Source organism: Castor canadensis, chromosome 16 (assembly GCF_047511655.1).
Source record: "Castor canadensis chromosome 16, mCasCan1.hap1v2, whole genome shotgun sequence".
Classification (NCBI taxonomy): Eukaryota; Metazoa; Chordata; class Mammalia; order Rodentia; family Castoridae; genus Castor; species Castor canadensis.
In genome coordinates this window covers 24,839,504-24,910,270 of record NC_133401.1, presented here as the reverse complement: position 1 = coordinate 24,910,270, position 70,767 = coordinate 24,839,504, and the positions used below count along the sequence as shown (strand labels likewise).

The window sequence follows — 70,767 nt, the reverse complement described above, 5'->3', positions numbered from 1 at the left end:
GTGAGCTACTGGTGCCCACTTAATTCGTTTTTTAATTATACACTACTTACATGAAAACAGTAACTGCATGACAGAAGACACTGACCATGATGGTGAACACAATGTGCGCAGTGGGTAAGCCATCATTCTGGGAACTGTCTCTTTGATCTTTTTCTACCCAGCAGTAGAAAAAGTCCCCTTGCCTGGGGACCAGGAAGGGATGCAGCTGAGTCTTTTCTGTACCAATCCCATGGCTCACTTGCTTCACAGATAAAGAAAGTCTTTGGGGGAAGAAGAGCAGAAAGTTGAAATGACAAGTGAGAATTGGGACAGAAATTGTTGGGGTGCTTGGGAATCTGTGACTCGCCATGGTGAGGAAATATGAGGGCTCACGGCAAACTCAGAGCCAGATTAGGGAGTTCAGCTGAACCCTACACACATATACTCCAAGACACAAAAAAAAGGACATTTTTTTAAAAGATGCACCCCAGTGTGAAGGCCAAGCATTCTGTGTTATTTCTGGCACCTCTTCCTTCTCCAGAAAATGATCTCTTGGGATTAGAAGTGAACAAGATGGTTAGTAATAGGGAGTGTTCCAGGGGCAAAGCTCAACAGACCATGTGGGAATGTTCATATTTCCACCCTATGTGACATGTTTAGAATGAATGAGAATGTATGCATGAAACCATTTAATTCCAATAGCTTACATCATCAATAGCCAAGCTGTGGAATCTGCCTAGGCACCTCAACACCAACAGACAGGCAAAGAAAATGTGGTACCCATGCACATTGGAGTACTATTCAGCCATAGAGAAGAATGAAATTAGGAGGGCGCTGGTGGCTCATGCTGGTAATCCTAGCTACTCAGGAGGCAGAGATTAGAAAGACTGAGGTTGGAAGCCAGCCCAGGCAAATAGTTCACGAGGGCTGGTGGAGTGGTTCAAATGGTAGAGCACCTGCCTAGCAAGTTTGAGGCCCTAAGTACAAATCCCATACCACCAAAAAGAAAGAAAAAGAAGAATGAAATTATATCATTTGCAGAAAAATGGATGGAAGTAAAGACTATCATTTTGAGTGAGATAAACCAACTTAAAAAGACATGTTGCATGTTTTTCTTCATATACGGAATCTAGACCTAAAAGAAAGGAAGGAGAAGGAGGAAGAAGAGAAGAAGAGAAAGAAATGATTGTGAAAGGAGGACTGCTGGATGGGACCAGCAGGTGTGGGGAAGGAGACAGTGATGAGTGGTGAACATGATCAAAGTACATTGTATGCCAGTATGAAGAATAACAATGAGAACTCTTTGTGCAATTAATTCATTTTTAAAATTAAATTAAATTAGAATTAAAAAAATCTTGAATTTTATTTCTGTCCTCAAAACCTACCTTTTAAGTAAGGTTAAGGGAAAAAGAAGAAAAAGGCAAAACCAGCCTGTCTCACTGTGATGCACAACCTGACTCTAGCCCCATGTGAGGAAGGTGGTGGGTGCGCAGTATTGAACCCCTCAAGCTGGATGGCGCTGCTGGGCACAGAGAATGGCACCCCTTGCAGCATGTGGCACGCTCTCTGCCCTTCCCTGTCTGACCGTGGATCATAAGACCCTCATTCTAGTACAGGTCCTCCCTGAAGCTGGGAAGAAGGAAGGTCACAGAGAGACCAGAAAGAACCCCATCAGACAGACCTTGCTGGCTTTTTCCTTCTCCATCTAGCACCACCCTTTCACCCAGTCACATTTCTGTGTGTTTTTTGGGCGATCCAGGGATTCAAACTCAAAGCCTCCCTCTTACTAGGCAGGTGCTCTACCACTTGAGCCACGTCCCCCGCCCTTTTTGCTTTAGTTATTTTTCAACTTGGGTCTCACATTTTTGCTCAGGCTCACCTGGACTTTGGTTGTCCAATTTATGCCTCCTACATAGCTGGGATGACAGGCCCATGCCACCACACCCAACTTAGTGATTAAGATGGGGTCTCAGTAACTTTTTGCAGACTGGCCTGGAACCTTGATCCACCAATCTCTAGAATGGAGGATGTCTGGGATTACAGACATGCACCACCACACCCAAACTGACTGCCCATTCTTTATCAAGTCTTAGCATAAAAATAGGCAGTTTTCTCTGGTTCTTTAAGTCTTCCTTTCTTCAGTCTCCATGTCATGCAAAATTTTTATTAAATAGATCAAATCTGTCAAGCTTCTCTTTTGTTCACCTGTCTATTGTAATAGGAATAGGAATGTCTGATTACTCAGTCATGACTTTCTGTCCCTCCCATACCTGCGCAAGCCAGAGCAGGGTGGGGGGGTGGATGCTGGTGATTCCTCTGGCCTTCTCTGAGCACCCCTACAATGCTGCTACCCCAAGGGCTAACTCACGTTGGACTCTCTCTCCTACCCAATTCCCAAGCTTTCTAATAAATAAAATTGAGTATCCTTAAATGTGAAAAGAAACATTAATCTTAATGAACTTGAAGCTCCCTTCAGAGTCTCCACTGCTGACACATTTCAAGGGAAGCTGTAATTGTGGAGGCACCTCCTGCGCAGGGCCTCAGGAGACCAGGGCAAACCACAGTGGAGCCATGAGTGCTAAGGGCCACGTAACCAAACTGAACTTTGCAATGGACCAGTTTTCCAAACTGCAGGAAATCCCAGTCCGCCTGAGTCAGTGTGATAAGGAAGTCCCTTTTTCTTCAGTCCAATAAGGACTTTGAAATGACTACCTTGTTGCTTCTTACGTTTCTGCTTTTTCACTCTTCTGTCTGGAAAGCCAACCTGCCCTGCACAGTTCACTGAAACAGCCATTCTATTTTCAGAAAGAGGTGTTTCCCAATTGTAGATCACTAATAAAAGCCAACTAGTTGTGGGTTTTTTTTTTTCCCCTGGTGGGACTGGGGTTTGAACTCAGAGCCTCACACTTGGCAGGTGCTATACCACTTGAGCCACTCTGCCAGCCCTATTTTGTGTAGGATATTTTCCAGCTAGGGTCTCCCAAACTATTTGCTCAGGGCAGGTTTTGAATCCTCCTGATCTCGGCTTGGATTATAGACATGAGCCACCAGCGCTAATTAGTTCTTTAAATCTGTTGTAAACTAGGCACCAGTGACTCACTTCTGTAATCCTAGCAATTTAGGAAGCTGAGACTGGGAGGATCACAGTTCAAGGCCAGCCTGGGGAAATAGTTCACAAGATTCCATCTTAAAAATAGCTAGAGCAAAATGGGCTGGAGGTGTGGCTTAAGCAGTAGAACACCTGCTTTGAGAGTTCAAACCCAGTCCCATCAAACAAACAAAAATTTAAGGGCTGGGGATATAGCTCACTGGTAGAGTGCTTGCCTAGCATGCACAAGACCCTAGGTTTGATCCCTAGCACCAAATAAGTAAATATCTTAAAATAAAAGCTTATTTTTTGAAAGGCTGAGATAAAAAGACAGATAAAGGCATAGCCCTCTGGAAACACAAGGAGACCTTGGCCAGGATTTCACAAACCACAGTGTTCACCCCCCACCCTGCTTGGTTAATCACCAACAGTAAGTGAGTCCCTTTGAGGGCTAAGAACAGTGTTTAAACTTCAGCATGGGTCAGAATCACCAGGAGGGCTTGTCAACCTCCAGGTCAAACCCCAGAGTTTCATATCCAGCAGGTCTGGGCTGGGGCCCCAAAAACATGCATCTCTACCTTTTTTTGTTTCATTTTTTGGAGGGTTTGAACTCAAGGCCTCGCACTTGCTAAGCAGATGCTCTTACCACTTGAGCCATTCCACCAGCCCTATTTGGTTTTGGTTTTGTTTTGACAGCATGAGGGTTTGAACTCAGGGCCTCCTGCTTGCTAGGCAGGCGCTATTACTGCTTAAGCCACTCTGCCAACTCTTTTTTTGATGGAATCCGGTTTTTACTTTGCTAGCCCTTTTTTTGGATAGATTTTGAGATTTTTAGATAGGATCTTGAGAACTATTTGCCCAGGGTTGGCCTTGAACATTGATCCTTCTGATCTCCTGAGCGGCCAAGATTACAGGTGTGAACCATTGGTGCTCAGCTTAGAGACTGTTTTTTTGACCCAGGTGTAATTCATTCTGTCACCAGAGGATGGGGTGAGGGGGCTCCCACAACTTCCCAGTTTCAACACAAAATCAAGGGTCCTTGAGATCCACAAACATTGAAAAGCATTTCAAGGGGTCTCACAAGGTTTAAGTTTTAGCAAGCATATATTTTAGTATAACAGGATAAAGCATAGACAAGTGAGGGGAGAGAGAAACATTTCCTGTCTTCCAAGCAGGAAATGGGACCAAAAACTCAACATGGTGGCCCCCATTTCCTAATCTTATACTGGAGAGCTGGGGGACTACATGTAGTCATAGGTAATGTAGTCTGGTGGCTGAGATGTGGTCAACAGGGAGGGGTCATCTTGGCCCACCCAAATCACAGGGCTCATAGGTGTGCCTAAGAAACACCCTTTGCTAGACAGGATTATTCACCCATCCAAGGATCCTTGCAACTTCTTAACCTCTCAAAGAAGAAGGCAGCAGATAGCTCCTCTTTGCCTCCCTGTTCCTGTAATTTAGCAGCTAAAAGGAGATGAGAGAGGGCTAGCTGCTCTGGCTCTGCAGCCTTTACTTCCTCAAAAACATGCATCTCTAATGGGCTCCCAGAAGATGCAGAAGCTGCCCATTGGGACCACACTTTGAGAACCTCCAGCTTGCCAAGCCTTAGACAAATGAAGATACATGCCTGAGACCAGAAAAGGGCCAGTGCACACTGCCTGAGGATGGCCTTGTGTCCCCTGAGCAAAATCAGGCTTCTCCCAGAAAAGAAGCCAGTCATAGTGACTCTTAATTTCTTATCCTTTGTAATATAGTTTGAAGCCCGGTATTGTGATACCTCCTGCATTGTTCTTTTGACTGAGTATTGCCTTGGCTATTCGTGGCCTCTTGTGTTTCCATATAAATTTAACAGTAGATTTTTCAATCTCTTTAATGAATGCCATTGGAATTTTGATGGGAATTGCATTAAACATGTAGATTACTTTGGGGAGTATCGACATTTTTACTATGTTGATTCTACCAATCCATGAGCATGGGAGATCTCTCCACTTTCTATAGTCTTCCTCAATCTCTTTCTTCAGAAGTTTATAGTTTTCCTTGTAGAGGTCTTTCACATCTTTTGTTAGGTTTACACCTAGGTATTTGATTTTTTTTGAGGCTACTGTAAATGGATTTGTTTTCATACATTCTTTTTCAGTTTGCTCATTAATAGTGTATAGAAATGCTAATGATTTTTCTATGTTGATTTTATATCCTGCTACCTTGCTATAGCTATTGATGATGTCTAGAAGCTTCTGAGTAGAGGTTTTTGGGTCTTTAAGGTATAGGATCATGTCGTCTGCAAATAGGGATATTTTGACAGTTTCTTTACCTATTTGTATTCCTTTTACTCCTTCTTCTTGCCTAATTGCTCTGGCTAGGAATTCCAGTACTATGTTGAATAGGAGTGGAAACAATAAAAACAGCATGGTACTGGCACAAAAACAGACATGAAGACCAGTGGAACAGAATAGAGGACCCAGATATGAAGCCACACAACTATAACCAACTTGTCTTTGACAAAGGAGCTAAAAATATATGATGGAGAAATAGCAGCCTCTTCAACAAAAACTGCTGGGAAAACTGGTTAGCAGTCTGCAAAAAACTGAAACTAGATCCATGTATATCACCCTATACCAATATTAACTCAAAATGGATCAAGGATCTTAATATCAGACCACAAACTCTAAAGTTGATACAAGAAAGAGTAGGAAATACTCTGGAGTTAGTAGGTATAGGGAAGAACTTTCTCAATGAAACCCCAGCAGCACAGCAACTAAGAGATAGCATAGATAAATGGGACCTCATAAAACTAAAAAGCTTCTGTTCATCAAAAGAAATGGTCTCTAAACTGAAGAGAACACCCACAGAGTGGGAGAAAATATTTGCCAGCTACACATCAGACAAAGGACTGATAACCAGCATATATAGGGAACTTAAAAAACTAAATTCTCCCAAAACTAATGAACCAATAAAGAAATGGGCAAGTGAACTAAACAGAACTTTCTCAAAAGAAGAAATTCAAATGGCCAAAAAACACATGAAAAAATGCTCACCATCTCTAGCAATAAAGGAAATGCAAATTAAAACCACGCTAAGATTCCACCTCACCCCTGTTAGAATAGCCATCATCAGCAACACCACCAACAACAGGTGTTGGCGAGGATGCGGGGAAAAAGGAACCCTCTTACACTGTTGGTGGGAATGTAGACTAGTACAACCACTCTGGAAAAAAATTTGGAGGCTACTTAAAAAGCTAAACATTGATCTACCATTTGATCCAGCAATACCACTCTTGGGGATATACCCAAAAGACTGTGACACAGGTTACTCCAGAGGCACCTGCACATATGTTTATTGCAGCACTATTCACAATAGCCAAGTTATGGAAACAGCCAAGATGCCCCACCACTGATGAATGGATTAAGAAAATGTGATATCTATACACAATGGAATTTTATGCAGCCATGAAGAAGAACGAAATGTTATCATTCGCTGGTAAATGGATGGAATTGGAGAACATCATTCTGAGTGATGTTAGCCTGGCCCAAAAGACCAAAAATCGTATGTTCTCCCTCATACGTGGACATTAGATCAAGGGCAAACACAACAATGGGATTGGACTATGAGCACATGATAAAAGTGAGAGCACACAAGGGAGGGGTGAGGATAGGTAAGACACCTAAAAAATTAGCTAGCATTTGTTGCCCTTAACGCAGAGAAACTAAAGCAGATACCTTGAAAGCAACTGAGGCCAATAGGAAAAGGGGACCAGGAACTAGAGAAAAGGTTAGATCAAAAAGAATTAACCTAGAAGGTAACACCCACGCACAGGAAATCAATGTGAGTCAATGCCCTGTATAGCTATCCTTATCTCAACCAGCAAAAACCCTTGTTCCTTCCTATTATTGTTTATACTCTCTCTACAACAAAATTAGAAATAAGGGCAAAATAGTTTCTGTTGGATATTGAGGGGGTGGGGGGGAGAGGGAGGGGGCGGAGTGGGTGGTAAGGGAGGGGGTGGGGGCAAGGGGGAGAAATGAACCAAGCCTTGTATGTACATATGAATAATAAAAGAAAAAAAAATTTCTTATCCTTTCTGATATCAATCTAATTATACCAGCTTCCTGCAAAACTCCTTCAGTCTGCTGGGCATCAGTAGCTCTTGCCTGTAATCTGAGCTATTTGGGAAGCTGAGACTGGGAGAATCAAAGTTTAAGGCCAACCTGGGCAAATAGTTCATGAGACCCCCATCTCCAAAATAACCAGAGCAAAATGGACTGGAGATGTGGATCACGTGGTAGAGTGTCTGCTTTGCAAGCACAAAGCCCTGAGTTCAAATCCCAGTCCCACAGAAAAAAAAAAAACATGTTTCCTTATCTTTCTTACTATTTTTCTTATGCCTTATTATTTTTTTTGGCAGTACTGGGGTTTCAATTCAGAGCCTTACACTTGCTAGGTAGGTGCTCTACCACTTGAGCCAAAACCCCAGTGTTTTTGTTTTTTGCTTCAGTTATTTAGAGAGATCTCAGATTTTACCAGGGAGGGCCTTGGACCTTAATCCTACTACCTCAGTTTATTGATTAAGATGGGGTCCTGCAAACTTTTTGCCTGGGCCTACCCGGAACATCGTCCCAATCTGCCCCAATCTAGTAACTGGAATTACAGATGTAGCCACAATACCCTGCCTGCTTGTGCTTATTTTAAAATCTTGAACCATCTGATTCCTTCTCCTCTCTGCTGAAATAATCATTACTGTTGGGTTCTCCACACAAGCAATTCTTCTAAGTGGAGTGATTCATATTCAAATGCTCAAAGAGAATATGCAATTTTTTTGTTGTTGTTCATTTGAAGTATTTTGTGGAGGAGTAGTTTTGGGGTCTTTTGTTTGTATGTTTTGTGTACCCTCTGAGTGTAGGTTATGGTCAAGTCCCATCCTGTTCATTGAACCTAACACCATGTAGGAAGCCTACCCACACTGAGGCCTCCATGCCGGGAGGAAACCCACTCCACACAGAGAGGCAGCATGGACTCGCCTCACCTGTCCTCCACCTGAGCCCACCCTTGGAGTTGTCCTAGCCCAGCACAAGACACATGAGCAAAGAAACTTCCAGGTAATTCCAGCATCTTACCATGAAAGTCACCATCAGTCACCCCCAACCAGAACAGACAGGAGCCCTACCACGTGCTCTGCCCAAGCTCCTTACCTACACAACCTGTGGACAATAGTAAAATGGAAGTTAGTTTTTGTTATTTTATTTAAATTTCCACCCCTTAGCATCCTTTCCTTTCCCCCTTTCCTCCTATTGATCCCCCAGACCATTTCACATTCATGTATTATAATTATTATTTATAATAATTATAATTTTGTCATCATCATTTTAGGTCTAGATGCCTCAAGTGAGTGAGAACATGGGATTTTTGGCTTTTTGAGGTTGGCTTATGTCACTCAACACAATAATCTCCAGTTCCATTCATAAAATGGCAGCCTCTTTTGAACTGAGTTTGAGGACGATTGGGTATAAATCCATAGGTGACCAGTGCAGAGAAGATGCATGGGAAAAAGGCCACTGACCACTGGAAGGGAGGAAGGATGACCGCCATTCTTCCCCAGACACCCTCTCCTGGTCTAGGGCGTCGCTGCCATTTTCTGACAGTAGGCGTCGCAAGCGGCCGCTTGCAACCAGCCGGAGGGAGGAGGGAAGTGAGTCCTCCCAGCCTGGCCAGCTGCACCTGCCTTAACTCCAGAGCCTAATAAACCATCAGTCAGGAAAGGGACTCACTCACCTGCAGACACCTCAGTTCTCTATGTGATGGAACTGAGATCCTCCTGCTAAGCGAAGTAAGCTAGGATTAGAAGGACAAAGTTCTCATGTTTCCCCTCATAGGTAGAAGTTAGACATAAAAGATAAATGTATACATAAATACACACATGATCTCATGTACAAATATATAACATGACTCTAATAATGAGACCATTAGGGGGCAAGAGGAAAAGAGGCTAGAAAGTGAATAACATCAACATACATTGCATCTGTGTAGAAGATGGTGTAACAAAATATACTAAGCGCTGTTGATAATGGAGCGAGGAGCTAGAGAAAAACTAATGGCTGAGAATTAAAGACTGTGAAATATCTAGCCATGATGACCATAAAGAGAAAGTTCAGGCCATGTTATAGCATGTGCAAGAGTCCTGGGGCAGGAGACAGCTTGCTATACTGAAGTTCTAACAATTGACACAGGGCCAGTGTGGCTGGAGCAAAGTGAGCAGGTCGGTGTGTAGCAGAAAGAGGAACTAAGGCCAGCTCTGCAGAGCCTGGCAAAAATTAGCATTTTTAACTCGGTAGAAAAAGGAGCTGGCATGTCAGGAAGGCTTTTATTGCACTGATAAGAGACACAAGCACATTCCTCAGTCCTCCCTATCCCGTGGCTTCTCACATTTTGGAGCTTCTTGCTTTTTTCCTAGAATGAGTAGGTGGTGAATCATTTTTAGACCTGATACTGTCAGATTCTGTCTCAATGCCTTCCTCTGGGCTCCAGGGTCTTTACAGAGAGGATGTCATATCAACAAAGGCTAATGGAGAGGCAGGGAGGAGGAGAGGTTGGGGCTCAACCACCTTTGCAGCCCCGGGTCTGACTCACCATCTTTTCTCACAACAGGGTCCCAGGCCACCCTTCCTCCACCTTCCTCAGAATCCCAGTAATGGCAGAATTCCTCAGGAGCTGATGATCTGAGTTGCCTGTCCTCTCCCCTCCGGCTCAGCCCTGCCCACCTTCCTCTTCCCAGGGAGTTGAGGCCGGTGGAGCTCTCCTGTCCTGTCCACCATGACACCTCTATTGCTAGGCAACCTTCTGCAACTCCCATTGGGAGCACTGGGACCTCAGACCAGTCCTGGGCAAAGCCAGAATCCTCAGAGGACAGGGGAGGAAAGAGAAATTAAATAAAATGAGCTGGATGCCTGTGGCTCACCCTTGTAATCCTAGCTACTTGGGAGGCTGAGATGGAAAGGATCTGGGTTTGAGGCCAGCCCAGGCAAATAGTTCCTGAGACCCACCCCCACCCCTCACCCCCATCTCCAAAAATAACTACAGCAAAATGGACTGAAGGTGTGGCTTAAGTGGTAGAGCACCTGCTTTGCAAGCATGAAGCCCTGAATTCCAAAAGCCTCCATTTTCCTTCACTTAGGTTAAAAAAAAAAGTGCAAGTTAATTTTCTATACATATGTTCCCAGTGTAACACTTCAACACATGTACACACCAGGTAATGGTGGCTCCAGCTCTCTGACATGTAGCATTTCAAAGCCTCTCAAGTAGATATTTTGAAATACTCTGGTGTTGTCAACCAGTTATGCCTGGATGGATTGTTCTGTGACATGTGACTCATTTGTCCTTCAGTGGAGTCCCTTCAGCACTTCTGAGAAATTCATGTGCCCTCCTTCCTTCCTTCCCTCCCTCTCTCCACACCCAGAACTGAGGCCCATGATGGCTTATGAATGTGGGGACTATGAGGGTGGTGATATGTTTTGGGTGTCCCCAAAAGGCAGTGTATAGAAGGCTTGGTTCTCAGCCTGTGTTGCTATGGGGAGATGGCGGAACCTTAAGGGGGTGGGGCCTAGTGGAAAGAAGTGAGGTCATTAGGGACGTGGCCTTTGAAAGGGATATTGGAACCAGGAAATGAGGCCATTGGGTGCATGGCCTTCAAGGGTGTATTGGGTTGTAGCCCTTTCTCTCTTTTTGCTTTATGGATACCATGAACTGAACACAACTCCTTGGCCAGCTTGTCCTGAGCTACCACAGGCCCAAAGCAAGAGGACCAAGTGACCATGTACTAAAGCCTCTGAAACTGTGAGTCAAAATAAACTTTTTTTTTCTGTTTGTTTTGTGATGGACCCAGAGCCTAGCACATGCTAGGCAAGAGGTGTGAAGCTGGGCGTGGTGGCTCATGCATGTAAGCCTGTAATTCCAGCTATTTGGGAGGCAGAGACAGGGAAAATCTCAGTTTGGGGCCATCCCAGGCAAAAAGTTATCAAGAACCCATCTCAAGAAATAAGCCAGGCATGTTGCACACATCTGCAATCTGAGCTATGTGGGAGGGGTAGGTAAGGACTCTTAATCTGAGGATGGCCCCAGGCAAAAATGCAAGAACTGACTTAAAAATAACTACAGCAAAAAAGGGCTAAAGCTGTTTCAAATGGTAGAGTGCCTGCCTAGCAAGTGTGAAGCCCTGAGTTCAAACCCCAGTACTGCCAAGAGAGAAAGAAAGAGAGAGAGGAAGCAAAAGAGAGAGACAGAGAGAGAAGTTCTACCACTGTGTAGCTCAGGCTGGCCTTGAATTCACAATCCTGTCTCAGTCTCCCAAACTGGGATTACAGGCATGCACCACCGCCCCCATCTTAAATTGTCATCAGGTATTTTGTCACAGGGGGTAGAGGGCTAACACAGGGGGACTGTGGTCAGGCCAACTCTTTGTCCTGTTATATCTCAAGCCAGCCCCTTCCCTGCCCTGACTCCTAATAGGAACTAGGTTTCAAGTGAAAACCCCACTGGGCAGAGCCACCCCCAAGACCAGGGCCTCCACCCCATGGCAGACGTCTCTCTGGATTCCCCAGGCACAACGTCAAAGAGAAAAAGGAATTGGTGATGGTCTCCTAGCACTTATCTCAGTTTTTAATTGCACAGTCATTAGCGCAACGTTGTGATTAATATCTGTTTCCATCAGCAGACTGTCAGCTCGTCAGGGGTCCTTCTTTGCCCTCTACTGTATGCCAGCCCCAAAGTGCCACTTGATAAGTTGTAAGAGCTGCAAAGACAGATGTAGCTAGGACCGGGTGCCAGGCAGCCTTCTAGCAGCTGTGCAGGGATTATTATCACATTTACTCCTCAGGGTGACCCTGGGAAGTCACTGCTGTGCTGAGCCCGTGAGCCATCCTTAAGGATGAAGAAATGAAGACACAAAGAGATGAAGCCAGCTGCTCCAGCTATAAACGGCGGCAGAGTTAAGGCTTAAACCAGTGGGTGTTCAGAGGTCCCCGCTCTCTCTGTGGATCCTTCCTCTACTAGGTGACAAAGAAGTCACTGCTGTCCCCAGCCCTCCACTCTCACTGCTCCCCCCCACCGCAGCTCAGGACAGACAGGGGTGAGGGGCGTGCCCTGCCCTAGACTCAGGGTGCAGTCTCAATGAATCCAAAAAGGGTCACCCCACATCTCCTATAAGGCAAAGTTATTTTCCTGGTGAGAAATTCCCTTTTGGTCTAGGGCAATGTATGATTGCATTATACATGCTATAATGTTTATGAATGTAGCATTTTCTATATAAATATGCACAATTATATATGCTATTGATACGTGTGATATATCATTGTATGATATACACAGATGGACCTGACTTACCGTGGTTCATGATTTTTCAACTTTACCGTGGTGCCAAGTGATGCTCATTCAGTAGAAACCATACTTTGTTTTGCTTTCCTCTTTTCTTTCCCCTTTTTATTATTTTAATTATTAGCATATAGGAATTGCACAGTTTTTTGGAGGGTGGGACTGGGGTTTGAACTCAGGTCTTCACGCTTGCTAGGCAGGCACTCTACCTCTTGAACCCCTCCTCCAGTCCATTTTGCTGTGGTTATTTTGGAGATGGGGTTTTGAGAACTATTTGCCTGGGCTGACTTCAAACCACAATCCTCCTAGTCTGATTCTCCTGAGTTGCTAGGATTATAGGCATGAGCCACTGGTGCCTGGCAGTGCTCTACCTCTTAAGCCATGCCTCCAGATATTTTTGCTTTGGTTATTTGTGAAATAAGGTCTCACTTTTCTTTTCTTTTTTTGCCCAGATTTGCCTGGATCACATTCTGGGATGACAGTTGTGCACCACCACAGCACCCAGCTATTGATTGAGATGGGTCTCACAAACTTTCCATCTGGGCTGGCCTCAAACCTTGATTGCTCCAATCTTTGCCTCCCAAATAGGGGGGATTACAGCCATGATCCACTGTGCCTGGCTGAACTTAATGAAAATATGAATAATAGAAGAAAATAGTGTAATTTTAAATTTCTACTTCACTGAGATCAATATAAGATTTAAGGAAATTTAGGGGGAAAGGAAGAATATTTTATAAGGCTCCTGAAAAACTGTTAATTTAGAGATAGTTTATACCATGATGTCTTTCCTCCATTCATAACACTGGTTGGAGTTCTAATGTGTTAGGTACTGTGCTAAGTACTAGGAATACAGCCAATAATAAGATATGCAAGCCTGGCACTAGTTCTAGGCCAGCCCAGGCAAATGGTTCATGAGACCCCATCTCCCAAATAACCAGAGCAAAATGGACTGGAGGTGTGGCTCAAGTAGAGCTCCTGCTTTGCAAACGCGAGGTCCTGAGTTCAAATCCCAGTCCCAAGAACAACAGCAACAAAAAATACAACTGAGGGTTGTAGTTCAGTGATAGAATGCTTGTGTAGGAGTCAAGCCCTATACTGAAAAAGAAAAAAATTGTATGTATTATATATGTACATATGAATATGAAGTGAATATTTAATTAGTTTGCTTTAATCATTTCACAATGTATACATCACCCATACAAACATCACCCATACACCTTAAATATGCACACTTTTTATTGGTCAATTAAACTTTAATAAAGCTGGAAAGAATAAATGAAAAATAGAAGTTTAATTCAGAAAAACAACACAGGATTTCTCAACTTCGGTGCTTTGGCCAGTGGGACAGGTGGTTCTCTTTTGCTTGTTTTTTTGTTTTTATTTTGTTTGTGTGAGACAAAGTCTCACTACATAGCCCAAACTGGTTTGGAACTCACTATGTAGGCCAGGCTGGCTTTAAACTGACAATCCTCCTGCCTCAGCCTCCCGAATGCTGGGATTGCAGGTGTGCACCCCTACTTGTGGCTCCAATGATTCTTTGTGGGGCCATCCTGGGCTCTGTAGGGTGTTGAGCAGTGTCCCTGGCCTTCACCGAATAGAAGCCAGTGTATCTGTCCTGCCAGTTCTGATGACCAAAAGTGTCTCCAGACATTGTCTGATGCCCCAGGAGGGATAGAGTCACCCTCTGCTGAGAACTATAGAGTGGAAAGATCCCTCTGGTACTTGGGGAGGTTGTGACAAGAAGCAAGAGGCCAGGAGAAGGCTGGGGCGGTAGTCTGGGAAGAAGTGATCTGGGGCAGGTGGGAGGGTGAGCTATTGCAGAAATGGCTCAAAGTTTAGGAGGTTTTTTTTTTTATTTTTTTAGTAGGCCTGAGACTTGAACTCAGGGCTTCACACTTGCAAAGCAGGCACTCTACTGCTTGAGCTCCTCCACCAGTGCCTTTTTGTGTTGTTTTTTTTTTTCAAGATAGAGTCTCACAAACTATTTGCCTGGGCTGGCTTCCAACCATGATCTCCTGATCTCTGCCTCATGAGTAGCTAGGATTACAGGTGAGAATCACCTGTGCCTGGCCAAAGTTTAGTTTTTAAATTAGTTTTACTCAAAACTTTTTATTTGAGATGAACTTAGACACACAGAAAAGTTGCAAAGATAGTCCAGAAGGTTCTGTAGACTCTCACCTGGGTTTTGGTTTCCTCTGATGCAATCATTGTACACAACTATGGTACAAACACTGAACCAAGCATTGTGGTGCACACATGTAATCCCAGCACTGGGAAGGCTGAAGCTGGAGGATTGAGAGTTCCAGACCAATCTGGGCTATGTAGGTCAAAAGAAGGAAGAAGGGAGGGAGAAAAGAAAGGGGAAGGGATGGGAAGGGAGGGGAGGGAAGGAAGACCAGTAAGTACATTACCACGTTAAACTCTGGAATGTCTTCAGAGTTTACTAGTTTTTCTATTAGTGTCTTTCTTCTATCATGTTGGTTTTACCCTGCCTGTCTCCTCGTCTCCTCTGGTCTATTATAGTGGTTTAGATTTTCTGTTTTTCATGACCTTGAGCACATCCTCAATGGGAGCATGTCTGGTGTTTTCCTCATGATTATGCTTGGGCTACATTAGTTATCACAACTGACTAAGCATGTGGGCTTTACTCCTAGGAAGTAAAATGCCTGTGCGTTCAGGTTTTCCAGCCTTCTTGGAGACAGTCTATCCTTCTTGGCATTTGGGAGGATGAAATGCAAAGACCAGGGCTGGAGTCCCACCTTCTACACCTAACATCTGTGCAGCTTTGAGAAAGGCACTCAACCTGCGTGATTTGCTGTTTCTATTGGTCAAATAATCCACCAACAGCAGCTTGTAGCACTGTGCCATGTTGCTGAAATAGTGCTTACAAAACGTGTAGACCAGTGCCCAGGTGTACTGCTCTTCACAAGGGACAAGGCCAGTTGGTCCTCTGACCGAGGGACTGCAGACCTGAGATGAGGTCTGGGTCACCTCACCAGTGGCTGTGAGTGTTGCTATCATTATTCCAGCTCCTGCCAGTGTCCTGTGAGCCAACAGCAGCTCTCCACGTGCTCCTTGCTTCTTTCACCAGAATTGTCTTGACATCCATATTTCTCCTCAGTGTCCCCAAGATCTAGGTGTTTTCTTTCATGAACCCCAAACTTGTCCAGCCTGTGGCCATTACTCAGTTCCAAAGTCACCTCCACATTTGTAGAGTACCAAATTCCTGGGTACCAAAGTCAGGATTCCTTTGCTGGAGCTGCCGTCATGAAACATGTCCCCAGATACTGGAACAACAGAACTTAAGCCACAAGCCCACAATCCAGGTGTGGGCAGAGCTGGTTCCTGCCGAGGCCTGAGGGAGATCTGCTCCTGGCCTCTCTGCTTGCTGTGTAGATGGCTGGCTTCATCTGTGTCCCCTCCCACTGTACTCCCTTTGTGCTTGTCTGTCTCTGTGTCCCAATCTCTCCTCACAATGACCAGTCATGTTGGATTAGGACCCACCCTAGTGATCTCACTTTACCTCCGTTACCACTGCAAAGACCCTGTCGCCAAACAAGGTCACATTCCAACAAGGCACTGAAGGTCAGGTCCCCAGCATCTGGACTTCTGTTAATTTAGCCCATAACAATGTCTGTATAGTCAGCCTGCCTTTTCTGAGGACTTATTACACTTGGTTTTAATTTAAGATCAAAAGAAATTTCAAAAATTTGAAATTCCTGTGCACGTTACACGGCTCAGTGGATATGAGCAGTTCTCAGAAGGTTCTGCATGGTAGTTTGGGATTAAATCATTGAGTGATCTGCTGAGTGTTTCTCTGCCCTTCATTTTGTGAAAATCTGCCTCCCAAAAAGTCAATGGTGCCCAAAAAGCAAAGTAAGGTGAACATGCTTAATTGAAGTGATAAAATGAAAATCTGAGATTTGTTGAAAGGCAAGCATGTCTTTAGCAAAGTTGGGCGCCATGGTGGGAAAACTGAGTCAAGCAACTGCAGCACTGGCTGAGTTCTGCACAGTGCTCAACCACGGACTCCACGGAACCAGATACCCGAGGAGACCAAGGGTCTACTGTATTTTGAGTTGTGTTTTCTATGCCCTTGTCTGTCACCTCTATGGATTAGTTACATGTGACTCCAGGGCTGATAGGAGCACATTACTAGAGAGGACATCATGGGACACATTGCTTTGTCTCAGAAAGCATGACCACATCACAAACAGACTCCTCACCAATATTGTCAAAGTTCCAAACTTTTAATCCCAAATCGATCACAGTGAGGTCAGGCCGGAGCCCTTCCCTCCCTGCACCCCCTCTTCCCCCACCCTATCCCCCTCCCACCCCCGCTGCAGGTCAGTCACAGGAAGTCTCTATGGCAAGTGAATTAACCCAGAGCTGGACAAGGAAGACCTCCCCAACCTCACCCCCACCCAGGCCCTAGCCTCCCGATCAGGTCTCCTGCCAGCTTCCCTAGGGAACCCACATTTGCAAAAGGCCTCATCCTCTTGTACCTCAAGCCACCCAAATTCAGCCACCAAGAAAAAAACCTATTTACAAAGAGAAGAGGTGGGGGGATAAGAAACAGCTCTGTGGAGATGGCAAGTGGTTTCTCAAGGACATTGGTAGAAGGCGTCCAGGGGAAGAGACAGTGTTGGCCGTTGCCTACAGAAAGTGCACAGTGGCTCTACGCAGCCGAGTGTCCCCGCTTGAGGCAGAGTGACCCCCAGGGCCAGGACGGCAGAGTGAGCAGCAGAAAACAGCCACCTCCCAACAGCAGAATCAGGCCGGCCCCCACGCCACAGCCCAGGGACCAGGAGTACTCGTAGGTCAGACTCGGAGCTGGGGGAGGCTCAGGGCTGACTTCCTGGAGCAGGGCTTGTACGGAATGCCGGAACACTTCCAGGCTCACAAAGAGCAGCAGGCCTGTGGGGGAGAGGAGAGCCAGGCCCTCAGCACCCATATACTCCCTTGTCAACCAAGAGACCTGGAAGACACTAACACACTTTCAACAAACATTGTTATCCTCGGATTCAAACAAGGATTAAAAACACTTGAAAAAACAAAAAACTGCATCTGTGCTAAATGTATACAGACATCTTTCTTGTCATTGTGTGTGTGTGTGTGTGTGTGTGTGTGTGTGTGGTGCGGTGCTTGGGGTGGAATCCAGAACATTGCACACTCTAGGGAGCACACTACCACTGACCCATATCCTCAGCCCTTAGTTTTCTCTCTCTCTCTTCTTTCTCTCTCACTCACTCTCTCTCTCCCCTCTCTTTTTTCAGTACCAGAGTTTGAACTCAGAGCCTTTTGCTTGCCTGGCAGGTACTCTACCACTTGAGCCATACCCCCAACCTCTTTTTCTTTCACTATTTTTCAAATATGGTCTTGCTTCTATGCCTGGGCAGGCCTGGACAATGATCCTACTATATATGCTTCCCCCATAGCTGGCATGACAGATGCCTGCTACCACACCCAGCTTTTTATTAGTTGAGATGGGGGGGGGGGTCTCTCAAACTTCTTCTCTTGCTGGCCTCGAACTGTGATCCTCCTGATCTCCACCTTCTGAGTAGCTGGATTACAGGTGTGAGCTCACCATGCCTGGCAGCCATTGGTTTTCTGAGACGGTCTCGACTGTAGTGGAGGCTGGCCTTGAGCTTGCTATGTAGCTTTGAACTTGAAATTCGCCTGCCTCAGCCTCCCAAGTGCTAGAATTACAGGTGTTTGCCACCATGCCTGGTTTTTGCATTGTTTCTTAAACAAAGGGGGGTGTAACAACTATTCACATAGAATTTCTTTTGTACCGTGCACTCTGAGTCACCTAAAGATTATTTAAAGTGTATGGGAGGATTGTGTAGGTTATGTGCAAATACTACGTTTTACATATGTGGCTTAAGCATCTGTGAATCTTGGTATCTGAGGGGTGTCCTGGAACCAACACACATAGACAATGAGGGACAACTGCATTTACTGAACACCTGCTATATAGCAGGCACCACTTGAAAGCTAGAGATAAACAAAAATGAAGACTCACAGAAAGCCAGGCGCCAGTGGCTCACACCTGCAATCCTAGTTACTTAGGAGGCAGAGATCAGGAGGATCGAGGTTCAAAGCCAGCCCAGGCAAATAGTTCATGAGCCCCTATCTTGAAAATACCTAACACAACACAGGGTTGGTGGAGTGGCTCAAGTGGTAGAACACCTGTCTAGCAAGCATGAGGCCCTGAGTTCAAACCCCAATGCCACCAAAAAAAAAAAAAAGGTGAATCACAAATGAGAAGAAAAGGTATCAAGTCAAATTATGGTGTCATTTGATTTAAGAAATAGCAAAAGTAGCCCAGTGCTGGTGGCTCACGCCTGTAATCCTAGCTACTTGGGAGACTGAGGTCAGGAGGATCACAGTTCAAAGCCAGCACAGGCAAATAGTTATCAAGACCCCGTTTCCAAAAAAAATCCAGAATAAAATGGACTGGAGGTATGGCTCAAGCAGTAGAACATCTGCTTTGCAAGTACAAAGTCCTGAGATCAAACCCCAGACCCACCAAAAAAAGAAGTAAGAAACGCCAAGAAGGAACAAGACAGAGACTGTACCTTCAGACAGCTAATACTCCCCTTGCAGGAAATGGATGGTAAATAAATAAGCTGAGGCTTGCAAAACTCAAATGCCCACCAGAGATGATGAGAAAATAGCAATGCACCAAGCAGGCTGGTGTATCAGGAACAATGACCAGGTCCTAAATGTCACCTAACTCTTCCTACTGTGGTTACCTACAATTTAGTATCTTCAGTGTGCCTCTTGAGAGAGACCCTCTCCAACTCCCTGCATCATATGAAGTATGAATACTATCTTTTATTCATTGCACTTACTACAGTTCCTAAATTACAGGATTACTTGAATTATTTCTGTATTGTTAGCCAGATACAATTCTCGAAGCAGGTAGGTACCTTTCTATCTTGTACTTTCGGATAATAGTATGTATAACCATATCTTTGGCTGATGGAGTGGATCAAGTGGTAGAGCACCTGCCTAGCAAGCCTGAGGCTCTGAGTTCAAACCCAAGTACCACCAATATAAGTGGTATATAAGTGCATGTTTATGTCAAAAAATTAAATAAGCTATTAGATAAATGAATGAAATGAAAGAAAGTATCAAAATTTTTCCCCCTTTAGCTATCTCCAAGGCAACAAAACAACCACAAGTATATGACTGTCGTCACTTTCCATTTGTGTGTGCTCTTAAACACTCACAAATGTCTCCCTAGTCTCATCTTCACCAGGCCTCTCACTTACTTGTAATCAAAGGTTCTGTGTACACATGTTCAAGACTTGCCTTGCATTATGCTCTTATCTTCATTCAAACTCAAACTTGCCTAGTATTTTACTTTTGCCCACTTTATTTCACCACCATTACTACCACCACCACCGTCACACTGCCTCAAATATTATCCCCACCTTCATCACCACTATCATCACCACTAGCACCAACACCCTCACCCCCACCTCCACCATCATCATCAACATTATCACCCACCACCACCACCTCATCATCGCCATCATCAACAACATCTCCACCACCACCACCACCACCCAAGCAATTAGCAGCACCACCATCACCAACGTCACCTGTTACCACCACAGTTGTCACCACTGTACTTTGAATAAGCCTTATTTTCCCACAATTACCAACTTAAATATCACTTAGCAGGTGGTCATAAATACCCAAAGAATAAAGAAATGAAACTTGTATGACTAATGATTTCTTTTCCACCTTAAAAAACATTTGATTCAACAAGAAAATTAAGGCCCAGAAAATAGAAACTTTTCCAAGCACACAATGATTCAGGGCAGAGCACAGGATAAAACCTAGATTGCTTGATCCCCAGTGAAGCATTCATTCAACCACACCATGCTCTGGCATGCCTACAAAGATCCCACAAGAACACAGTTCCCAAAATGCAATGGTGCAGTGCAGTGCAAAGGGGCCACGCTTTAGAAAAAGAAGTTCCAGTTTCTGTCACCATTGGTTGTCTGACTATAAGCAATTCATTGAACTTTTCTGAGCTAGGAAACACAAAACTTGAAAGTGTTTGATGTCCCTACTGCAGAGGAGCTAATACAATAACCTTAAAGCAAAAGAGGTCAATATGGGAAGGTGACCAGGAAGTAGTGAAAAGGTTACTTAAAGATGAATCAGTTTGGGTTGTGATACACTTGTGCATGGAAGCAATGCTAGGAATCTCTCTGTATAGCTATCCTTATCTCAACTAGCAAAAATGCTTGTCTTTCTTGTTATTGCTTATGTCTTCTCTTCAACAAAATTGGTGAAAAGGGCAGAACAAGTTCTGCCTGGAAGCGAGGGGGGTGGATGGGAGAGGGAGGGGGTGGGGGACAGGGGGGAGAAATGACCCAAACAATGTATGCACATATGAATATATGAATAAAGAAAAAAAGTGGAGAATGGTATTCTGTATCTAACAGATCTGTTGCAATGACCTGAGCTGGGTATACAATTAACTGAAGTTTTTTTTAATCACTGAGGACTACATTTCCCAAGATACAACATGCTATCTGGACCTTCAGTTCCAAGAATACAACAGGCTGGCAGAGTGGCTCAAGTCATAGAGTGCATGCCTAGCAAGCATGAGGCTTTGAGTCCAAATCCCAGTGACTCAAAAAGAAGAAGAAGAATGCAATAGTCTTTGCAAACCCCAAGCCCAAATCTCAAAGAGTATCTGGAGACCTGTCAGTAGCAGACCTTGGGACTCTCTCATTTTGGGTTTTTCTATAGCTCTTGAGCTTCTCTGACCTCCCAGCATGCAAATGCTCAGAGACCTTCCCCTTACTTCCCAATATACAACAGTGTGGGGGATTCCAGGGCCAAGTCTACAAAAGTGTTTGGACAGTATCCATTTCCCAACCAATAATAAGGCTTGCAACTCTACCATTTCTTTGAGACTTTTACAGCCATTGATCTTGCACCAACTCTTAGCATACAACAGTGCTTGGAGATCTCATCCCTTAACATGCAACAATTCTTGGAGTTTCCAGGTCCAAATCTAAAGCAGTATTTGGAGACCCTCCAAATCCTTACCCAACAATAGGGCTTGGCATTCTTCCATCTCTGAGGTGCCCCCACCCAACTCCCAGCAAATAGCAATACTTGGAGATTCCACCTCCCAGCACACAGCAGTGCTTGGAGACCTTATTCCCAGCATGCAACAGCGCTTGGAGACCCTACTCCCAGCATGCAACAGTGTGTAGAGATCCTGCCTCCCAGCATGCAACAGTGTCAGGAGACCCTCCTTACAGCATGCAACAGTGTTGGGAGACCCTCCGTATAGCATGCAAAACTGTGTAGAGATCCCACATGCAATGTCCTCGGCCTCAAAGCTCTTCATCCTCACCTGAGAGGCCAAAGCAGACAGCTCCAACTCGGAGCAGAAATTCTGCACCTTTACTGAGCACCATGATGATGCAGAGGCAGCCCAAGGCCATGACCGCCAAGCCCAACACCGCTATTGCCGCAGCCGCCAGATTTACCTCTGAGAGGGAAGAAGCAAAGAACATGGAATGTAGAGCATGAAGAGGGCTCATTCCTAAGGACCCAGAACCAGGAGAAAGGAAGCTTTCAAGCTAGAGAAAACTTTTCAAATAGGTTATCTGGTCTACATTTTATTTATACTATGAAAAGGTCAGTTACTTACCTAACATCATGAAGCAAAGAAGGGGCAGAGACAGAATTAGAAGATGGCAATTACCAATTGTTACTTATCATCTGGTCACCATTTGTTTACAGGGAAGGAAACTGAGGCAGTAGGATCAGTGGGAGACAGTGGCAGAGGTGATATATTATCTGGAGTGATATGAGTTGGAATTCTCCCCAACCACTTCCTAGCTGGAAGTTTCTGGTAAAGTCCAGAACCCCTCTCAGCCTTAGTTCCCTCCTTTGAAAAATCAATCCCTATCTGATTGGACAGTGGTGAGGATTAGAAATAATGCATGTAAAATACCAACTGTGGTGCTCAGCACACAGTAGGAGGTCCATGTGTGCACAAGGATTATTTCACAATCTCAGAAGTGCACAGTGACCTGACCAAGCTCATACAAGGGTAAGAGAGAAAGGAGTGTAGAAGAAGGCATGGGACCACCATTTTCTGAGGACCTACTATGCTCCCAGCTTCACACTCATTAAGGCTACATCATCTCATTTATTCCTTACAAAATCCAGATAAAACTCATGACACGGTCTTAATCCCTTTGCTGGTCGCAATGCTGAGGCACTCAGCTGTGTTCAGAGCAGAAAGGACAAAATCTTTGGAGTTCCACTGTCCAGTACAGTAGATAGTAGCCACTATCTACTGTGGCCTTTTAATTTTAAATTGACTTACATTAAACAAAATTAAAAACTCATTTCCTCCAAGTGCCCAGTAAAGCATATGAGGCTAGAGGTTGCCATATGGATCAGCACAGAACACATTCATTTTCACAGACAATTCTGTAAAACACTGCATCAGAGTCAGATTTATCTGGGTTTGAATCCTGCTTCTGCCCCTTCCTGATTAATAATTCCAAATATTTCTGGACTTCTGTTTTCTTATCTGGGAGATGAAGATAAAATGCCTGCCATGCAGGGTTATGGTGACAAGGACTAAGATCATATAAAAAACAAAAAAGCCCAGTCACTGAGCCACCTCCAAGACTCAGCTGCCTCCCCTTGAGCCCCTTGCTTCCTGATGCTCTGTGCCCCACCCCCAGCCCATCTTCTACTGCAACTGCTCCCATAGGCTGCTTCTGCCCAGGAAAAGGAGTCATATCATGTATCCACAATCCAGAACCTCCACACTTTCAACTCTTTTGCTGATGCAGGTCTGGGTGACAATCTGCTTCCTGCTGGCACTGAGGATTCTATTCATATAAGAATCCGACAGAGGACTGGTAGAGTGGTTCAAGTGGTAGAGCACCTGCCTAGCAAGTATGAGGCCCTGAGTTCAAACCCCAGTACCACCAAAAAAAAAAAAAAAAAGAAAAGAAAAGAAAAAGAAAAAGAATCTAATAGAGGGTCTGGGTGCCAGTGGCTCACACCTGTAATCCCAGCTACTTGGAAGACTGAGATCAGGAGGATTGTGGTTCAAGGCCAGCCGGGAAAATAGTTTACAGGCCCCATCTCCAAAATAACCAGAGCAAAATGGACGGGAGGTGTGGCTCAAGCAGTAGAGTGCCTGCTTTGCAAGAGCAAAGAAAGCCCTGAGTTCAAACTCCAGTCCCACCAAAAAAAAAAAAAAAAGAATTCAATGCAGAAACAGCTGGAAGACCCTTACTACTACCCAAGAGATCACTGATAATTTGATAAAAGAAATTAGTGAAGGCTTTTAGGAAGAAATTTTCCTGGAATGGTCCTGTAATTAAGCATCCAGAATATGGAGAAGTGATTCAACCACAAGGTAACCAGAGCAAGAACTTGCCAGCAGTAGAGGTTTAGTTTTGTTTTGCTTTTCTGGCTCTTTTTGGCTTATTGCATGATGGACTTACCCTAGTCCAAGTTAAAAGCAGACCCCAAGTGGTTAGATTATACAAGCTGTGAGGTTTAAAAACTTGTGACAAGGGACAGAAGGGAAATTCTACTCATTCCAAGGAAATCCTTACTCAAGCTCCAGAGAGCCACAAGCACTTAAAACCAATGAACCTTCAGGTGATCATCCTGAGCCAGTCCAATCTCTACCAGGAATTGGCATGTGTCCTTGCAAGTGACCATTTGTGAGATGCTGCAATGCCAACCCCACAGAGGAACTGTAACTTGGCCAAATCACAAAGCACACAGCATACCCAGAGCTAGGGGTCAGAGGTAAAAATCAAACCATCAGGCCAAGATCTGGACAACCAAGGACTCACTGTTAACCCTACTGCCACCATGTCCCAAAGATGGGTCACCCACAGATTATAGAAGAGGATCCCGTCCTGGGATAAGCAGAGAGGTACAATAATGTCAGTAACTCCCTCACCCCTCCCTTGTCACAGGATGAAAAGTTCTCACCTTTCTTCGTGGTTCTCTGGAAAATACGTGCATTCTCCCCGGTGGTGAAGAACTTAAAGTAGGTGCAGTTTGCTTCTGCGGGAGCAGGAGAGAGGAAAAAGGGAGGAGGTGACACGAAGTCCTGTGTGACAGCTCAAGGCTGGACACTTAACAGAGCTCACAGGGACCTAAAAATAGAACATTGATATACGGAGGAGAGACATGACTCTCGGATATGTATATGCTTGCTACCACACTGGCTTCAGGAGCTGGGATTTCAACCTAGATCTCTGAGATCTAGGTCTATGGCCTCGAGTGGGCCATTCACCTCTGTGGACCTCTAATTCTTCCTGTTTAAAATGAGATGATAATCTCTTTCCTGGCTCCTTCCTGTGTGTCTGTTGAGGGTCAAGTGGGATTAGAAAAAGGATAATCACTTCATTCAACAAAGGATACCAAGATGCAGGGAATGGGAGGCCTCCAGAGTGAGAGGATTCCTAGCTCCTACCCTGAGTGCACAAAGAGCCCCTGCAGATCAGCAGGGGCAGAGAGGTAACCCCATTGAAAAACAGGCAAAGGATATGAATAGCTCTTCACAGGAGAGGAGGCCCCAATAGCTCACAAGTGCAGGAAGAGAGTCTTCACTTCAGCAGGAATCAGAGAAATACAACTTAAGTCAGCAGGGAGGTGCCACTTTTGATCAATTAGATGGGCAAATATTAAAAGGGCACTATCAAGTGTTGGGAGGATAAGAGGAAACAGCTGGGAGTTATAAACGGGTATTAGTCTATTTGGAAAGGAAAAAGGACTCTGACATGCTTTATAAAATGAAGTGCACTCATGAGCCACATAAAGAGGGCACACTTTTTTTTTTTTCAGTACTGGGGTTTGAACTCATAGCTTCATGCTTGCTGGGCAGGCACCCTACCACTTGAGCCACTCCACCAGCCCCCACCAGCTCTTTTTTTGTGATGGGTTTTTTTCAAGATATAGTCTGATGAACTATTTCTTGGGCTGGCTTTTGAACCTCAATCCTCCTGGTCTCTGTCTCCTGAATAGCTAGGATTGCAGGTGTGAGCCACGAGTGCCAGGCTGAGGGCACACTTATGAAGGAGGTCCTATAATAAGATTATATCATCTAGTGGCCATCTTAGTCTATAAGTCTGTATAAGTATACTCTATGATGTTCTCATAGCAATCGCCTGAGCACATCCTCAGAACATGGCCCCAACAAAAAACAAAACAAAACAAAAAAGCCTAAGTGCAAGTGTGAGGTCCTGAGTTCAAACTCCAGTACCACCAAAAAAATAAAGACGTCATCATTAAGTGATGACTATGTGTTTATACCTTGTGATCCAGTAATTTCACTTCTGGAAATACATCCAGAAAAAAACTATGAATATACAGCAGATGTTTGCTGTAGCATTTTTATAAATAACTGAACTAGGAATTAACCTAGGTGTCTATCTCTCAGGGAATAGACAAGTGAGATGAAAGCTCCTTGGGAAATCTCTGTAGCACACAATTGCCATGAACTGGAATAACATAAGGCAAGTTGGAGAGATTTGAAACTCACAGTGTTGAACAAGAAAAACTAAGTTAAATTAAAAATTTATTACGGGTGCATACTTATAATCCCAGCTACTCAGGAGCTGGAGATCAGGAGGATTGTGGTTTGAGGCCAGCTTAGACATAAGGCTAGGGAGATTCCATTTCACAAAACAAGCCCAGTGTGGTGGCCTGCACCTGCTATCTCAGCTATGTGGGAGTCATGAACAGGGGGATTGAGGTCCAGGCCAACGCAAGCAAAACTGTGAGACACTACCCAAAAGGTAACTAAAGCCAAAAGGGATAGGGAAGTGACTCATAAGTAAAATAAATAAAATTAAAATTAAAACTATAGTATGATATCATTTATGCAAACACACACACACACAAACTAACATTATATAGTTTCCATATAAAATATGTTTCCATGAATGTACATCAACACATTAGAGTTGAGTCAGGAAGGTGGGCATGGTGGTGCATGCCTGTAGTCCTAGCACCCACAGACAAAGTCAGGAGGAGCAAGAACTCAAGGCCATCTTGAGCTACTGAGGGGTCTGATTCATTCAACTTTGTGTCCAAGAAACCTTAAACTTAAAAAAGAAAAAAAAAGGAACTTTCTAACTTCCTAAACTTCATTTTACAGCTAGAACTTCCCTCAGAATGTACCTAGTCTGATCTACTGCTGTAAGTTACAGATGGGAAAACAAAGGCACAAAAAGAGAGAAAAGAGATAGGTTACCGGGGTACAGGGGGAAGCCACACAGCCTGAAGCAGTGGGAAAGGAACTTTCCAAATTGAAAGGGGACTTGATAAGAGGGGAGTATGGCACTCTTCCTGGCAGCCCAAAGAAAGGAGGAGTACAGTCTCCAGTCCGGAGCAGTGGCAGGTGCATCTGTTCCTACAGCAGCAAGAAATAAAAGATGCTCATGTCCCAGGACCAAGGTGAGTATGCTCTGTGTAGCAGTCAGTAGGGAACACGGTTTACATCTGTGAAGAAAGTGCAGAGTCCCTTTTGAGACATTGTGGGGTGTCTGGCATCTCATTTAGGCTACTGATGACAGGATCTTGCATCTTTTGGCCCCCCAGAGAATTTGACATATCCCATTTGGGAAGCCACAAGGTGTGAATCACCCCCTTGCAGCCAAGGGAGGTGTGGGACTGTCTTGATTTTGAAGCTGGAGCTATTTCTCTGAGAGAATAGAGACTGTGACATGTCCTGTGGGGACACAGAATTATGGGATGATGGTAATGATCCTTTAAGAAGGGTGAAGTCCTTTCTGATCAGTAGAGGGGACATCAAGGGATAGTAAGGGATCCCATCTTATGCAGGAGGTGTGGAGTGGGGAGAATCCCCTCTGGCACAGAAAGGACTTTTGGGACCTCTGTGTATAAGTGAGATGCAATATTGCATATTGGTTAGGAACAAATAGCCAGGATCCAAACCCTATAGAACTAGCCAGGGTGCACAGAAAGAGCCATGGGATATCTTACTCCCCATTTTTCTCTTCTGTAGAGTTGAAATGGCAATAACGATCCCCAGGGTTTCTTTGACAATGAATGAGTTAAAGCATGTGAAGTTCATAGAACAGAGCCGGGTACTACATAAGCATCTCATATTTTTATTGCCAGAACATCCCATTTTGCAAAAGCCTGGGATCATCCCACTTGGGACCCTGAGAGGTGAGAGACAGGTCACCTGCAGAAGTGAAGTGTTTTAAGATAGCCAGTTAGGACAAACAGTGCCTGCCATTCACTTTACTATGGAGGGCTTAGAACATCCTATTTGTGCACCCTACGGTGAGATACCAGATAAGACGTGAGATATCACATATGGAGAGATAATATATGAGAGAAAGCACATCTGGAGCTCAGAAGGACACGAGATATTTCTTGAAGGATACTGAGATCATCGGGAGAGCAGAGTGTTGGAAATCTCACATAGATGATCGAAAATATGATAACCAAATGGGCTCTGAGGGGTGGCAGATATTGTCTTTGGGTCAACAGAGGTGGAGAGAGCTCCCATCCAGTTCTCAAGGGGTGTAGAATGTCCCATTGGTAGAAGCAAAGGTCATGGCATGTCCTGTCAGAGAGTGAGAGGTATGGGATAGCCCTCTGGCACAGCTAGGGGCAAAAGAGCTACTATGTGGGACAGTGAGGTGTGTGGAGTATCTGTAGAGAAAATGAGAAGGGTTGGGATGTCTAGTCTGGGCAAGTCAAAGTGAGAGAGACAGGCCATGAAGAATATTTTCTGGAAGGCACAGGTCCACTCTGAGGTGATAGGAGGTATTTGGTGAGAGCCTGGTTGGGGGAGTGGGAAATCTATGGATGGGGAAAGGGCACAGATTCTATTTTAAGGTGGGCCTAGCATAGTCTGTCTCCCCAGGTCTCACAGGTGGGAGTATGAGCTGTCTGCAGGGTGGGAAGGGGCTTCTCCCTAGAGGTGTCTTGGAATGCAGGAAGTTTTAGGGGATGTGAGTTGTCAGGACTGGGCACAGGTTGTTTGACTGCACCAGATAGATCGATCTCAGGGTACAGGGTGGTGTAAGACAGGCTAGTCTGGGGCTCAGGCTGTCCTTGGAAGCCTAGATGCTCTCTGGGGCACAGACTAGTCTTAGGGTACAGGCTCCTTACAGCCAGTAAGGGACATGGGCTGCCTTAGGGCTCTCTCTGAATAGGTTCTGGGAACACAGATTGATCTGTGCCAAGCTTCTTTTGGGGTGCAGGCTCTCTCTTTGGGGCTTAGGCTTTCTTTGGGGGCACAACTCTTTCTGGGGGCACGGTGGCACGGTTTTCCCAGACAGCCCAATTGTCCCCCTCTCTCTCACTGACTGTGGGACACAAGCCCTAGACCCAGGCTCGACATCTCACCTCCAGGCAGTTCTGCTGGGCCGCAGGTCTCCCTGCCTGCGGGCACATCCGCCTGCCACAGTCGCTTGGTGCACACCTTCCATAGTCCCAGGTGGGCGGCGTCACAGACAGCACTGCCGTTGGCCTTGTAGGTGTTGAGTTCCACCCAGAATTCGGTGCCCACGGATAGCACGGCCAGCGTGGCGCCCACGGTGACCAGCAGCAGCACGAGTTTGATCTTCCCCTCGCGCTCGGATGTCAGGCCGAAGTTCTGCTGTCCCTGAACACGCCGCCGGCCCACAGCCGCCCGCCTGCGGTCCTCCTCTTGCATGAAGAAGTTGGACCACATCATCATCTTATGGCGGATGGGGGTCAGGCCAAGTTGAAGGAGGCAGAACTGAGGAGGCGGGAGGAGGGGCAGAGAGCAGCCTGGGAGCTCCAAGAGAGTGGGGGATCAGTGTGCACTGATTGCGAAAGAGGAATAACAGAACCTCAAATGGACTAGAGGTGCCTTGGAGGGAAGGGGTTCAGAAGTAAAAAAATCTAGATTCCTGGGCTGGGGAGGCCTGTGACGATCAGAGGAGCTCTGGCAGTACCCAGAAGAACTCAGCACAGAAGATGAAGCCCAAAGGTAAAGCCAGGGCCCCCTGAGGCTCACCTACCCTGGAATGGGTCTGGGGGATCCAGAGGAAGGTGAACCGAGTGCCAGCCTAAGATCTGAGGGCTGCTCTGGAGTCCCCACTAGAGTTTGGGGGACCCAGGAAAAGGAGCTGAGGTCTTCTGTGGGCTTGAGAAATGTGGCCTGGGTTCCTTTGGGCTCAGAGTTTGAGAAAGGAGGACTTGAGATCCCTTTGATGTACAGAAGAGTAAGAACTGGGGTCCCCAGGAGAGGATGGAATTCTCCCCAGAGAGGCGGTAGGACCCCCCCCCCACAGCATTCACAGCACATTAGCAATCCCTGCTGGGGTTCAGAGGCATAGAACTGGAGACACACTGGAATTCAACAAAAAGGGGGCTGGGGTCCCTTTAGCCATTCAGAGATCCCGGAAGGCCTCTACCGAGGCTGAGAAAGGGAACCAATGGCTGAGGGACACGATGGAATCCAGAAAAGGAGGCTTGGGTACACCCCTAGGACTCAGAAAGAGGACCCAGAGTCCCAAATTGAGGCTTAGCCATAGAGGCTGCGGCCTGCACTGCGGTTCAGAAACCCGGGGTTCAGAGGGCAACTGGAATCGGAAGGGACTCTGAGTCCCTATAGGGTCACTCTGCTCCCCCTCCCCCGGGCTCCCAGGGCCTGCCTGGCCGGGACAGCTCCAGGCCCAGGGCCGCCCGCGAGTCCCCCAACCCCGTGTCCTGGGCAGGGGCCCCTCTTGCTCTCCTGCCTCTGAGCTGCGCGGACCCCAGTTCCGTGATGCCTCCGAACCGTCCGGCTCTGCACGCCTCCGCCTGCTTGGCGCAGCTGGACAAGCTGCGCTAGCTCCAGGCCTCGCCCCATCCGCCCATCCCCTCACCCTCCCGGCTATTTCGGGCTCGACCCGTAAATAACACCCGCACCTGTCGCAGGCGCCTGTTGCCATAGGGATCCCGGGTATTTTAAGGGGACATGGGCTGGGGGAGGGGGAGAGGGGAGAGGCCGCCTGAGGAGGAGGGGCTGGGGGCCCGATCTTGAAAGGGCTGAAGCAAGCCTGGGAGACTTATTTCCCGAAGGGTCAAGGGCGGGGCTGAATGTCCAAACTTCAGAATCTTGGGATGGCAGAACTAGGGCAGGACAGCGAACCTAGATTTATGTCAGGAACAGGCCGGGCTGGGAAGCTGAATTGCTGGGCTACTAGGGGAGAGGGGAAGGGTGTTGATTCCTGGGTCTGAAGGAGATCCGGACCCCTGGGTCTGAGGGAGGAAGACTGGGGCCTGGATTCCTGAGTCTGAGGGAGGAAGGCTGGGGTCTGGACTCCTGGGTCTTTGGGGCCTGGACTCCTAGATCTGAAGGCAGGAGGGCTGGGGTCTGGGGTCTAGAATCCTGGTTCTAAAGGTGAATGACAGTGTACCTGAATGCTAAAGGATGGGTGGCTGGATTCCAGTTTGGGGATCCTTGACCCTCCAGGAGGTAGAAAGGGCAGGCCTCAGGAAGGGTGGCAGGGTGGGGAGTGTGAACCAGAGCAGTCATCCTCTTCATCGGATTTATTAGGCGGGCACCCCTAGGGGACCTTCCATGCAGTTTCAGCTCCCCCAGGGGCAGGGACGGGGACAGCCGTGTGACATGGCAGCAGGGCCTGTTCTCACCCCCTCACCCCCTCCCTCAGCCCTTCTGCAGACTGCCCAGGTGGGACCTTTCGCCAACTCCTTCTTCACCCATGGCTGGCTGGCCCAAGTGGGCCTGGTGCCGACCTGACCAGGGCTCTGGAGCACCCATGCCTCCCCTACCCACCCCTGTTCTGGAGTCTTCTGTTGGAGCATACTTTGCCCTGTTTGTGTGTTTCCGACTTTTCCACCAGGTTGGGGCAGGAGCCATGGGCAGATGGAATTCACCCTGGAGTACTGAGCACTACCCTGCTCAGGGCCAGACAAAGGCAGCCTTAGAAAATGTGCACTAGGTGATATGAATGAATGGATGAATGGATAAGCAAATGAACAGCCAGGTGATATAAGCTGATACCCAGCTAGCCATTCCCAAGCTAGGGAAGGTGTGCACTGAGTTTCCTCAATGCCCAAGTGCCCTTCCAGGGCACACCTCCCTCTGAATTCTGTCTGTCTTTGCTCCCTGTGTCCCCAAGGGCAGCGATGGGGCAGACACAGCTCAGAGACTGCAGGGCCTGGCAAGTCCTCAGGAAATATTTCCCAGGACTGAGTGAATTTTCATTTCTGAAAATGAATGGAAACCTGTTCTTTCCCTTCACCTTAGTGAATGTTCCCAACTCTTGACTTGGGAAGGCTCCAGAGGGGGAGTCCCAAAGCAAGCCTGATGCAAGCAGCAACAAGACCTAGAAGATGGGCACAGCAAACATAGCTTGGGTCCTCCTGAGCCTCTCTTCTCTGCCTGCCTCTGAATTTGTCCCCTATTCAGTGACCTTGGGCCTCCCCATCCTTCTCAATCCTACCTGCTGCAATCGCTCTAACTCAGAGTGAATTTTTCTGTCTTCATCTCCCTGTCTGCACAGTCCCCTTTCTCTCTTATGTCATTTTTACACCAAATAATCATCATAATTGTCTGGATTTCCCTTCCCTCTCCCCCCACCACACTCTGTGCCCCCTCCTCCTCCAGCCCTCCCCCCAAATTGGCTCTCCTCCACTGCCACCACTGGATTGAAATGACCACTATCATGGTCATCAGGAATGTCCAGGTTAGCAAACCTAGAAGCCACTTTGCTCCTGGACCTTTCTCCAGTTCTTAGCAGCATTCTTCTTGAAACATTTGGTACTTTTGCCCTCTGAGAGTCTCCTGCTATCTGTCTACCTCCAGGTCACTCCCTCTTGGCTACCTTTGTTCTCCCTCCTCCCCACTGTAGATGTCCCCAGGGCTCTGAATAGGGTCACTTCTCTATCTGCTTTCACCTTCTAAGTCACCACATCCCATTCTGTGGCTTTGAGTGTGTCCTATGCTGATGTTTCCACAACTTGTATTTCCAGCCATGACCTCTGCACCACTCCCATCTCACATACCCAACTGGCTACCTGATAGCCCAACTTGGATTTCCCTCAGGCATCTCCAACTTGACACATCCAAAAGAGAACTCTTTATTTCTCCTACTCAAATTCTCTCTCCCTTCAATATACCACAACAGTACCTACCCAAGCTGTCGAAGCCTGCTAACATTCCTCTTCCCCTTACCTAGCCTTCTCGTCTTCCCATTACATCCAGTTCACCACAACCATAGACGCTACCCTCAAAATTCGACGCCCTCAACTCTAGCTTCCATTTTTGACTCTTGGAATCTATTCTCGGCACAGCGACATAATTCTGTTACTAATAGTTTTGTTGAAATAAAAATACGATCCTGGCCTGCCTGCACTCAAAACTCTCTGAGGGTTTCTCAAAAGATGTGGAATAAAATTCAACTTTCTTCCCTATGCCTGATTCTTCCTTCATATCTGATTTGCTCTTCCTTGTTCACTGTGCTCATTGTTAAGACCTCCTTGAAAAACTATTATTCCTCAGGTTTTTCTGGTGACCAGAGTACCTGTTGCCTTGTCAATCCATGTCTTTCTGTTCAGACAGTATCTTTTCAGTCAAGGTCTTCTCAAAGTAGCTCATGTACAGTCATCTTTGCACTTGTCATTTGGTTACCACCTCCTGCTTAATTTTTAAAGTACTTCTTAGTCACTGAGCTGGATCTTTTTATTTATTGTGTGTCCTTCCTGTGGCTGCCAGAACAGCAGGCCCTTGTCCTCATCTGCTCGCCAACACATTCTATGGGCGGTGACTGGTCTAGAACAGTCTCAAATAGTGAAACACAAGAAATAGATGGTCCCTGTATGCTGTACTTGTTTCTAAGCCTCCATGTTTCTTTTTTGTGCATATCTGAATCTTTCTCAGTGGTTTACCTCCTATCTCTTGTTTATCAATCATTGTTTTTTTGTTTCTGTTTTTAATTTTTGTGACTTCTCCCCTCTGGTTTTTTTTTGTGTTTGTTTGTTTTGTGGTACTGGGGCTTGAACTCAGGGCTTACACCTCGAGCCACTCCACCAGCCCTTTTTTGTGCTACTCTTTCGAGACAGGGTCTCAACTGGACTGGCTTTGAAACATGATCCTCCTGATCTCTGCCTTCTGAGTAGCTAGGATTATAGGCGTGAGCCACCAGTGCTCGGCCTCTCCTCTGGTTTGCACATGTACTTGTCAGTCTCCCTCCTGTTCCTTGTGTTTTTACCTTTTCCCTGTGACTATGGGACTCACCTAGTTTGGTGCTGTTCTGCTCTCTCTTACTTCTCCTCATCTCCCTCTTCCTCTTGGCCACCCTCCACCTCCTTCTTGCTGTTTGGTCTTTGGACCTTAGAATCCATCACCATCACCACCCCCCAACCTTCACCAAATTTGTCTCTCCTCCACCTTTTCCCTGTCTCTGTCCTCTCCATGAATCCTTCTCCCTTCACTAAGTTCTCCCCAGTCTCACTAATTTGTATTCCTTTCCCTTAATTTCCTAGTATCTCTAAATCTGCCCTTACAGAATTCCTCAGCCTCCCCTCTTTCTAGTCCTTCTGCTGCCCCCTGTTCCAAGGTAACCCTGGCAGTGAGGCAGTATCACTCACCCCTTCCTCCCTTGTCAACTGAGTCCCTCTCTGTCTTCCCTCCAAACTGGGAGCTTCTTGGGGGTAGGGCAGGAAGAAAAGCATCTTGACACCCCAGCATCCCCTGGCACATAGGATGACACCCAGACTTCAAGGAATATTTGCTGAGCAAATGAAACCACTAAGCACTATCCCTCTACCTTCTCAGCAACCTTCAGATCCATCCCCTCCTCTGCCTCACAGCCCTTGCCCCAGTGGTCATCCTCTCCCACTTAACTGAGAATAAAGTCTATCACCCTCATGGTGGAGCTCAGGCACCATTAGACTCTGACTTGTTAATACTTCTCATCTCCTTTCCTACCTGACCCCTACCTAGACTTCAGCATCCCAGAGCCATTAGCACTGTCCTCAATACATTCTGCTTCCCTTCCCCCAGGTTTTTGCCCAAACTTGTTCTTTTACCCAGAAAGCCCTCCTTATCCCCATCATCATCTAGCAGACACATGCTCATCCTTTTATCACCCAGAATGGTCATCACATTCTCCAGCAAGGCACCCCTGCCCACACCTGGCAGGTGGTCACTCTGCTGTATGCTCTGTGGTGACACTTCTGACCACCCCCCCATCACAGTACCAACTGCACTGCCTGGATTATAGTTTCTGATGATGCTAAACTACTTGAGAGCAAGGTTGGGATCTGTCACCTCTGGGGATCAGGATCCTAGCCTGGTGTGTTAACTGATGCTTATGCATGTCAATGGGTCAGTGGCTGAATAAATGAATAGATAAAATGTGAATCCCTCTGTCTCAAGGTTCTCCTGCACACCAGACACCATGCCCGTGCATCAGTATTTTTGTAATTATGTGATGCCTCCCACTAGAGTGTTTCAAGGCTGGTGCCTGTGTTTGATGCTGCACTTCAGTTGCCTCTTATCTCTGAGTTCCTGTCTTGGCTTTGTGCTTCATCATGCTAACATTCCTGCTTCAAGGCATTCAATGGCCCCTGCCACCCTTAGAATAAAACCTAACCTGCAAATCTTGCACAAAGTGGCCCTGCCTATCTCCAGCCTCTTCTTCCATCCATATCTGACTCACTACAGTTCAGCACACTCTGGAAATTACTTCCTGCCCCAGGGCCTTGGCCGTTGCAGTTCTCTGCCTGGGATGCTTCATCCTGGCTCCACCTGGGTGGCTTCCTGACATTCCTTCAGTGTCGGTTAAAATGTTTTTTCCTCCTTAAACTGGGTTAAACCCTTCCCCAAGGAGTACTTTGTAGCATCTCAGACTTCCCCTATACTCTATGTGTAATTCATTGTGTATGTACATGATTCTTTGATTACTGTCTGTCTCGTGCACGTATGAAGATGTAAGGGGACGCTGTGTGTTTTCCTCTCTTCTGTATGCTCAGCACTCAGTACAATGCCTGGCTGCTAAGCACACCAATAAACGGCCAGTAATGAATGAATGAGTCCCTCTCTCTCTCTCTCTCTGTGCCTGCCTTTAATGTCCCTTCCCCCAGAGCCTTCTTATGTACCAGCACCTGTTACACAGCAGGTGCTTAATAAGCCCTTGTGGAAAGATGAATGAAAAAGTGAATGAATGCCAGCGTCCATCCCTGCCTGGTCTCTGCGTTCTGCATTCCTTCTCCTGACCTGTCTCTTTATACACAGCATATATATAGATTGTAGGTGTAACTCTATATTCATGTGTTGCGGCCCCTCTCCAGGAGTTGGGCTGGGCTAGGCTGGGCTGGGAGTCCCTCCCTCCCCTCCCCCCGCCCCGCCCCCACATGCACACAGCAAAACATTAAAAAGAAAACATCTCAAAACTGCAAAAAACACCACGGCCCTCCCCCCCCAATCCCACAAAAAAAAATAAAACACAACGCTCACTCTCCAGAACCCCCTCCTTTCCCTCTTCCTCCCCTGGGGTCCCTGCTTTGGAGGAGGAGGGGGGCTCCCCACGCCCGGAGGTGGTGAGGGACGCGGGAGAAAGGCCCAGAAGTCTCTCGAGCGCGCTCACGGGGAAGAGCGGGGCGCCGCGACCCTGCAGCCTCGTTGCACGCGCGCCCGCGCACGCGCCCCGGACACGCCCCTCGGCTCCCCGCGCGCGCCCCTACACGGGCGTGGTTTTCCTGTTGAGCGTGTTGGTGTTGGAGGCCGCGGCCTCCTTGGACAGGGTCCCGGGGGCGGGCGCAGCGGGCGCGGGCGGCGCGGGCGCGGGCGCGGCGGGCGGCCCGGTGACCGTGACCGTGACGCCGCCGCCCGCCTCCTTGGGAAAGGCATTGTGCAGCGTAAGGAAGCCGGACGCCCCCCCGCGGTCCCGCTCCGCGCCAGCCCCGCCGCCGCCACCCCCAGCGCCCCCTGCCGCGCCGCCATAGGCCCCCACGCCGCCGCCGCCGCCGCCTGCCCCAGCCAGCCCTGCGGCCACGCTGCCCTTGGACGGGTCGCGGCTGAGCGTGTACATGGAGATGTCCGTGGAGGCGAAGCCCTGGCCCCCGGGGCCGCCGGGAGACGCGTCCCGCGACGGCGACGGCTCGCTGGAGCGGGAGCTAGAGCGGGAGCGGCGGCGGTAGCGGAAGCGGTAACTGGGCAGACGGAGGATGGCCGAGGGGCCGCTCCCGCCACTGCCGCCTGCGCCCCCGCCGGCCTTGAGCAGGTCCGAGCGAGACTGGCAGTGCGCCTCGCGGCTGCGCTCAATGTAGATGTTGACGGCCAGCACGCCGATCACCTCGGCCAGGATGAAGGACAGGCCACCGAAGTAGAAGGACCAGCCATAGGAGTAGTGGTTCTTCTTCTCCTCGTCTCGCTTTGGGCCCGGCTCGCCCGCGTTGGCAGAGATGTACACGATCACACCGATGATGTTGCTCAGGCCTGGGCAGGGACGGTCAGATGGGAGCCTAGAGGCCACCGGGGCCTCAACCCACCCATCTGACCCTTGCAGCTTATCGTGCAGGCTCAGGCCCCGCCTCCCGCCTGTCTAAGCCCCACCCCATAGGGGACTAAGACCCACTCCCATTGGTCTAAGCTGTACTGGGGGGTCTAGGTCCCGCCCTCCATGGTCTAAACAACACCCCTAGGGGGCTAAGACCCACCCCCAAGGGTCTATACTCCACTAAGGTCTAGAACCTGCATTTTATGGTTTAAACACCATCCCTAGGGGGCTACAATTCACCCCCATTGGCCTAAGCTACACTAATGGTCTAGACTTCACCCTGCATGGTCTAATGGCCACCCCAACGACCTAGGCTCCACCCCTAGCTAGCCAGGCCTCTCCTCCACGGGTCTAGTTTCAGCCTTCAATGGTCTAAACTCTGCCACCCCCACTCATCTAAATTTCACCCCGCAAGTGGTCTAGGCCCTGCCCAAGAAGGGCCATATTCTGCCCTAGAAGATCCTAGCCATAGCTGATCAATCATCGCGTTACATGATGGAAACTCTGCCCTATGTTCTAGACCTCACCCCCAGAAAGCCTAGCTTCTGCATTCACGTGGCCTACGCCCCATCTCCACTAGCCTAAACTCCACCCTGACTGGTCTAACCTAGATGAGAGGGTTTACAGGCCCTGCTCTAGTTGGTCTAATTTATAGATCCAGTTTCCCAAACCATGCCCTCTGCTCCTTTGAGCTGTTCATGATGTCATCCACTCTTATCCCCTCCATTGCTGATCCAAAGTCTCCAAACCCCAGCCTCGATATCTATCTCAGGCCTTCCCCTGCTAGTCTAAAATTTGCCGTGGTCTAAGCCAGTTTCCCCCCACCAAATTCCTCCAGGCCTAGCTAGCCCCGGTTTTCAGGTCCTCCAAGCCCCGTCTCCTAAAGATTCAGCTATATACCTCTGCTCTTTATGCTAGATCCTCTCCTCTGTATTCCACCTCTTCAAAAGGGCCCTGCCATTGTGGAATCTCTTGGCAAATAGAGGTCTTACCCCTAATGACATGTCTCCTTCGTGAGTGAGTCAGGGCCCTTACCCCTTGAAGTCTTCCAGTTCTGACTGCTAGCCTAGGCCCTCGATCTTGAGTTGACCAATACCAAGTTCTGGCCGTGGTTCAGCCTCTTGAATCAACCAGGTCAGTACTTTGTGCCCTTATTGGCATAATCCCTTTCTCTTTGAATTTTCCAGGCAACGCTCTTTCTTCCTCAGACAGGCAACCGGTCACCTAGTCTTCCTGGCCCAGCCACTTCAGTGTCCACTTCCTGGCCTTAGAGGGTTTCCCAGGACCAGCCCCTCCTTGTATCTACCCGGGTCTACGGAGGCTCGGCCCCCTAAAGCTAACTTCCTCCTCATCCGCATCCAAATCACTTTCTCGCTCTCCAGGCCCCTCACTCTCAAAGCCAGCTCCTTCAGTCCCCAAGACTGTCTCAAGGTTCCCCCCCTCCCTCCCAAGCTCCTCCTCTTCCGTGTCCAGGACAGCGGGTTTTGGAACTACGCTAGTTGCATGACTCGCCAGACACCTACCTGCCTAGGCTGCAAGTCGGAGGGCAAAGACTTACACCTACCTTACCCAACGGGAGGCGGTGGAGCTTGGGAAAAGCCTAGGGAGGCTCCCGGCCCCAGGGGGCGCTCGGGGCAGGGTCGCTTTGCAGAGCGACACACAGACGCGCAGAACCACGCGAGCGCACAAGTAGATCGCGCCGGCTCGCCGCCCCCTCCCGCTGCCTCTCACCTGCTGCCACGAACAGGATCCCCGCGCCCAGAATGATGTTCCTCTTGGACTTGTAGACGCGGGAGGCCGCCACGCACACGCCCCCGAGCAGCAGCAGGATGGCGCTGAGAATGGGGAAGATGCTGGAGGCTCGGACCACTCCTGCGGGGAGAAAGGAAAGAGGAGAAGAGAGAGAGGGTAGAGCAGACGGGAGAGAGGAGAGAAGGGGGGGAGAGAGACGAGAGAGAGAGAGAGAGAGAGAGAGAGAGAGAGAGAGAGAGAGAGAGAGAGAGAGAGAAGCGAGGGATGATCAGATGGGCGATCAGATGGGCCCCTTCGCTCCCGCCCGCGGCACCTCCTGCCTGCTTTCGTCTCCGCCTCTCTCTCACTGTAGTTCTCTCTAATTTTTCTTTTCTGTCTCATTCTCTCTCCTACCCATTTCTCTGTTCTCCTCTCCCCCCACCCTTTTTTTTGTCCTTTTCTTCCTAGTTCTACTTTCCTCTCTCCTGACATATTCTTTTTTTTATTTCTCTAAATCACTCTGTTTTTCTCACAACTTCACTACTGGTCTGTACTCATTTCTTTTTCTTTCTTTCCCTTTTTAAGAATTCCTTCCCTTTCTCCTGATTTATCAAGTCTCTTAATCCCCCCCCCCTTCTTTTTCTCCCCTTCCTCCCTTCTCCCATTTCTGCCAGGCTTCATATATCTCTTCGGGTCGCTCTCTCTCCCTCCGCATCTCTTTATTTCTCTGTCTTTATCCCTTTCTCTCCATCTCTCTGAGGTCCTTTTCACTACCCCCGAAAAGCCCCAGGCAACCAGATTTTGTGATTTCTGAGCCCGTGAGTCCACAGCCAATCACAATTCAGGCTTTGCCGCGTTCTCAGGGTGGCAGCCAATCGTAGCACAGGTTTCTCCAGCCCTCTCCCGAGAGTGGCCAGCTCTGGCCGTAGATTGCCTAGGCGTGGTAGCCAATCCCAGCCCGGGAATCTACAACCCTTTACAGTTGCGGTGAGTGCTATAGACAGTCAGGAAGCCAATCAGCAACCAGGATCCCCCCTCGTCCCGCCCTAGGTAAGAGGAGGGCGGGAGGAACGCCACCGAGCCAATGGACAGCCAAGGATCTCAGCATCTGGACCTGGGTTGGCTGAACAGCTAATCTATGCATGGATCCAAGCGCCGCCCAATCCCTTCTCCCGCCCCTGGCGCCCGGTAGGCCCCCCTGTCTGGCCCTGACCCCCACGTACGGAGCAGATACTCCGCGCTGTCATGGTCGTAGTCCGTGTCCTCCGGAAAATGGTTGATCTTCACGCAGACGCCTCTTTTCAATCCTGGAAAGGGTGTTGGGGGGGAACGGGATGGTGGACGGGGGGACTTCAGAGTTGGGATTGGGGCGACCCCCAATGAGAGGAGACCCTCCCCTACCCCGGTCCCTTTTTCTGACTGGACTGATTGGGAGGCACAAGCCCTGGTCCCCGGGCCGGTGTCGGGATCAAGACAAATCTGGTCTGTATCCCCACCTGTTTAAAAAAGAAAGAGAAAAGAAAAGAAGGGGGAAAAAATCTCCAAAGCTAACATCCTTCCAAACACCCACTACATGGCGACAGGACCTTGGCCTCATAAAGTTCTCTCAACCCGTCTGGCCTTCTCTTTCCCTCTCTAAGGAATAGTGTATTGGTTTCAACCACATCCAGGCATCTTTATAAGCATAGACTTGTTGAGGGGGTTGAAAATGTGTGGGAAACAGGGGCAAGGAGCACCGTGAAGACTGCATTTTCCCTGAGAAACCCAACTGGAGAAGAGACAAGTCCAGAGGATCCCGGGACTTTAGTGTTTTCAGTCTTGGGAGGCAGAAGTCCCAGGTTCTCCACACGGAACCTGGAAACTCTGGAGATGTGGAGTGGCTGAAGAGGGGTGCACTATGCCCCCAGCGGTCGTCCTGCAGGCTTCACTTAACCCCCTTCCTTCATCCCAGAATCCCCTCCTGGGATCCTCACCCTCAAACCCACAGGGAACCTATGCATATTCTCATCTGTTTTAGCTGTAGGGGGCAAAAAAAAGCCCACATATTTTGTTTCCTCAACTTTACAAGCCATTTGAAGGAACATTCTGCTTACATTCTTTGTGAATTTATACTTACCTCCTACGGCAGCTCAGAGGGCACCTCCTTGAGGAAGCATTCACACACACACACACACACACACACACACACACCCCAAAGCTGGGGCTGTGTCCTTCTCTGGGGTACAACAGCTACCTGGGCTGCCCCTCTAGGACAAGCGGCAGTTGGATTTATGATATTTTTCATCTTCACCAAGCTGGGAGTTCCTGCAAAGGGAGCCACGAGTCTGATTGCGCAGTGTCCCTAGCATTGCCAGGCACTGGGCCTGGCTCCCAGGAGACCTCAAGGAGTGGATGGATGAAACGAATGAATATAAGGAAGGGTAGCAGAAAGGGAGATTAGAGGCAGACCAAGACAGGCAAAGGAAAGGAAAAGAAATGGAGTTAAAGAAAAGGATTGAAAAGAATGGGTATAAGGCAGTGGTTAATATTAGTAACCGCTAAGCATTTGTTAAGTGCTTTCTATGTGCATTAACTCATTGCATACCCTTGAGGCCGTTGAAACAGAAATGTTGCTAAGGACCATGTATTAGGTATTGGAGTCAACCATTTTAGTAGAAAACCTGAGTCCACTACATCCTTATTCTGTGACCCTGTTAGCATCACATAGGCCAACTTGCTTCTGTTCCCTCCCTTAGAAAAAGCAAATAACAGGACCTCCCTCACCAGGTTGGTGTGAGGATGTGATCCTGGTGAAGAGACTTAACACTTTGGTTGGAGCACTCTGTTGATAGAACCAAGGCCTGGAAGGGTTCATGAACTCGGGTTCAGAACTCAAATAGCAGATTCAAATGGACACCCCTAGACTGTAAGCATCTGGACTGAGTGCCATAAAATCCCAGCACCCATAACAATGCCCAGCACACAGTAATTGACTATTTTTAATCAAAGTGCTAAGATGCACAAGAAAAGATGCCTGGCAACACTGATCATTCAGGAAAAGCAGTGAAGACCACAATAAGATGTCATCTTGGTTTTGTTTTTGTTTTGTATTTTGAGACAGGGTCTCAACATGTACTCCAGGCTGGCCTTGAATTCTCAATCCTCTGCCCTCAACCTCCCAAGTGCTGGGATTATAAATGTGTGCCATCACACCCAGCCAGCCAGAGATTCCATCTTATATCCACTAGGATGGCTACTATAAAAAAAGAAAAGAAAATAACAAGTGTTGGCAAAGAGGTGGAAAAATTGGAAGTTTTACACACTTTTGGCAGGAATGGTGCAGCCACTGTGGAAAACAGTATGGAGGTTCCTCAAAAAATTAAAAATAGAATTAACATATGATCTAGCAATTCCACTTATGGCTATACACTCAAAAGAATTAACAGCAGGAACTCAAACGGATATTTATACACCTGTGTTCATAAGCATTATTCATAATAGCCAAAAAGTGGGAACAACCCAAATACCTTTTAACAGATGAATGGATAACATAAACAAAATGTGATATACACATACAATGGAATATTACTCAGCCTTTAAAAGGGAATTATGAAACATGCTGTCACAAAGATGATAACTGAGATCATAATTAATGTGTGATTAATGTATGCTCATAAAAATAGGCGAACCTTGAGGACAGTATACTAAGTGAAATAAGGTGGCCACACAAAGACAAACACTGTATCTGGAGTAGTCAGATTCATAGAGACAGAAAATAGAATGCTGGTTGTCAGTCAGGACTGGAGGAGTAGGGAGGGGGCACGTTTACTGGATAGAGTTTCACATCTCCCTCCCCTCCCCACCCCCCACCCGGCTCCACCAGCCATTACTGGAGATCAAACCCAAGGCCTTACACACACCAGGAAGCAGTCTACCACTGAGCTACATTCCCAGTCCTTAGACATTCAATTTGTTAGATGAAAACGGCTCTGAACTGCACACTTAAAATGATTAAGATGACACATTTATACTATGTATTTTTTTAAATGAATGAATGTATATATAACTCCCAAGTATAAATCTTACCCATCAACACATCCATCATGGCGTGATAAGTAAACCTGTGGGCTTATGTTTCCACCTTTTTTTGGTGGTACTAGGGTTTGAATTCAGGGACTCACGCTTGTCAGGCAGGCACTCTACCATTTGACCCACACCCCTAGCCATTTTTGCTTTGGTTATTTTTAGGATAGGGCCTCATGTTTTCCCCAGACTGACCTGGACCACAATCCTTCTATTTGTGCTTCCCTTGCAGCTGGGATGACAGAAGCACACCACCATGCCCAGCTATTGGTTGAGATAGGGCCTAGCCACTTTTTTGACCAGGTTGACCTTGAACTGAGATTCTCCTGAGTAGCTGGGGTTCCTATCTTTTTGTTGTAGTTGTTGGGTTTTTGTTTTGTTTTGCAGTACTGGAGTTTGAACTCAGGGCTTACACCTTGAGCCACTCCACCATCCCTTTTTTTGTGATGGACTTTTTCAAGATAGGGTAGTGCAGAACTGTTTGCCTGGGCTGGCTTTGAACCTCAATCCTCCTAATCTCTGTCTCCTGAGTAGCTAGCATTACAAGCGTGAGCCACCAGCGTCCGGCTGTTGTTATTTGGTTTTTTGGTGGGACTGGGGTTTGAACTCAGGGCTTAGCACTTGCAAAGCAGGTTCTTTACCACATGAGCCACACCTCCAGCCCATTTTTGTTCTAGTTATTTTGGAGATGGTGGTCTCTCAAACTACTTGTCCAGTCTGATCTCAAACCTCGATCCTACCAATATCAACCTTCCAATTAGCTAGGATTATAGGAGTGAGCCACCAGTGCCTGGCTCCTGTCTTTCTTGAATCAAATCATAGTCCTTCTCTCAAAACAGTAAGAATTATACGGGACTGAGAGTGAAAAGCATGTGGCACGCAGAATCTAACAGATTAGTGGTGACAGTGATAATGATAACTAGTACTTCCTGAGAGTTAACCATGCACCTGACACTGCTAAGTATTTGGCAAGCAGTTCATTAACTCTCTCAATACTTAGGACAACCCTAGCAGGTACATGGTGACAGGATCCTTGATTTACAAATGAAGAAACTGAGGCACAGAATGCTGAAGAAGTTGCCCAGCCACATAAAGATGCTGTATCAAGGGAAGGAGGTTCATGCAGAGCCCAATCAGGAGGTCACTGAGCACAGGCTCTGTAACTAAACTCTCTTAACTCTCATTCCAGACCTGCCACTTCCCAGTTGGGTGGCTTTAGAAACCTGACTGTCCCTGAGCCTCTGCTTCCACAATGGGAAAGTGATGATGATATTGTGACTTTATAGAACTTCAGTGATATTTCAGTGAAATTAAGCACAGAGTACATGGTAGTTACAGCGTACTCCTCTTTATATTATCTGACCCTCTTGGGCTAGGAACTTTTTATGTGCAGGGGTGGTGGTGATGAAGCCCCGAGTCTTAACTGCCAGACACTACTTGTTGCAGAGCCAGGTAGTTGAGGGTTAAGAGGCAGCTCTATTATGGAGAGGACACATGAAAAATGGGTCCAGTGCTGTGCCCCTCACGTGCCAGGTACTCCAGGCTCAGTCACATCCCCTCTTAGGCCACCAACTTCCTGCTCTGACAAACAGGAGCCATAATAATACCCTTCCTGTGCACAACTGTGAGGGTTCAATGAGATAATAAGGTAGGCAAAGTTCTGTGCATGGGGCTTTGTAGAGTCGGCGCTAATAAATGAGGCTGAGTGCCCAGATCTTTGAGCTCTGAGAGAGCAGCTGGGAGTGTCAATGGGATTCCTGAGGATGGGCTCCAGTGAGCACAACTGTCTAGCCAGTGTGGATGCCACCACCAGAGGTGGCAGTTGAGATGTAGGGTGAGGGTAGAGTATACACCCAGGATTTCACACTTAGTATGAAAAGAGAAAATGTGCAATACTTCATGAACAGTTTGTATATTGAGTACATGTAAACATGATATCTTGGCTATGCTGGGTTAAATTTTAACTTCATCTGTTTTTGTTTTCATTTTGCCATGCTAGGGATCAAACCTACAGCCTTGTGCATGCTAGGCAAGTGTTCTACCACTAAGCTACACCCACAACCATAGTTGTTTCTTTTTATTTGTTTTAATACAGCTAGTAGAAAAAATTAAATTATGGGGAGAATATGCATGTATGAAAATAGAATAATGAAGGCACTAGAAGTTGCTTAAAAAGGGGAGGATAAGAGAGTAATAGAGGGAATGAATTTGATCAGAGTACATTATATGCATATATGGAAAATCACAATAAAATGCTTTTATACAATCAATATATGCTAATTAAAAAGAGAAGGAAAAAGAAAAATTTAAATTATACGTTCTGTGTATGTTAGATCTCTGGGGGTTTTGTGGGGATTTTTTTTTTTGTACAAGGGTTCATGCTTGTAAGGCTCGTGTTCTACCACTTGAGCCACACCTCCAATCCGTGTTTTGTTTTTTTTTTTGCTTTTGTTATTTTGGACATAGGGGCTTGTGTTTTGTTCCGGCCAGCCTGGACCATGATTCTCTTAATTTAGGCTTCCCAGCATCACTGGGACAACAGGCATGTACTATCACGCCCAGCTTAGTATTTTATTAGGTAGTGCCTGGCTGGCAATGCAGACCTTAGGGAGGAAGGATTCAGGGTTTATTCACCTGCTTCCTAGTAACAATAATGATAGGAAAACAACAAGATGTAAAGGATGTAATGTAGCCTTCAGTCTGTGCCTGCCAATCTGCTAAATTTTTTACCATATCAACTCATTGACTCCATCTCCCCCAACCTTGTGAGTTAGGGGTTATTATGATCCTCATTTCCCAACAGAAAAGTTAAATGTATGGGTCAAGATTATGCTGCAGTCCTCACAAAAGATAAACCCATAGCCTGTCTTGTTCCAGTGTGTCTCCATCACTGCATTCCTCAGCATCTCAGAGACACACTGCAAACGGAGGTGAGGACTGAGCCCCTAAATTCCGAGGCAGTGGCTCAGGGGTCCCTGATGGGTGGCAAGCTGGCGTTTTTTTGCTGTGTCCTCCTAAGAGACAGACCTGGATTCCAATCCAGATGCTACCACATATTAGCTGTGTGACCTTGGGCAAGGTACTTTCTTCTCTGAGCCTTCACTCTCTCTTCTAGAAGATTGGGTAGTAACTTAAGTAGTTACTTTGGGCTGGGGGTGTGGCTTGGGTGGTAGAGCATGTGGGTAGCAAGTGGGTAGCAAGATCAAGGCCCTGGATTCTGTTGCAGTAACTCAGAAAGAAAAGTTTCATTTTTTTAACGTAGCTACTTTGCAGGGTTATTGTGAATGACAGTTACAGTAACAATAATATCAGCTTTCATATACCCCCTCCTTGACACATTAACTTCCTTTGGCTTGCAAGATACCTACCTACCTGATTTTGCCAAACCTCCACTCCTTTCTCACTTGCCTTTGCTGGCTTTTTCTCCTCTCCCTCACATTTTAACCCTTCACCTACTTTTTGTTTGTTTACTTTTATCTCCTCTTTTTCTAAGTGAGCTTATCCATCCATACTCTGATGACCCTCACATTAATATCCAGCCTAGAGCAGGAGGCAGCAAACCTATTGGCCAAACCCAGCTGAGAACTGGGTTTTTCAATGTGTAAATGATGGAGAAAAGATCAAAGAAGAATATGATTTCATGGCATGCTAAAATGACATGAAATTCAAATTTCAATGTTCATAAATGAACACACTCACTCACATATAGTCTCTGGTTTTCATAAATGGTTGCAAAAGAGACCGTGTGCTCCACAAAGTCTAAAATAATTACTATATGGCACTTTATAGGCTCTTCAGCATGCTGTATAAGTATTATTTCTTAAATTTAACATGCCCCAAAATGAGCCCATGATAGCCATCCTTTTTTTTTGTCAGTCTGGGCCTCACACTTACTAGGCAGGTGCTCTACCACTTGAACCACTCCACTAGCCTTTATAGCTCTCCTTAATAATGAATTACATAAGAGAAGATAAAGGAAATAAAGCAAAACACCTGCTTGCCCTTCTGCTGAATGGTCCCCCCACACTTGCTCAGGGCAAAGGTGATTCTCACCTGGCACCTAGGGGTGATTTTATCACCCAGGGCACAGTTGACAATTTCTACAGACAATCTGCAATTTTGGTTGTCACCACCAAGACGAGGACAGTTGGTATCTGGTGGGCAGAGGACAGAGAAGCTGCTCAACATCCTGGAATACACAGGTCACTCCCCCACCACACACAATTCACCATCCCAAAATGTCACCAGAGCTGAGGGTGAGACACCCCGCCTCCGAGACACCCCTTGCTCTTCCTTTCCTTTTCTATCCCACAACTGCTCCATCAGCAATGCCTGCCCACGGGAGCTTTGGAATATACTATGAGTTCAAACCACTCCCCAAACTCCACGGCTCCCACTACAGACGAGCCACCTCCTGCCTCCTCCTTAGTCATTTCTCAACACTGCAGTAAAAGCCATCCTGTTAAAATTTAAGTCAGCTCATGTGACTCCTCTGCACGAACCTTCGATGGTTCCCATCTCAGAGCAAAACCAGAAGCCATTGTGGGATCTATAAGAACTTGCATGATAGGGACCCCATTATCTCTTTGAGCATAACTTCGACTATGTTCCTCCCTTCCTCCCTCTCATCCAGCCAAACTGGCTTCCCACTAGTGACCAAACATACTTCTACTTCACAGGCTTTGTAACTGTGATTTCCATAGTCCAGTTACTTTCTCTCAGGTACCTACAGCCTCTACCTCATTCTTTAGCCCTCCACTCAAATGTCACCTGCTCAATAAAGCTTCTCCCAGCCTCCATGTCTACTTTACATTCATATCCCTGACACTCTCCACTACTACTCATCACTCTGAAAGTTTCACTTACCTCCTTCATTATCTGTTTCTTCCTCCAGAATATAAGATACTTAAGAACTGGGATTTTGGCCTATCCTCCACCCTCTAGAAACAAGAATACAACCTGGTACATAGTACAGAATCAATAAAAAATTGATTGATGGATGAATGCATGAATCAGTGAATGACTAAATGAATGAAAGAATGAATGAATGGAGGTTGTACTCTTTGCCACATGCTGTCCTAGGGGTTTTGTGGTACAAGCCCTGATGCCTGGTCAGACCAGTAAGTGGCCATGAACTCAAACATCTTCAGTAAGAAGGTAGTAACATAATGAGTGAAGAAGGAAGGACATGAGGTGACAGGAAGCAGAGGCAACGTAGTGAAATGGAGATCCCATGCCTGATCTGAAAAAAAAAAGCTGCTACTTAGATCTGTCCAGTCATGGTGGGTGTAGGACAGAGGCTTCTGTGGTCACATCTCCTCTGGTAGCTCAAAGGAAAATGGAAGTTGGATTTTCAATGGGAAATATCTCCACTTTTAAATGTTGGCCACTGGTTCAGATTTTGGTTTCCATTTTAAACAGAGCACATCTAAAAAGCCCACCCACTTCATCACCTTGGCAAGGGGCTTAACCTGTCTGAGTTTCAGTTTCCTTATCCTGGGTAGGAAAGTGGCACCCACCTCATAAGATTAAATGAGAAAATGGCATTCCTGGCTAGTTGTGAGTGCTTAGCAAGTCCAAGGAGAAAGGGACAGAAGAAAAGAGAGGGGTAAGGGAGAAAAGGGAAGATAGCTGTCATTTTGCATCCAACAGGGAGCTTTGGGATTGCTAGTGTCACTTCATCATGTCACAGACAGGGGCTCTGAGGCTCAGGGAGGCGGGGAGATGGAGGTTACAGAGGGAACAGATGCACACTAAGATTAGTACCCAAGATTCTTACTTCCCAGTCCAGCACCACCACGATAGGAATGAAGGAAATACTGAAGCAGAGAGCAGGACAGCGGAGGAGCAGAGAAGGAAGAGAAGGACCTGGCATAGAGAAAAGCTTCAAGAGGGAGAAAAACAGCACAGAAGAAAAGAGTAAAGATGGAGATTGGAGGAGGTAGCAGGGTCAAAGGAAGAAAAACTATAGAGTCAAGAAAGGAGGCATCCCAGAAGGGAGATGTGGACAGCAGAGTAGCAAAAGGAAGACATAGTAGAGCCATTTAAAGCAACATGAGGAAAAGGGCCAGGGTGTGACATATGGAAGAATTCCTGTTGGGAGAGGAGTTGGGGGGTGGAGCCCTGCATATGGAAAGGGACAAAGAGCTACAGGAAGAAGAGCAACAAGAGAGAACAGAGGGTCATGAGTAATTTCTTCATGCCAATCAGGGGTAGTCACAGTGCCAAAGAGGAGAGAGCAAGAAGGAAGGGATGAGGAAGGGGTATAAAGGGGTGGGGAGAGACCAGGTAGAATGTGGGAAGAGGGAAGGCACAGAGAGGCACTAAGGAGATGAGGTAGGACAAGTGTAGAGGAGAAGCAGGATCCTCTAGGAACAGAGTGGAAGGATTGAGAAGTCCTGGACAGGCCAGTCCTGGAGCGAGGATGGAGTGATGCATGGGAAAGAGGAAGGGAGGAAGCATGAAAGTAAGAAAGTGCATAAAGGGATCGGGAAGGGCATACAGGGATGCACAGAGGCAGAGTTGCTCAGAAGAGGTTCAGGAGATAGAGGAATTGAGAGAAGCTAGACTGTGAATGGGTGGAATGCAAGGCCTCTCTCTGGCAGAGAAGCGACTCCCATGGAGGCCCCGGAGCGGAGGTTCAGGACAGAGGACAGAGGACGCTGGGCATCTGCTGGAGCGCAGGGCTCCAGGAGAACTGGAGATAGAGGAGCAGGATCCCGCACCCTACCTTCCAGGCAGCAGATCCGCCAGAGGCCCGAGTGAGTGAGGCCCCCGGGGTCCTTCTTCTCCGAGGAGCCACTGCCCCCGCGGTGGGGGGGTCCGTCGTCTCCCGCTGTGAGGTTGGTGGTGTTGCAGATGAGCGCACGCGTGTAGAGCCAGTAGTCGGTGCTGATGGCGATTGTCATGAGGCCGAAGGCCGCGAAGGCGCCCACCGTGGTCAGTAGCACCTGCACCCCCTTCTCGCACCACAAGCCCCTCTCCTCATTCCAGCGCTTCAGGGACTCCAGTTTGACCACGGGCAGCCGGGGGGCCGTGGGCCACCACCGGGGCAGCGGGGGCGGGGCCGTGCCGGCGGCTGGGGGAGTCACAGCGCAGGCAGAAGCTGGGGGCCCAGGGCCGGAGGGGCGGGGCAGGGCACGGAGAGCAGGAGGCTGCTGGCGGGGCAGGGGTCAAAGCGAGGCCATCGTCCCCAGCTGGTGGAGGCAGGGGCGAGAGAAGGGATTAGATAGGGAGCCACTCAGTCCCCCACTGCATCGCTGGTAAACTGTCCATCCACGATGATCCTCTGCCCCAAAATGCCTTCAGTAATTCCACTGTGAGAAATCCCCCAATTAGCCCCTTACACTCAGAAGACTGGCCCCAGCGCCCTCTGGCTCCTCTTCTATGGACACCACTGTCTTCACCTCTTTCTTGTAAAGCTATCCTTCACTCCAACCTCACTGCCTTCTCCTCCCAGGACCCTCCTGCCCCCTGGCTCTTCCCTCCTTTCTTTTTCTTTCTTTCTTTCTTTCTTTCTTTCTTTCTTTCTTTCTTTCTTTCTTTCTTTCTTTTCCTTTTTCTTTCTTTCCTTTCTTTCTTTCTTTTCTTTCCTCCATATTCTCATATTCTCTCTCTCTCTCTCTCTCTCTCTCTCTCATTCGCTCTCTCTTCCTCTCTCCCTCCCCCCTTTTCTTTTTTGTTTATTTGAGACACAGTCTCCCTATGTAGCACAGGCTGACCTCAAACTTGTGACCTCCTGCCTCTGCCTCCTTAGTGCTGGGATTGCAAGGTGCAACACCACATCTGACCTTCCTCCCAATTTCTTACTGGTCCCCACCTCCATCATCAGCTTTTGTTCACGCCTGCACTGTACCTTTACAGATCCCTCTATACACCCTGTAAGACCTCTGCTCATGGAAAGCCCATCCCTGTCTCCCCAATCTTGCCTCCATATATCCCCAATTTAGGAACCCCTCCCAAAAAAAAAAATCCTGCCAGTTCCACTTCTCCTTGGAGAAATACCTCTGTAAGCCCCTGTCTGCTTTTGTCATTTGAAGACGCCTGACATTTCTCATACAATTTCCTCTACTTAGGAAAAATAAATCTCTCAATCTCTCTTAGCTTAAAAAAATCTTCCCAAATGACCCTCGCTATTTGCACAAGCCAGCATAGCCATACCACCTCCACAGTTTCCTCTGTGTAGGAATCTCCTGTGTCTCAGGACATAAGTGGCAACCTCCAGGACATCTTGAAATTGCCAGAGGACCCCTACCTGAGAAGTGCCTTCTTAATTGGTCTGGGGAGTGGCCAAGCATCTAGACCTTTAAAAGCTCCCTGGCAAATTCTACTGTGCACCAACCAATTTGGAAGAAAGCCCCCCCATCTCCATCACATTCCTTCCCGTAGCCCCCACTGTCTCCCCATGGACCACTCATTCTTCCTAGTGCCCTGCTATACATTTGACTCTAGAAAAACTCCCCACTCTTTCTCTTGCTTAAAAAGTCTTTCAAACCTGGACCCTGCTATCTTTACAACTTAAGTGAGTCTCTGTAATCACCACTTTCTCCTCCATTAAGAAAAATTCCTTCCATGAGCTCCATGGCATTTTCTACTCACAGCAATTGCATCTTCCAGACCCCATTCAGAACTGTCCCAATATCTGATCTATGTTCCCCATCCATCTCCACACACTCCTGCCTGTCCAGCATGCCCTGGTTTTGACCCTCTGCCCTTACACCCACTGCCATCTCTTGATCTTCCCCTAAGGCCCTTCACTTCAGTTCATGTCATTTGCATTACAGAGGATCCCCCAATTATGGATATCCTCAGCTTACTTTGAATCCCTCCCTTCTTTCTTCGACATATAAGAAAACTCCCTCCCCAACTACTCTTACATCATGAAGAATCCCCTTCCCTCTTGCCTACTTCCTTCACCCATTACAGTTCCCAACAACTTCTCCACCCAGGAAAATCCCCTCCCCAGGTCCCCCACAGACTTTCCTCCCTGGGAAACCCCCTCACCCCGTGATAATTTCACCTGTGCAGGAACTTAGACAGTAGCTCCCATCTTCTTCCACGATGAAAAAGATCCCCCCAATCAACTGCACCCTCCAAAAACCTGTGTTCTACAAATGAAACTACAGCTGTCTTCTCAATTAGGAACAACTCACCACTCTACCCACCGCCAATTATCCATTCATTTCTCTCTCCTACATTACCCCACCACCATGCCCACCGTTCCTTCTCCTAGCCATGTGTCTGTTACCTGTTTCTCCACTCTCCTAGACTTCTTCCCCAAAGGCCCCTACAAGAAGCCTTACAAGAAGGGAAACAACAACCAAATACCCTAGGTCCCAGTACAGGGTGACCTTGGCCTCCCAGTTTCCTCTCTGTCTCCAACCGCCCCCACCAACTGGCCCCAGACTAGGTCTGCTCCAGGAGGGGCTGTAGAGAAAGGTTGTCTATGGGGGGTGTCTCCATGGTAACGGGCCTGGTGCCCCACACATGTGTTTCTTCCCCCACCTCAACTCCTGCCTGCCCACACACAGTCCCCCAGACTCTTTGCCCTCCATGCTAGCCCCTTCCTCTTTATCTTGGCTAGATCCTCAGTTTTCTCTCTTCCTGCCTCTCAGCCTCTCCTCTCCATGCCTGTGCCCCTTACCACTAGTCAAGCCACCTCCACTATCTTAACAAATTTCTAAATTTCTGCTTCACTGGGGTGAGCCCTGACCCCAGGATGTGCCTCCTCCCCCTGCTGGGCCCTACAAACCTAGGGTAGGAGGGGAAGGAATGAGGAGGGAATTTCTACATCAATAAAGATTTGAAGACCTTTTTATTTTGTTAATTTGGGGGACAATCTGTTCGTCTTTAGGGACTCTTCTTTGAGTCCATCTGCCCACGGCGGCTGCAAGGGAAGAAGGAGCAGGGGACCCCCAATTCTAAAGCTCCTGCATAGAAGAGAGGTCACTGTCCTCTTCTCAGAGGGACCAGCTCCTTTCTCTAAAATTGAGGGGGGGGTCACAGAACCTTCATTCTACACCCACCCACCTCCGATTAATAAAAAGATCTGTCTCACCTCTGTTAACGATAGGTCAACTCTTCGGTGCACTGGGGAGGGACGTCCAGCCCCCCCTGCCGGTAGCCCCCCCAGAAACACCTTTATGGCTCCCAATTCTCGCTTCTTCCCCCTCCCCCAGCAATGAGGGACCCAGGCGTCCGACCAGGTTGGGGGGGTGGAGATGAGGAGGCGTAGGAGGAATGAGGGTGTTGAGGTAGAGGGGGAGCCGGGGGGTCAGCTCTGAGCTTGGGCCCCCAGGGAGTGAGGGTCGGGATTAAAAAAAAAAAAAAAGGTGAGGAGACAATTTGGTTCTCGTGTCGCTGGGTAAAGTGCGGAGCTGGAGGACGAGAGAGGGAGGGAGGAGGGAGGGGGGAGGGGAGCTGCCGAGGGATGGGGGAGCCACGGAGAGGAGATGGATGGGGGGAAGGGAAATGACTGGGGGGCAGGGTCTGGGTGGCAGAAGGAAGCTGGGGAAGAAGAGAGAGAGAGAGAGAGAGAGAGAGAGAGAGAGATCCGGAGAGGGAGGCAGAGAAACAGAGAGACAAGGAGAAACGGAAAGAGAGAGACCCAGAGACTGAGAATGGGGGAGGGAGCAATTTGGGGGAGGCAGTGACTGGTAGCAGAAGGAAGTTGGAGAGACACACACGGAGAAATATCCTGAGAGAGAAGAGGACAGAGACAGAGATCCAAAGAGAGACACCAAGGGATGGGGGAGAAATGAGGGTGGAGGAGGGTTGGGGTAAGGAGGGGGTCAGGATCTGGGTAACAGAAGGGAAGAGAGAGGGACAGAGTCATGGGGGGGAGGAGAGACAGATGGAGAGAGACAGACAGAGAAACTAGAGGCTGGAGAGAGGAAAAGAAATAGGGAAAGGGGGTGGGAAAGAAATTAGGGATGGGGGCAAGGTCTTGGTAGGGAGAGGATGGAGGGATAGAGAAAACAATGAGAGAAATTTAGGGGAAAGGGGTCTGAGTGGCAGAAGGTGCCTGGTGACAGAAAGGCCGGTGCAGAAGCAGAAGGAGAGAGCGGGACCCAGAGAGAGACAGATGGAGAGAGACTGAGGCTGGAAGAGATAGAGACCCAGAGATTCAGAGACAGACGTAGAAACTGGGGAAGCACCCACAAGGAAGCCAAAGAAAAATAATGGGAGAGGGGCCCGGCTCAGATGCCTTAAGGAGATCAGAGATAAAGGGCACCCATGTCCCCTTCCCCAACCGCATCCCCAGCCCCTGATCCCTACCCCCACCCCCATTTCAAAGCCCCCACCCCCACCCCCACTAGCCTCCATCTCTTCAGCATAGCTTGCCGCCGCCACCGCCTCTTCCTGTCGTCATAGCAACAGGATCCAGGCGCCCAGCCAAGGCTGGCAGCGGCGGCCGGAAATGAGGGGAGGGCCTTTTTAAAAGGACCCCAGGAATGCAACCCTTTCCCAAAATCCGAGAGAAAGCTCAACTTCCCCGGGTCTTTTCACCTCTTCCTCCAAGTAGTGAGGAAGATCCCTTCCAAAATAAAGTCATATTAAATTTACAAGGATAGCAAGAATTTTGAGTTTCTCCAACACATCTCTTTTTCTTTTGCCCCCTAGCTATCCCTACCTCAAACCTGATGGGGAGGAAGGATAGAGTTAGATTCCATCTAAGATGAGAATGGGGTTGGGAGGAAAGTAGCATGTGCACAGCTTGAGTGGAAAATAATTCGCGCTGTCCGGGATGGGGAAGGAAGGTTAGACAACAGTTTTGAGAAGACTGGATCTTTCAGTTCTAGAACTAACCAGTGAGGAGGGGGTGGGGCAACTTGAATGGAAGACCTTCAATGATAGTCAGAAAGTTTGATCTCAGTCTGAATCTCAGGGATGTCCCTTGGCCTCTGGGTGACCTTGGACAAAACACCTCCTGACCTCTAAACTCAGTTGTTCTCAGTTATAAAGGAGACAAAAGCTGCCTCCAATTAATGAGAACATGAGTGCAAAGAGATCTTGCCTCTCCTTTAAGCAAGGAATAATTTTTGCAGGACTGTGTCCTTATGCAAATGTTATTTAAAAAAAAAAAAAAACCTAAGAGCTAGCCATGGTTGTTCTTTGCCTTGGGCTAGGCAGTTTGTGTGCTTCATTATCTCATGGAATTCTTGCAGAATCTCTGCGTTTGGATATAGATATACAGGACAAAGTGAAGCCCTAGGATGTGTGGTCATTTTTCCAAGATCACCCAGGGATCAAAGGCAGAGCTGGAATGAAGCTGCCTCTTCTTAGGGGGCACTAGGAGTGGAGGGCATCTAGGAATAGGTGAATTTCACAGTCATTTAACCTCACACACTTTTACATCTCTGGGGTGGGGGTAGGGGTCTGACAGGACAGTGTTCCTCTACATTCTTTACCTAAAGCCTGTGCATGCTTCCAAGTCTCTTGGTACCCAGCATTCCTATCTTCCACTGTTATTTCTTTAGCTCTGTTCACTTCATTCTCACCCATGTCTCATGAGGGGACAGGAGTTTTGAAAAGCATTCCAACACCTCTGGTTGAGAAGCAACAAAAAGCAACCCTTAGGGTAAGGGGCCTGGCATTCATTCATCCTCCTTCTTTTGCCAAGGAGAGGGATAGGGTCACCAACCAAGATGAAGATAATATAAATTGAGATTGGGAGCATGGTTCAAGTGGTAGAGTGCCTGCCTAGCAAGCCCAAGGTCTTGAGTTCAAACCCCAGTACCATAAAAAATAATATAAATTTAGTGCTTAATACTACAGACTGTAAGCAGCTTGTAGACATCACCTCAGCCTTTGAAAGAGTTGTGTTAGCAGCCCCAATTTTAGAGATGTGAAAACTGATGTTGACAGAGATTAGAGTGAGGGCATCGGATAATTAAATAAGCCAGAGTTTTTCAACCTCAGCAAGGTTAATGTTCTGCCAGATAATGCTGAGCAGGTCATCCTGGCCTCCATCCCCTAGAAACCAGTTGTGACAACCAATAATGTCTCCAGAATTGCCCAATGTCCCTTGAGAGCCCAAAATCATCCTTGTTTGAGTGCCATTCATATAAACTAAACAGCAACTGGGCACCCACTTTATTTTTATTTTAAATTAAAATGTATCATCTTCACAATGAAACTTCTTTGGCCAATTAGTATACAATAATTAAAAAAAGATTAAAAATGTTTTAAATGTGTTTCCTAAGCAAATCAATATGCTCAGCGTTTAAAAGAAAAGAAAATGGTACCCAATGGATTCTAAGAAAAATATTGCAGCCTGCTCCACCCCAAAACCTGTTCCTTAAGGGGAAAGGTTTTTAGCTTTTTTTAATTTGCAGAAGTGGGGACTGAACTCAGTGCCTTGTGTTTAGTAGGCTCTACCACTTGAGCCATTGTGTGCCAGCCTGAGTTTTAAATGCTTTCGCTGTTTCTTCTCATAACTTGCCTTGATATCCCTACATAGTAATTGTCTTCTAGATGTGTCTACATTATACATTATTTACAGATTTTTTTCCCTCTGATAAAGGTTTAACTCATGTAGACTTCACTTTTTCCTCTCTTCCAACTCATGTATATATTTTTATATCTACTGGTTAATTTTGTGACATTAAATGACACACGGCTGCATCATGATTTCTGGTTTCAGTGACTAAAGGGAGCACATCTCTTCTTTTTAAAAACAACTTTACTGCCTAGTGCTGGCGGTTCATATCTGTAATCCTAACTACTCAGGAGGCAGAGATCAGGAGGATCACAATTGGAAGTCAGCCCAAGCAAATAGTTCTCGAGACCCTATCTTGAAAAACGTATCACAAAAAAATGGGCTGGTGGAGAGGTTCAAGTTGAAGGCCCTGAGTTAAAGCTGCAGTACCAAGAGAAAAAAATTATTGAGATAGAACTCACATACAATACAATCTACGCATTTAAAGTATGTAATTCAATGGCTTTTTCTTGGCGGGTAGGGGAGGACAAGGTCTCCCTATGCTGCTCAGGCTGGCCTCAAATTCACCATCCTCCTGCCTCAACCTCCTGAGTACTGGGATTACGTATGTGCACTACCACACTAGGTTTCAATGGGTTTCATCAATTGTAAATCAACTCTAGGACATTTTCATTAGCCCAAAAAGATATTGGTGCACTTCCTCTATTCTGTACATTCAACAGACATGAAAACATACAGCAAATGGTCCTCTGTGTCTCTATTCTTTCACTTCACAGTCTTAAAGTTTCATTCATGTTGTAACATGTGTCAGTACTTCATTCATTTTTGCAGCTGAATAATATTCCATTGGTATATATACTAAATTTTATTTACCCATCTATGGATGGACTTTTGGATTGTTTCCATGTTATAGCTATTATGAGTAATTTTGCTGTGAATATGTGTTTGTATGCATGTCTTTTTTTTTTTTTGGACAGGCTCTCACTATGTAGCTCAGGCTGATCTTGAACTCACAAGCCTCCTCCCTTAGCTTCCTGAGTGTTGGGATTACAGGCATGCGCAACCATGCCCACTGGACACATATCATTATACCCCTTGGTCATATACTGAGGGGTAGAATTGTACACGTTTGCCTCCATGCACTCTGCCAGCACAGGGAAGGACCCTTCAGAGAGAACAGCACAAAAGTTCAGGACGTGGGTTCCATTAGACCTTGTTTCTATGTTACTCATAAATTCATCTCACATTTGCCAAGGCCTCCAATGGCCTTGACCCAGAGACCTAAGACCATGGACTCACACATCTGAGTCAGCTAACCCTCTACCATTGGGAAAGCCTTCTACCCTGGCTTTCACCTGTAGCAGGCAGACTCTTTAAAGATATCCTCCAGGATTCTTTCTCCCCATAAAATCCCCTCCCTTTGAGTGTGTGAAAGGCCTGAGAATAGGATGGGACATCACTCCCAAGATGAATTTATAGCTGAGAGTGTCCTGGGTGAGCCAGACCTGATCAGGTAATATCTTAAAAGAGGGCACAGGATTTGGAGACAGTTTCCCTGGTGTCCTTGAAAAAGCAAATCGCCATGCTGTCAAGAGGGCTATGGTACAGAGACCTGACAAAGGAAACAAGGACTTCCATTTCACAATCTCAAGGAAATGAATTCTGCTCCATTGCAGTAGCTTAGTAGTAGAGCTCTCCAGGCAGATGTCCAGATGAGAACAAGCCTTGATTTAGGCCTGAGAGACCCTGAGCCTAACATCCAGGTCCACCCTGCTGGATTCCTAATCCATGGAAACCGTGAAGTGATCCGTGTGTGTTGTTTTACTCCATGGAGCACTTGCAAATTGTTGTGCGGTCATAGGTGACTAATAGTCCCTAAAATCACATCACACCATGAAGGTCACACAGGTGCTGCACAGCCAGGGCTGCACTAATGCCTCCCCAGGCCTCCCTGTGCCCACTCCTAGTGACCAGTCTGTGTCCACGTGGAAGCTCTTCCTTCCTGGATCCCTTGTATTTCCACTTCCTTCTGTCTGTCCTGCTCTTGCCTGGGCTGTGCCCCCGCCCTTGCCTCTGCTCTCCCTCTGGTCTCACTTCCACACACAACCCCCAAAGACTCTTTCCAACATTCAGAGCTGACCCTGACCCTCTGTTGCTTAAACATCACCAACAGCTCCCTGTTGCCCCCAGGAGAAAAATCCAAGTTCCTCATCTACATACTTATCCCAAGAGCACCAGTCTTATCTTCTGCTATCCCACACACAGGAGTCATTTTCCTACCCTGCTCAGGTGGCAAACCCTCCATCCACTCTTTTTTATTTGGTGGTACTAGGGCTTAAACTCAGGGCTTCACAATTGCAAGGCAGGAGCTCCATGACTTGAGCCATGCCTCCAGCCCTTCCTGCTCTGGTTGTTTTGGAGATTGGGGTCTCACTTTTGCTCTGATTATTTTGGAGATGGGGTCTCACTTTTGCTCTGGTTATTTTGGAGATGGGGGTCTCACTTTTGTTCTGGTTATTTTGGAGATGGGGTCTCACTTTTGCCCTCACTGTCCTGGACCACAATCCTCCTACTTTATACCTTTTCCCACCATAGCAGAGATGACAGGTGCACACCACTAAGCTCAGCTATTTGTTGAGATGGGAGGTCTCTTGAACTATTTGCCTGGACTTCCTAGAGCCACTATCCTCCCAATCTCAGCTTCCCAAGTACCTGGGATTGCAGATGTGAGTCACTGATGCCCAGCTCTTCTATCCACTCTTAAAGAGTCAGCCTAGCCGGGTGCTGGTGGCTCATGCCTATAATCCTAGCCACGTGGTAGGCTGAGATCTGGAGAACTCAGTTTAAGGTCAATGTGAGCAAATAGTTTTTAAGACCTCATCTCCAAAATAACTGAAGCAAAATGGATTGGAGGTGTAGCTTAAGTAGTAAAGTGCCTGCTTTGCAAGTGTGAAGCCCTGAGTTCAAACCCTAGTCTCAGCAAAATGCTCCTTCCTGCAGAGACCCTTCCCTGACCTCTGGAGCCTGCTGTGGGGCAGCCTGTGCCTCCACTTTGCGCTATGTTGTCTCCATCAGCACATAGCCATCCCACCTGGGGATTGATGGGTGGGTCTGTCTTGTCTACCAGAGCAGGAACTGCCCAAGGACAGGTACAAGTCTGATTCACTTCAGCACCTGACAGAGCCCCACTGGTGGACAGGCGACCTCTGTCCACAGATGCTCAGAGAGGGAATGAATGAACCAATGAATGAGTTAGGGAACGAAAGGCTATGGATTCTAAGGTCCTTACCCCCAGCACTATGTGTCCACATCCACCCCGCCACCCCCTATCCCTGGCTGTCCTCTCCCCAGGTGTTTCTCATCAGCACCAGCTGGGGCCTTTGTGTTGTCTCAGAACAGAGCGGAGCTGGCTTGTCTTCCTGCTGCTCCAGGAAGAGAGGATCAGCGTTTCTGAAGCGTCCTCATTCAGGGTGAAGTGGAAAGATTCCAGTGCTGGGGAGTCAGGTGGCCTGAGTTTCACTTCCTGCTTTTCCTTACTTCCCTAAGGCATCCAGAGCAAAAGTCTCTTTCCCTGTGCACCTCCCCTCCAAATCTGTAAAGGGGGAAGGTTCAGTAACCCATCTCTCTTGGGTTGGGGTGTTCCCAGAGTGGAATGCAAAAATCTCACTTCCAAGGGACTGTGGCCGGGCTTTGGGGGACATCAGTGAAGCCCCTGAAATTATGTACAGAATTTTGTGAATCTGGGTATTTTTTTTTTTCCTGGGGATCTACAGCTTTTTTGTTTTGGTGGTATTGGGGTTTGAACTCAGGCCCTCACATTTGCTAGGCAGGGGCTCTATGGCGTGAGCCACACCTCCAGCCCAGGATCTATAGCTTTTATCTGATTCTCAGTGAGATCCTTGATACCCTACTAGTTCAGAATCACTGTTTATCAATTTAGCAAAATTTCATCTGTGTTAATGAAAATAAAGAAAAGAAGAAAGGCAAGAAGAGTACAGAAGTGCATGGACTATGTTGAGACTCAGTTTTCACATCCCTGACTTTAGTCCCATCTTGGACCAGAGGTTCTTTGCTGTGGAGGATGGTAGGACCAGTGCATTATGGAACGTTTGCAAGATCCCACTGGATTTTAGTATTACATTGAACATGTATCCAAATATTGTTATGTGTACCTTGGGCACAAAATCACCCCAGGTGAGAACCATTGACCTTGAAGCAGAAACTTCTGACAGTTGCTCCTCTGGGAATAAAACTGGGACAGACAGGGTGAGAACAAGAAAGTTGCTTTAAAAAAAAACTATGTGTGTGTTTGGGGAAGAGGACCAAATCCAGTCCTTCTGCATGCCAGGCAAGCGTTCTTCTGCTGAACTTCATCCCCAGCCTGACTTTCTTACTTATATCTGTCTCTGGTACTGAAATGTTAAACCCAAGACTAAGTATTAAATGCATAATAAAAATTAGTTTTGCCAGACATGGTAGCACACATCTGTAATCCCAGCTACTTGGGAAGCAGGGGCAGAAGGATCAAGAGTTTGAGGCCAACCCACTCAAAGTTAGCAAGCCCCTGTCTCAAAAACAAAATACAACCTAAAAGGCCTGGGAGCATGGCTCAAGAGGTAGGACTTACCAAGCATGCAGGAGGCCTTGGGTTCAATTCCTAGCACTAAAAAAAAAAAAAAAAAGTTTACTGTTAAAATAAATTATCTTTGTGCAATGAATCACTACATAGCCATTAAAAGAATGAGACTGGGGTTGGGAGTGTGGCTTAATGGTAGGGCATTTGACTAACACATAAGAGGCTCAGGATTTGATCTATTACACACACAAAAAAGGGAATGAGACAAATCTCTGCAATGGATGTGTTGCCTCTATGCACTTAAAACACAACTTTTCTTTATGTGTATTATATCTATTGATATTTCATGTAATTTGCATTTCTTAGTTTGAAATTCAGACTATGAAAAAAATTTCTGAGACAAGATCTTGCTATGTAGCCTAGGCTGGCCTCAAACTGCTTCAGCTTCCTGAGTACTGGGATTATAGATATGTACCATTATATCCAGTTTAAAACCTTTTATTTTAATTTTTTGGCAGTGCTAGGGATCAAAAAGAAAAAATTAAATATGTATGTTAAGTCCGGGTGTAGTAGTATATACCTGTAATTCTAGCTACTTGGGAGGTAGAGATTAAGAGAATTATTAGAGACCAGCAAAGCAAAAATTAGCAAGCTCTATCTCAACCAACAAGTCAGGTGTGGGGACTCATGACTGTGGTCCCAACTACTGGAGGTCATAGACAGATAGGAGTATATTAGTCCAGGCCAGCCCTGAGCAAAAATGTGAAACCCTCTCTGAAAAATAACTAAAACAAAAAGGGTTGAGGTCTGACTCAAGTGGTAGAGAACTTGCTTAGCAAGTAAGAAGCCCGGGGTTCAAGCCCAAGTATCAGCAAAAAAAAAAAAAAAAAAAGCATGTTAATAAAACAATAATCTCTATAACTATATAAATATTTATTTATATATGCTTATATTCTTCATATAAATGTATTGGTTTCTATTCTCATATCTATTCGACACTTGATCTAATATAAGAAAGGTGGGGTCCTGTTAATGTTCTTACTTGTTGTGAAGTCTATAGATTGAACATTTCATGAAGGAATAACTGTGAAAAGGAAAAATAAATTGGTTTGGACTTTAGAGACCTCTTAAACAGGTCCCAGGGATGCCCAGGGTCCCTCAGCCACACTTTGAGAACCACTAATGTGTTACACTTTGTAGCAATATGTAACACTGTGTAACAATATGTAACATTGTGTAACTAATATGTAACACTATTTTGTAAATAATATAAGGTGCAGAATAGTGTGTCAAAGATGGCCACAGAAAAATAGATGGGACTGTGGTTTCACTATGCATGGAGAAATACCCATTAGTGGGTAAGCAATGTTGGCCCAGGAAGTCCCAGAATTCAATGTTAGCTTGGCAATTTTCTAGGTTTGTGACCAGGAAAAAGTTAATTTGCCTCTCTACATCCAAGGATCTCATCTATAAATGAAGGGTGATGATAAGAGTACTAAACCTCCCTGGGGTACGGAATGTAAAGAGTTCAGAATTTAATACAACAAGGCAGACACCTAGAAAGCACTTGATCAATGATGCAATTAACTTACCATTATTAAGCATCCTTGAAAAGTAGTCAAGGGAGAAATGAAGCAAGCCTTGTATGCACATATGAATAATAAAAAAAAAAGGAAAAAAAAGAAAAAGAAAAGTAGTCAAGAAGGGTTATGTAACTGATATTCAATGAGCTCCGTAATACATGGGCATGGGGGATTGAAAGGTGCATTCTGTGATAAATGCTATGTAAAATAAATGTGTAAATGTTTAAATCCACACACAGGTGGATTTAAACACCTGCATACACAATTGAATATGCATAGAGTATTCCTGAGATTATATGTCCAAAGTTGATAGAGCCTTGAGGGGAAGGGGACTTCTACATGCCAGGATATCCTAATTTACCTTATCTAGATATATGTGGACCTATTCACAGCATTCCTTTAAAATAAACAGTTGGGGGTGGTTTGGGGGGTTGAACTAGGGCCTTGCACTTGCTAGGCAGGTGCTCTACAACTTGAGATGTGCCACCAGTCCTTTTAACATTGCTTAATTTTTAGATAGAATCTTGCTTTATGACCAGGTCATCTTGGACCTCAGTCCTCCTATTTGTGCTTCCTGGCATAGCTGAGATGACAGGTGCATACCACCACACTCTGCCTTAGGTGAGATGGGGTCTTATGAACTTTTGCCTGAGCTGGCATGGAATTTTAATCCTCTTGATCTCTCCCTCCTATGTGAACTACCATGCCCTGCCAAATTAAACACATCTTGAAGTATGAGATTCTGTCCCATTTTCAAAATGTAAACAAAGCCAGCTAGGTTAACTTTTTACATTTTTTTGTTTTTATCTCATTTTTGTTTGGTTTAATTTTTTAAAAGAAGAACATAACTTTAGGGGTTGTTAAATTCTGAACAAAATCATCTAATATGCCATGCTTGTATCACCACCATGGTGCAGGCGGGGCAGACAGCACCAATTGATCATCAAGGCAGACAGCACCAATCAATGGGATACTCTTTCCCACTGATCAGACTCCAGAGTGCTTCTAGTACTGTGCTGGAAGCATTCATTCTGCATCAAGTCATCTTAACACAGAGGTTGGATTGTATTTTTGCCATTGCAAATCTGCAGCACGACCTTCAGAAATTCCTGGAATCATGGAAAATGACTCAGAATATTTCCCTGGGGAGTCTGACCCTGCTGAATATGAATTCTTTCCTTTGAATCTACCAGCACAACAGTGCCTCTCCCAGAGGGATTTGAAATTATTGTAAATCATTCCTATTTTTTTTTTTAAATAGAAAAAGGAAACTGAAGTCCCAGAAATTAGAAGACCTGCTCAAGGTCACAGAATGAGTGAGCACCCAATCCATAGTAGCAAAATATAGCAGCTAATAGAATGACCTCTGGGGTGAGACAGGCCTGGGTGTGGGTTCTCTTTTTGGTCTTACCAGCTGGTGACATCACCTCCCTGTGCCTCAGTTTCTTCATCTACAAACTGGGGCTAAATGGAATGCCAGGTTCATGGGATGGTGGGAGGATCCATCAAAGTAGTAGATGGGAACTGCTCAGCACAAAGACTGATTCCTGATGACAGCTCCATCAGTGTAGCTGTGGTTGTCACCAGTTGTGGTGTGGTCACAGAACTTCTTATTGCCCCTAAGGAAGCTAACTCTAGACAAGTTAAAAATCAATGTGGCTGGCACTCTGCATCTTTTCTGATACGCTTTAAGAATAAACTCACAGCCAGTTAAAGATGAATGGTTTTTAAAAATGTGGTACATATACACCATGGAATATTATTTAGTTGTAAAAAGAATGAATGAAATTGGGCTGGAAGTGTGGCTCAAGTGGTAGAGTGCCTGCCTAGTAAACATGAAGCCCTGAGTTAAAATCCCAGTACCAATAAAAGAAAAAAAGAAATTATGTTGTTTGCAGGAAAATGGATAGAACTGGAGATCATCATTTTAAGTGAAATAAACCAGGGTTCAGAATGACAAATATTGCATGTTCTATCTCATATGAGGAATCTGGTCCCTAAAAATGAATGACAGGGTCAAGTGCCAGTGACTCATGCCTGGAATCCCTGTAGGAGGCTTGAGACCAGTCCAAGCAAATAGTTTGAGAGACACTCCATCTCCAAAATAACTAGAGCAAAATGGAGTGGAGGTGTGGCACAAGCAGTAGAGTGCCTGCTTTGCAAGCAGGAAGCCCTGTGTTCAAACCCCAGTCTCACCAAAAATAAATAAATAGACTCACTAGGGCTGGGGATGTAGACAAAGGCTTGACTATCATGTGTGAGGTCCTGGGTTCATTTGCAGCACCAAACACACACACACACACACACACACACACACACACACAAACACACACACACACACACATCCCTCAAGAATAACCTTAGCAGACTTCTAGGCTGTTCTCAATCTTCAGCATTATGGATGAGATCATAAATCTGTGATCCCATTTCTGAGCCTCCCTCCCTTCCTCCTTTTCCTGTAAAACCAGAGTGATATTCCCACACACCGGGTTTTTGCGAATGTTTAATGTGGTCATGTTCAGAAGGCAAGCGTCTGGCTAGATGTGCAACAAGTGGCACCAGTTGTTTCTCCACAGAGCAACAGAGCCAAGAGTTAGGAGAGGCTGCCGCTCCCTGCTGCAACGAAAGGAAGCTCAAGTGTTGGAGTCAGATAGACTTGGTTTTAGTTCATGGTTCTGTGGATTTCTAATTGTGATCTTGGACAAGCCATTTACTTCTCTTGACCTATCTGCACAAGGAGGCCACTTAATTCAACATGAGGGCTTGGGAAGAAAAATCAAATGAAGCAACGGATGTAGAAGAAGGCAAGTAATAATAACCGTACTATATGTGGTCAGAGTATGTCAAGAGATCATTTTTATTAACCCTGACCCCCCTCTCCTGTGTCATTTGCTGTCCGCATATTGCACACGGACTGAATCATAAGCTGCTATTAATTATAATGATTAAGTAACTTAATAAGACCTATCTAACTTTATTATGCAGAATTTCAAGTCCCTACCCTTAGAGTGAGAGACCTGGACTTCAGTTCCCCTGTATCCAATCCCTTCCCTCTGGGCAGGCAGAGACGTGTTTGAAATAAAGTTTATTGAAGTTTCTGTCGGTATTTACATATGATACACGGTAAATAACAGAGCCAGGCCCCCCACCCCGCCCTTTTCCCCACACCCAGTGCCCCCTCCCCCAAACTCATTAAAAATCGCTGCGTAAAGACAGGTTAACTGCTGCGTTCCCCCCTCCCCCCTCCCCCCTAAGATGCAAACTAAAAGCCCCTTCCCCCATCCCTCCCCTGCCCCCCTCCCCCCACCCCGGGGGCCATTCTGGTTCCGTGTACAACACTGTGCTACCTCGCCTCTCCTCCCCTAATAAGGGGGGATGGGCGATTTTCTGGTGACCTCCCCCAGCAATCTGTCCAAGGGGGTGGACCGGCCCTTGAAAGAAGCCAGAGTTGGGGGGATCTGAGATAGATAGGTAGAGGGACATCAATGAGGAGGAGTGCCAGAAAATGGAAGACAGAGGTTTGGAGGGGGTGTCGACCCCCGCTACTGCCCCTCCCTCCCCCGACGGGGCCTCGAGGGGGGAGAGGCGGGCACAGGTGTGGAGATGGCGTGGTAAACTCCCTCCAACTTAGGGTCCCCATCCTTGTTTGGTGTGAGGGCTGGGTGCACCTAGGGGCTTTGGATGAGCAGTTGGAGGAAGGAAAGGAGAGTTAGAGGAGGAAGAAGAGGAAGAAAAAGAAGCCAAGAAGAGCTGAGAAAGCAAGATCCTTTGGATACAGTCACCTAGAAGTCGGGTTACCTTCCGGAGGCAGAAAAGAGCCCACCCAGTGAGAAAGAATGGGGTCACCTAGGGGAGCAGAGAAAGGGGAGGGAAAGCCCAAGTTAACCTCAGCCATGCCTCCAGTACTTCTCCTGAGCGGGAGCTGTGGGCGGAACATCAGGCCCCCCAAAATCCCCCAAGACCCCGGCAAGGCAGGAAAGGGGAGTACGGAAGAGGGGAGAAGGTGATCGGCTTCCTGGCGGCTGCCAAACCCACTCTCCAGCCTAGCGCCCCTGCAGTGAGACGTGAGGTTATGTAGGGGCTCAGGGAGCCGGGCGCAGGCCACCGCGAACTGCTGAGCAGGTGGAACTGGGAAGGAGTTAATTGCCTGGGAGGGGCGGGGCCAGAGGAAAGGGGCGTGTTCTAAGGGAAGGGGCGGGCAAACGAAGGGGAGGAGTCATTTGGATGTGGAAGGGACCAATGAAGAGGAGGGGTTTGGAAAGAGGATTGGGACATTTAAATGAGGGAGGGTAATGGGGCGGGGCCTGAAGGTGGTGCTCCCTCTTCGGGTGTGAGCGAGAAGTCCCGAGGGGAGCCGAGCTAACTTGCAGGGAGACCCAGGAGAGGGAGCAGGAGCGGGAAGGGGGCTCCCAGCGCCGGGTCTCAGCAGGGCGAGGTGGAGATGTGCAGGTGGTCGGGGTACTTGATGGCTGGAGGGTAGTTCTGCGTCATCTGGATGGAGACGTCACTGGAGATGTCCGACGGGCTGCGGCCGCGGCGCCACGCCTCGGGCTGCAGAAACTGGCCGGAGTAGTCGGAGCAGTCGCTGAGACGCGGGCGGTAGAAAGCCGGATGCGGACGGTACATCTCCTCCTCTGCGTAGCGTTTGGTGAACAGGTACACCGACATCACCCCGGCTCCCTGCGGCAAGGCACCGTCAGAGTCCCAGAGGCGCCCCCTCCAACCAAGAGCCCCACCACCACCACCCTGAAGACCTCAGGGGTCCAAGCCCAAGGTCTCGCTCCCGAGACCCTTCCAGCTGCAGGTAGCCCAGAGATAAAGTAGTAATTTCCCCCTCCACCCCATCCCAGATCTGTCCCCGGTTCCTGCTTCCTCCAGGGTTGGAAAACCCAGGGCCCTTCTTTCCAGAACACAGGGATTAGACACTCAATTCCCATCTTCTTCGTAATTCAGAACCTACACCCCTTCCTCCTGGACCCAGGAATCAGACCCCCAGACCCTAAAGCAGAGAGTCTGGGCTCCACCAACATCACCTCTTTGAGCAGGAAGGAGGAAGCAGCGAAGGCAAACGACCACCCGTAGCGATAATGAAAATACTGCTCAGAGCTGCTGGGCCTGTTCATGACCTCGTCATTGATGCTGGAGATGTACAGAACCAAGCCCACCACCAAGGAGAGGCCTAGAGGAAGCAAAGAGATGCCCCTAGAGCATTAGAAGGAGGACCCCAAGCCCAGTCTCACTGCCATCCCTTCTGCCCTGGTTCTGTCTTTTGAAATGCCTCCTCTGTGGGGTGTTGGTTGGGTGCAGGGAGCTCAGAGAAGAATTGGTACCTCCTCCCCCTCCCCCATTCCAAATCAGCTATCCAGGAGCTCACAGTGCAACTGGGAAGAGATGGACACTTCAGCAATCACATACTTGGTGCTATGTGCTACAAGGGATGTGACTCTTCCATGGGGTCCAGAAGAGTCACAAAGTCACAGGACAGGAGCAAAGGGAATAAAAGAAAGCTTCCTTTGTCCACATCCTAAAGGACAAGGTCCAAGGAAGAATGACACACTATCCAGCATCACAGCAGAGGGAGCAACCTGGGCAGAGGTTTGGAGCACTGAGCTGCCCACACAGAAATTAGCCTGGGGAGGGGACAGAGAAAGGCCACACAATGAGCCTTGAATGCCAGGCTGAGAAGCTGGGCATTAATGTTAAGGACACCAGGGAGCCAAGCAAGGTTTGCAGAAGGACACAGCCAGATTAGAGTTTTAGAAAATCCTTTGGTGTTGAGGACAGATTGGTAGAGAGATAATGGAGTTGGGACATTCTACTGGTAAGTGGAGGAGGCCTGAGCTGTGGCGTATGGATAATAATTGTAACAACATCAATAATAATGACAGCAGCTACTTCTGTAGCTCTTGGTCTATGTCAGGTGTTGTTCTCAGTATTGTATATATAGTAATTCATTCAAAACTCACAACCAACCTTTGAAGTAAACCTATTTTATCAGTTTTATCACCACTAAGGTTTGAGGAAATAGAGGCACAGGAATGGATGGGGGGTGGGGAGCAGTGGTGGGGGGAGTCTGGTTTGTAGACATTCAAAAGGCAACTATCACTTCCTCAAGGTGAATGCTGTTTGGCAATGAAGCCATGCCAAGGACAACTTAAGGAGGCTGTAAAGTCCCCTGCACTAAATTGATCCTTATCAGCCTTCTGCCCCAGAATCCCACAAATAAGCATCTGTGTGCCTGTCGCACTGGAATAAATCCAAATTCTTTTCATTGCCTAGAATAGCCACAAGTAAAGTAGGCCTCATGGACTAAATCCAGCCCACCTTGATTGCTGGTCCACCAGCTGGGAATGGCTTCCACAAACTTAAATTGTTGGAAAATAAATCAAAAGAAGAATGATATTTTGTAGCAGGTAGAAAGTATATGAATCTCACTTGGCAGTCCTTGGGAAAGTTAAAGATAGAATTACCATATGACCCAGAAATTCTACTCTTAGGTATAAACCTAAGAGAACGCAGAACATATGTTCACACAAAAATTTGTACACAAATGTTTGTAGCAGCATGATTTGTAATAGCCAAAAAGTACAAACAACCTGAATGTCCACCAACAGATGAAAAGAAACAAAATGTGGTATATCCATATAAGGAATATTATTCAGCCAATAAAAGGAATGAAATACTGATTTGTGCTACACAGGGATGAACCAGAAAAAAAGAGGAAGACCACATACTATGTGACTCCACTCATATAAAATGTCCAGAATAAGCAAATGCATTGAGACAGGAAGTAGCTGAGTGGTTGCCAGAGGCTGGGAGGGAGGTGAGGAGTGTGACTTCTGTGACTTGGTTGTTAGAGTGTGAGATTCAGGCTGGACATGGTAGCACACACTTATAATGCCAGCACTTATGAGGCTGAGTTAAGAGGATCGTGAGTTCCAGGCCAGCCTGAACTGCATAGTGAATTTAAGGCCCACCTGGGCTAAATAACAAGACTCTGTATTAAAAGACTGAGAGAGGGAGACAGAGAGACAGAGAAAGACAGACAGAATTTTTGCTGGGGGGAGTGGCTCAAGTGATACAGTACCTGCCTAGCAAGTAAGAGTCTCTGAGTTCAGCCCTCAGTGCCACCAAAAAAAAAAAAAATCAAAGTGTGAGGTTGCTTTGGGTTTAAAGAAAATGTGAAATTAGCTAGGGGTTAGTTGCACAATCTTGTGAATCTATCAAAAACCACGGACTTATATGAACTGTATGCTCTGAGAATTACACCTCAAAATTAAGAGTCTATGAATTTCAGATGGCATGAAACCACAGCCATTAATTTACCTATTGTCCATGACTTCTTTCTACTCCCACAGCAAAACTGAACCTTTCAACAGAGACCAGATGGCCAGTGAAGCTGAAAATATTAGATATCTGGCTCTTTATTGAAAAACTTTGCTGAACTGCTAGACTCCAAGGCCTGCACTGCCTGGTCCCCACCAACCTCATCTCTGACTACTTCCAATTTTTTTCCTTTGCTAGACCACCTGACTTTGTTGCTCTCCCTTGAACAAACACATAAAGCTCATTTCTGCCTCAGGGCCTTTGTTCTTGCCTTTTCCTCTAACTGGAATGAATGGTCTTCCCCACTTTCCCTGTGTGTGTGTCTGTCATTTCATTTACAGCCCTTCATATTTGTCACCTGTTTTGTTTTGTTTTGTTTTTAAAAAGGGTGGGCCTGCTGGGCATTGGTGGCTCACACCTGTAATCCTACATACTTGGGAGGCTGAGATTGGTAGGATCACAGTTACAGGCTAGCCCAGGCAAATAAATAGTTCATGAGACCTCATCTTCAAAACAACCAGAGCAAAATGGACTGGAGGTGTGGCTCAAGTGGTAGAGCACCTGCTTTATAAGTGTAACACCCTGAGTTCAAACCCCACCACCACCAAAAAAAGGGTTTTAGGAAGGGAGGGAGGGAGAAGAAAGATAAAGAAGTCAAAGGAAAAGAAGCTCCCTCACTCAAAACAAGAGAAGTGCAGACAAACACTCTACAAGGTTAGAAGCTTCACAGCAGACAGGCTGGGGAGTGGATGCCCTTCTGCAGTACTGGTGGGAATGCAATATGGCATAACCCTGTGTGGGGGACTATGGTGACATCTAACAAATCACACAGCCTGTAACCCAGCAACTCCACCTCTAGGATTTACCCTGATATCCCTCCACAAGAACTCACTACAGCATTTTTGTGTAATTGAAAAATATCGGAGTGTTCACATATGAATAAATGAATAAATAGAAAAAAGAATATTGGAAAGCCAGGCATAGCAGTGCATGCCTGTAATCGCAGAACCCAGGAGGCTGAGGCAGGAAGATTGTGAGCTCCAGGCCAGCCCAGGCTATGTAGCAAGACC

The 70,767-nt window shown here is 47.0% G+C and overlaps 3 protein-coding genes across 5 annotated transcripts in view; all 3 read right to left on the bottom strand.

The window, feature by feature from the left end:
- Positions 1 to 15,455: 15,455 nt before the first annotated feature.
- On the bottom strand, positions 15,456 to 35,812 carry Cacng6 (calcium voltage-gated channel auxiliary subunit gamma 6). 2 transcript variants are annotated; one of them, XM_020174263.2, is made up of 4 exons: positions 28,847 to 35,812; positions 24,446 to 24,520; positions 21,819 to 21,956; positions 15,456 to 17,341 (listed from the first exon to the last, which is right to left on the bottom strand). In XM_020174263.2, exons 1-4 carry the CDS (start codon positions 29,178 to 29,180, stop codon positions 17,103 to 17,105), a joined length of 786 nt encoding a protein of 261 aa, XP_020029852.1. In that variant the 5' UTR covers positions 29,181 to 35,812; the 3' UTR covers positions 15,456 to 17,102. The 2 variants fall into 2 exon arrangements, with proteins under 2 accessions (XP_020029852.1, XP_020029853.2); XM_020174264.2 differs by lacking the exon at positions 28,847 to 35,812 and adding an exon at positions 26,715 to 27,270.
- A 37-nt stretch (positions 35,813 to 35,849) lies between these two features.
- On the bottom strand, positions 35,850 to 49,932 carry Cacng8 (calcium voltage-gated channel auxiliary subunit gamma 8). The gene is made up of 4 exons (XM_020174252.2): positions 49,502 to 49,932; positions 39,933 to 40,016; positions 38,710 to 38,850; positions 35,850 to 36,917 (listed from the first exon to the last, which is right to left on the bottom strand). Exons 1-4 carry the CDS (start codon positions 49,677 to 49,679, stop codon positions 36,160 to 36,162), a joined length of 1,161 nt encoding a protein of 386 aa, XP_020029841.2. The 5' UTR covers positions 49,680 to 49,932; the 3' UTR covers positions 35,850 to 36,159.
- Positions 49,933 to 65,669: 15,737 nt separating this feature from the next.
- Cacng7 (calcium voltage-gated channel auxiliary subunit gamma 7) overlaps positions 65,670 to 70,767 on the bottom strand; it is a 24,014-nt gene continuing 18,916 nt past the window's right edge. For both annotated transcript variants that reach the window (XM_020174256.2, XM_074058167.1), the window contains 2 exons: positions 67,405 to 67,550; positions 65,670 to 67,051 (listed from right to left, as the gene is read on the bottom strand). In XM_020174256.2, coding sequence (XP_020029845.1) covers positions 66,794 to 67,051; positions 67,405 to 67,550 — 404 coding nt within the window. In that variant the 3' untranslated portion in view covers positions 65,670 to 66,793. The remainder of the gene's footprint in view (positions 67,052 to 67,404; positions 67,551 to 70,767) is intronic.

Coding starts and splice junctions, on each gene's coding strand:
- Cacng6 (XM_020174263.2), bottom strand. CDS start 29,180: ATGATGATGTGGTCCAACTTCTTCATGCAAGAGGAGGACCGCAGGCGG. Junction 24,521..28,846: donor CCCAGCAGAACTGCCTGGAG/GTGAGATGTCGA, acceptor CTGCTCCCGCAG/AAGCAAACTGCACCTACTTT. Junction 17,342..21,818: donor TGTCTGCTTTGGCCTCTCAG/GTGAGGATGAAG, acceptor TCTCCCCCACAG/GCCTGCTGCTCTTTGTGAGC.
- Cacng8 (XM_020174252.2), bottom strand. CDS start 49,679: ATGACAATCGCCATCAGCACCGACTACTGGCTCTACACGCGTGCGCTC. Junction 38,851..39,932: donor CAGCGCGGAGTATCTGCTCC/GTACGTGGGGGT, acceptor TTCTCCCCGCAG/GAGTGGTCCGAGCCTCCAGC. Junction 36,918..38,709: donor GATCCTGTTCGTGGCAGCAG/GTGAGAGGCAGC, acceptor GTCCCTGCCCAG/GCCTGAGCAACATCATCGGT.